The sequence below is a fragment of the Pseudoliparis swirei genome, chromosome 2 (assembly GCF_029220125.1).
Source record: "Pseudoliparis swirei isolate HS2019 ecotype Mariana Trench chromosome 2, NWPU_hadal_v1, whole genome shotgun sequence".
NCBI classification, from domain to species: Eukaryota; Metazoa; Chordata; class Actinopteri; order Perciformes; family Liparidae; genus Pseudoliparis; species Pseudoliparis swirei.
The window spans coordinates 20,686,548-20,741,144 of NC_079389.1; the positions used below are offsets into that span (position 1 = coordinate 20,686,548).

Genomic DNA, 54,597 nt, shown 5'->3' on the forward strand with positions numbered 1-54,597 from the left:
GATGTCAGGTTCACAGCGCCTGAAGACAAAAAGAAGTCACGTCAGCGACGGGGTGTGTTCACCGTGACGGATCACTCCTACGAGTCTCTGCACGAGGCTTTGGGACGTAGAATGTTCTGGAGGTGTGTGCAGACTGAACTCGAGGAGAGCTTCAGAGGCAGAAAGACTCCAATCCAATCAATACATGGACACACTCAAGGACTCAAGGACTCAGGGACTCAAGGATTCAGAGAAGGGCTACGTTGGCCAAAAGCCAGAATATGAGAGTCCAAAACTGAATTTAAAAACTGGAAAACCCCAAATTGATTGATAACAGAGAGAAACTAGAACGGGCACTCGGTAGAGCGCATACCTTCGCATATCACAAGATTGTGCATTGAATTATGAACATTTTGGCATTAGTTGCATGCCAATAGAAAATTGGCCGCGCTATGGTAAAAAGAAGATGTTGACCTTTTCATGATCGATCCCAAAATCTAATCAAATGGTCCCCGGATAATAACCAATCATCCCACCAAATTTCATGCGATTCGGTTTAATACTTTTTGAGTTATGCGAGTAACACGCATACAAATAAATAAATAAATAAATACACAGCGATCAAAAGATAACCTTCCGCATTTTCAATGCAAAGGTAAAAAGAAGGGAACGCTATCCAGCTAACATCTGTACAGTCGCCAAATTGTACAAATTTATTAATCTGTTTTCATCTTAATGTCAACAGTAGGAATTCCCATCAGCTGACCCATTGTCACTGTCGTAAAGGATTTTAATTTCATCTTAAACTGGCCAAATCAACAAAGTAGGATGACGTTTAACAAGAGCCTTGTGTTGGTGTGTGTGTGTTCCTATGATTCCATCTCTGTGAGGACCGGTGTGAGTGTCAGACTGGGATTGTGAGGACATTTCCAGGTGGTCTATTGTGTTTTAGTTTCCTTTAAATGTTTGTTTGGGATAAAAATGAGAAGGTTACAGGTTACAGGTGGCAAAGTAATACACCACGTCAACGCAGCTCCTCACGGGTGGAGACGCACACACGTGTCTGTGTGTGTGTGTGTGTGTGTGTGTGTCTGTGTGTATCTAGTGGTGACCCGATCAGCAATTGATGCAAGCCACCTTGTGTTCTCATCTAAAGCTGGGAAAAATCACCACAAGTAATCAGGTGTGTGTGTGTTTGTGTGTGTCTATGTGTGTGTGTGTGTGTGTGTGTGTGTGTGTGCACATGAGAGAATGATGGCATCCAGGCTCTACACATGAACTCCTCGCTGTTTGCTTTCATTTGTCAAAGTAACTTGAGTGAAGATCAGACTGAGAACGACTCGTCTTGGCTGATATGTTGAGCACACACACACACACACACACACACACACACACACACACACACACACACACACACACACAAACACACCCTCCTAGACCTTTGTCCCCCAGAGAGCGTTGTGACCTTTGTCCGACGTGGGACATGGCTCTGTGTGTGTGTGTGTGTGTGTGTGTGTGTGTGTGTGTGTGTATTTATGCAGTCAGACTCCGATAAGTTACTGAGAACCACAGATTTGTTACAATTGCTTTGGCACCTTTACTAAACCAAACAAAGCGAGACGTTAACACACGAGTCGTGAGCATTTCTCAGCGTTAAAGTACGTCAGTCCTTCGCGTCCTGACGTCGTCTTCGCCGTAATCAGAGCAAACAGGAAATGACAAAGAGACCGTTGGCGGACGTTAACGGCAAACTGAAGTCTGGGGGAGTGTGTGTGATCTGACTGCGTATCCGGATTCCTCTGGACACACACCTGGGCATGTTTCATGATATCAAAGAGCAAAACGACAGAGGTATGGGACAAGAGAAATGACTGATGTTCACAGTGTTGTTAATTACCTAAACATGCCACATCAATTCTTATTAGTTTGTGTGTGTGTGTGTGCGTGTGTGTGTGTGTGTGTGGGTGGTCGTTTTGTCCGGGTGTCAGTGGGTGAAGAGACCTCATCCATCATCTGATACCTTCAGGCTCTCCAGGTAAACTATAGCTCCTCGTGCAGGAAGTCACAACCACAACTCACTGAGGCGTTCAGGTGCAGTCGGCGCGGCACGCGCGCTGCGCCAAAAGCAATTCTCGGGCTGAGCTGCAGAATAAATGTAAACACGGCAACAGGAAATGAACTGGGACCCACTTCCTCCTGGAGATGAGAAGATGAAACAGGGTTTAAAGGCATCAGATCTTTAAGGTCAGTAAAAGTAGAAGATACAACTTTAGATAAAACATATTATTGGTCGTTTAATGTTGCAGCTAGCTTGAAATTAATATCAAAACCATATAAACTTAAACAGATGGTTGAATAACTAATGTGTCCATCTGCAAAAAGATTAGCAGCTCAAGTTTAATAGTAGATACATTATTGAAGTTATCAATTTAAAATAGTGAAAGCTGTCAATGTAACATTAGATATGAAAACACTAAAGGCAAACACTTAAGTTCCTCAAAATTATTGGCCTACTTTTGCAATAAAGTACATGTACATGTAATTTGGCTTGTGTACTTTATACAAAAACGTGCTAAACAGAGACTAGGAAAAGAAAGTGAGGTCAGTTATTAATACCGTCTACACTTTAACCCTCCTATTACCTTTGGGGTCAATTTGACCCCATTCGATGTTTAACGTCTGCTTCATATTTCATGACTTTTCCTAATTTATTGGGGACAACTGGGAAACCTATTCACATGATGTGTTTTCAATGTCCTGTACACAACTTTTAAATTTGTCAATTTGACCCCAGATGTAAAACATAAGAAATATCAACTTTTTTATTTATTTAAAGGGCTATTTAGGTCGTCAACAAACAAACGTAAAGTGACACTTAAACTTGGGAAACAATATTAATTCTAAGAATTTTCTCGAGGTTTTAATTGCTGGGGTCAAATTGACCCCAAGAGTAAAATATGTTAGTAAATCTGAAGGTAACAGGAGGGTTAATCTGATTTGTTTCAATTGGTGACTACCTTTATGAATCAAATGATTCACTTTTGCGCAAAGTAGGCCTTGTTTACACTTTTATTATTTACTTGTAAATTCACTTTCCCTTTAAATAAATGAAGGTCTATCTAATTCATTACAAACTAGAACGGGCACTCGGTAGAGCGCATACCTTCGCATATCACAAGATTGGGCATTGAGTTATGAACATTTTGGCATTAGTTGCATGCCAATTGGATAAAAATTGTAAAAAGAAGATGTTGACCTTTTCATGACCTTGACCTTTGACCCGATCGATCCCAAAATCTAATCAAATGGTCCCTGGATAATAACCAATCAGCCCACCAAATTTTATGCGATTCGGTTTAATACTTTTTTAGTTATGCGAGTAACACGCATACAAATAAATACATAAATAAATAAATACACGGCGATCAAAACATAACCTTTCGCATTTTCAATGCGAAGGTAACAAATGCGGTTTAAATTGCACGCAGAACAAGAAAATCCTTAATCTCATCCGATTCGGACATTTCCGACAGCCCCTGAACGCAGCAGCCCCCGCGCGTGTGTCTGCGCGCGATGAGGAGGCGCTGCAGCTCCGGGCGGACTTTATTCCGTCCTGGGGCTCCGTGAAGGCTGCAGCCGCGCGCGCTGCTCCATAACACGACAGGAGTTATTTCCTTCTTTTCGACATTGTATTTATTATTTTATTTTTTTACCCTGAACGACGCTTCGGATTATTGTTGCTTTTTATTTTATTTTTAGAAGCAGCAGAGATGACTCCGGTGTAACTTTGAAAAGAAGAAGAAGAAGACACAACTGTTCATGTTACTGAGGGAATAAACGTCAAGTGGATTTTACACACAGAGGCTGGAGCTTTTCTTTCTTTCACGCTCACTTTAAAACACTTTTTTTTTAAATCACACTTATTCGGACGGCTTCTTTTTTTAAAATATATTTTTAAAACTCATTTTTTTGTTTTCTCTCTTCTTTTTTTCTCCGACCACGATGCGACTTTTTACTCTTGCGCGCGCGACCCGTCGGGAGCAACCCGGGCCGGTCAACAACAATTAAATAAAATAAAAATAAACATGTTACAAGGTCGTTAAATTTATTGGATCGTGACCGCCGGAGATGAACTTTCTTCGGAATGAATGCGCGAGCTCCGGTGAATGATTGACAGCGGAGGCTCGTCCGCTGCTCCGTGGACCTTTACGGACTCTTAAAAAAAAAAACTCAATCTAGATTCACCGGACAGGAGTCCAACTGGTCCGGATCGATCCAGCAGAAGAAGAACTACAACGCCCTCTATTCCCCTTTATTGTCTTTCTTATTTTAATCCTCCAAACTAATCTTTCTAAAAAAATTAAAAAAACATGTCCTGTACGTCATCCGCTGCGTTCCCGCGGCTCTCCGTGCTGCTGCTCCTGCTGCTGCTCCGCTGTCCCGGTCCGGCCTCCGGAGCCTCCAAGGACCTGGTGTGCGAGCCCATCGCGGTGCCCATGTGCCGCGGCATCGGCTACAACCTGACCTACATGCCCAACCAGTTCAACCACGACACCCAGGAGGAGGTGGGTCTGGAGGTGCACCAGTTCTGGCCCCTGGTCCGGATCCGCTGCTCCCCGGACCTGCTCTTCTTCCTGTGCAGCATGTACACCCCCATCTGCCTGCCGGACTACCGCAAGCCGCTGCCCCCGTGCCGGTCGGTGTGCGAGCGCGCCAAGCGCGGCTGCTCGCCCCTGATGAGCCAGTACGGCTTCGAGTGGCCCGAGAGGATGAGCTGCGAGCGGCTGCCCCAGCTGGGCGACGAGACCCTGTGCATGGACCGGAACAGCAGCGAGGCCGCCGCCACCACCCCGGCGCCGCCGTTCCCCAAGCCCACCTCCAAGGGCCGCACCAGACCCCCCGCCGCCCCGCCGCAGTGCGACGGGGAGTGCCGCTGCCGCGACCCGCTGGTCCCCGTCGAGAGGGACTCCGGCGCCCCGCGCGGCCGGGTCCGGACGGGCCCGCCGCCCGACTGCGCCCAGCCCTGCCACCAGCCCTACTTCTCCGCCGACGAACGCGCCTTCACCGCCTTCTGGGTGGGCCTCTGGTCGGTGCTGTGCTTCGTCTCCACCCTGACCACCGTCGCCACCTTCCTCATCGACATGGAGCGCTTCAAGTACCCGGAGAGGCCCATCATCTTCCTGGCCGCCTGCTACCTCTTCGTGTCTCTGGGCTACATCGTCCGGCTGGTGGCCGGCCACGAGCGGGTGGCCTGCGGCGACAAGCCGCACGTCCTCTACGACAGCGCCGGCCCCGCCCTCTGCACGCTCGTCTTCCTGCTGGTGTACTTCTTCGGCATGGCCAGCTCCATCTGGTGGGTGGTGCTGTCCTTCAGCTGGTTCCTGGCCGCCGGGATGAAGTGGGGCAGCGAGGCCATCGCCGGCTACTCCCAGTACTTCCACCTCGCCGCCTGGCTCATCCCCAGCGTCAAGACCATCGCGGTGCTGGCCCTCGGCTCGGTGGACGGGGACCCCGTGGCCGGGATCTGCTACGTGGGGAACCAGAGTCTGGAGAACCTCCGGGGGTTCGTGCTGGCGCCCCTCGTGATCTACCTCTTCACCGGCTCGCTCTTCTTGCTCGCCGGCTTCGTGTCTCTCTTCCGCATCCGGAGCATCATCAAGCAGGGCGGCACCAAGACGGACAAGCTGGAGCGGCTGATGATCCGCATCGGGCTCTTCACGGTGCTGTACACCGTGCCCGCCACCGTGGTGGTGGCCTGCCTGGTCTACGAGCAGCACTACCGGCCCGTCTGGGAGCGAGCCCTGGCGTGCTCCTGCCCGGCGGAGCGCCTGCGCTCGGGCGTGGGCCCGGACTACGCCGTCTTCATGCTCAAGTACCTGATGTGCTTGGTGGTGGGCATCACCTCGGGGGTCTGGATCTGGTCGGGGAAGACCCTGGAGTCCTGGAGGAGGTTCGTGGCTCGCTGCTGCCCCTGCTGGCCGCAGAAAGCCACCGCGCCGCCCTCCATGTACAGCGAGGCCAGCACCGCGTTGACCGGACACACCGGGACGACGTCGGGGGTCTACCACAAAGCCGCTCTGTCGCATATATGAAGGGGACCGGCGCGGTTAGGAGGTACCGGAACTTGAGAATCCAATAGAGAGAGAGAGAGAGAGAGAGCGGACGTTTCAGCGCTCGCAAAAAACTTGACGGTTGTGACGATGACAAAAAAAAGACGAAAAGCGCCAGCGTGAAATTTGAACGTTGAAACATCCGACCTGGGTCATCCCAACACGATGGAATATTAAAATAAAGAGTCTTTAGAGAAAAGTGACACGGACTTTCCGAACTTGACACTAAAAACTACAACATGGCTCCATGATGGCACCACACACACACACACACACACACACACGCTTCTTCCTGTTTATCCTGAGCACTGAGAGAGAAAACAAACATATTTATTGATGTATATATTGTATAAAGTTGCTGTACAAAAAATAGAAGACAAAAAGGTGTTTCATGTGATTTGTCTTGTAACCGTCGGACACCGGAGCCGCCGACCTTTGGCCCGTTTGAGTTGTGTGAACTTGTACATACGTGTGTCGTTTCATGTCCGTGTTTGATACCTGGTGTTTGACGTGACGTCCGACCGGCCGATCCCCTTCGTTTGGGCTTTTTTTAAAGTTGTTTTGTGACGGTTGCCATGGTGACCTCCAGCTCCACAGTTGGCGGGTCCTGACCCTTTCGGGTCAGGTTAAAGCTGCAGGATGAAACTGAACTTGGCCTCTAGCCCCACCTGCTGGTTGACAGCAACAGCAACAGCCCCCCCCCACCCCCACTAGATAGATCATCCTACAGACCCTCACTCACATTTCCTACCAGCACTCAGAACAACGAGATGATTTACAGTAAAAATAGTTCTACTGTTGGAATAATTATTTATTCTCACTTCTTTTTTTTATGATTCATTTTTTTGACAACGCTGCTATCGGACTCCCCGATAGCAACTCGAGGACCTCTAAAAAAAGTCCCCGGACCTCACTTTGTCCACCATTGCTCTTCTTCTTTTTCTCGTGATGTCACGCCACGAACAGCGCTTGAGAGATTTGTTAAAATAACGAGTCGACGAGACGATCGACAAAGAAAGCTAACCGGCAGCAATTGTAGTCTTCCAATTATTAAAGTCATGTCGAGTGGAAATGGTCAAAAAAATAATGCTTTCAGCTTCTGAAATGCAATAACTTGCTGCCTTTCTCGTGTTTATTGCCTCTGCAGATGAATATCTTTGCCCTGTCGGCTGGAGGAAACGAAGCATTTAAAGACATCGCCCTGGCGACGGCTCATTTATTCCCTTATGTCGCTGTAATATCTTATTTCATTGGGACACTTTGAACTTAATTGTTAGTGACTTTAAAAAAAACTCAATTACTCCTCAGATATTTAATCAGTTAGAAATACTTTGATTCATTAATTGATGAAAAGAACTAATTGATCATTTAAATAAAAAAATAAACCCAAACATATTCAGTATTTGAAGTTCAATATTTGGCGGTTTGAGAAAAGTGGACTGTGAATGTCATGTGACTTTTGACAACTAGCATCAAAATGCACAAATGACCCGATATATTCACGCCGTTTACAACGATCTTACGTTAATCTGTCCAGAGCCGCACGTCCCAACGTTCAACGACCTGTGGTCCACTGTGGACCCACAGAGGTCACTCAGAGGTCAAAGTTCAGGGGTCGTTTTTCTTATTCGTCTTTGAAAGAAACAAAAGTATTTTAATTTTTTTTAAAGGAGCGCTGTTATATCGTTTAGACGACTGCGCGTCCGCGTGCTCGAGATCACTAATTTATTCGGCCGATGTGCGCGTGAACGGGACTGTACGAGTGATGAAGATGACGATGACGATGATGTTGCTACAAACTGACTTTTTGCGTGTGTGTGTGTTAATCTGCTCTCACATTGGTTTGAGTTCCTGAAAGGATATGGAAAAAAAAAAAGATGTTGTAGATTTTTATTCATATTGTGGAATTAAAACAGAGGAATTGTGAAGACCAACTCGGTGTGTTTCTGTATATTTGGTGTTTTTTGTGTGTGGGTTCGTTAGTTTAAACCAGCGGTCCCCAAACTACTGAACAACACCAGACGCATTCAGATTTTTTATTTAATTTTTTTTAGTCTGGCCACGCAAATCCTAGACTAGCCGCTGTAAAATAGAACGGAATAAAGCCGAAAATTTTTAGGTAAGAGAAGAAATAGTGTGAAGATCCCGGAAAGGGTTATTAATATTTGGTTATGTGGCTTTCTGGAAAACAATAAATGTTTACATGTAGGCTCCCTGTGATCATCACACTGACCCCCATCAGAGAAGGGAAAAGTTATGCGGCCCTCACAGGAAAAACGTTTGTGGACCCCTGGTTTAAACGGTGTGCGGACCGGGTCACTGGATCAGAGCCGATATTCTACCAGGAGAAATGAGTAAAGAGAACATAAAACAATGAAATCAACATCTCACTCACTTCCACCGGGCTCCCGTTTCCCCGCCGCGACGTCCCTCCGGCGTTGGCGTCCTCCATCTGGAAAAGACCAGAATACAACGAAACTCTCTCACGCCCGCCGCTTCCGTCAACGAGCAGGACGGTCATTCCGGGAACAATAACGGCGGATCTAGTTTTTAAAGATACGTACCCGGATGATGTCACGATGTTTTGGGCGAATCCGGCGGATTAAAAGCGTTCCAAATTTCTGCTGATCCTCGAAGCGTTTTCTGAACGCCGTATTCAGAAAACTGTTTAACTCCCAACTCGTTATATTCACAGATGAGTTACACACAGAACACATCTGGAGAACACATCTGGAGAACGTCGGCCTGCCGGCGGTTTGAAAGCGGGACTCGAACCCTTTTTGTCACGAGACGATCGGAAACCGTTTCCGACGGCAACGTCGGCGAATAAATAAACAAGTAGCAGGCCGCCACATCGTGAGACGACATGGGACTAAACCCTAAAGTGATCCCGACGGAGCCTTAAGATCAGTTTAGTTAGCGGATGATATACCATAGTAATAATAATAATAATAATAATCATCATCATGATGATGTCATTGTCTGTGTGAACATATTGGAGCCAGGTTACATTTCATGAAAGTATATTTACCTCTTAATGAGGTTCCAGGGCACCAGACTGGTTGCATCAGCTTTGTGCCAAGACACCACAACAACAACAACAACAACACATCTTAATTCCCTTAAAAAGGCCACAGATCAAACACACACCATGACCTTTGTTATACATGATTAGAGTTTATTTTAAATACTTTTTTAAATTCAATTAAAAACAAGACATTTCACAGCTAAGGAGCCTACACAGTAAGCAACAAGGAGGGAGAGTCTCCACCCGCCTCTCTCTTTCATCCCCCCATCCCCCCTCGGTATCTATGTCGTTTGTTTTGAAAGCTCTGGTCGGGCGGGGTGGGGGCACCGGATCGGTAAACGGGTTCTTTGAGGCTCGGGGGGGGGGGGGGGGGGACTCTGAGTTGTGTTATTGTGCACAACACCGAGGGCGGAGCTACTTCCTGTTCCAACGCCGGCCCAGCTGCCACGTCGAGAAACCGACCCCCGACGGGTTTCGCCAACTCCCGTGGAAGATGAAGATGAAGGTGAAGATGAAGATGAGCTCCATCCAACACGGGATCAACGGTCAACACGCGTTCCTTTCGTTTTAGTTGTTTTACACTCTTAAAAAGGGAACTCCAAATCACAAAAAGGAGCAGCTTTTGCATTTTGATTTGATCATCCTTTTTTTAAAGATGCAGATTTCGATTTTTTCTAATGGCCAACAAATCACACGAAAGAGACCAAAACCAACATTGAAGTGACTCGTCTGTGAACCCGAGGCCTTTGGAGTACTCCTAGTAGTACTAGTAATAGTAGTAGTACTAGTAGTAGTAGCTGTAGTAGTACTAATAGTAGTAGTACTAGTAGTAGTAGTAGTAGACTGTACTTTGGGCTGATCCTCACTAGAAGCACATGTGTATTCGTCGTGAAAAGAAACTTTGAATTCAGGAGGTGGTTTTGTTTTTGTTTTTGTATTTAGGTGGAAGGATATTTTCTTCGCTGACAATTTGGGAGTTCGTCTTCATCAGAACTCGCCCGCTACATTTACCATCAGCACTTGATCAGACATCCATATTTTTTTTTAAAAGGTAGCAGATGAGTCTCTTTCCGTCGTAAAGCACAGACTCGCGCCGTTGGTTTCGGTCGTCTCGTGGGAGCTGTCGACGACGCCGACGATATAGAATAACGCCGGGCTGCACGGGGATTACATATTTCTGAAAATACAAGGACTAGACTCCAAGGAGACGGCCACTCGCTCCGGGAAATAAGAGACAAGTAAGAAATAAATACGTGATTTGTAGAGGAAGAAAATAGAAAAACTTGTGTGGCGGAGCTTCCGATGGCGCCGCTGTCCGCCGGCACGCGGTGGTGTGGAAACCCGCGAGATGGCTGTGGGAGGAGCTTCAGGGGCGGCGGTCTGGCCTAGGACAGCACGGCGTTGGAGCGCCGTATCCCGATCAGGTTGTCGGCGCTGATGGATCGCCTCATCGCCGCCCGACTCAGGTACTTGTACTTGTCTTCGCAGAGTCTAGAAATGGCCTGCGCGGATAAACACACACACACACACACACACACACACACACACACACACACACACACACACACACACACACACACACACACACACACACACACACACACACACACACACACACACACACACACACACACACACACACACACACACACACACACACACACACACACACACACACACACCTCGCTGAAAGCAAAGGCCCAGATGACCGGACCGAGCGGGAGGAAGAAACCCCCGAAGCCCGGCTCACCTCGAGCTTCTGGGCGCGCTGGTTGCCGAGCGGCTCCAGGGGGAAGTTGAGCTCGTTGTCGTCGGCCAGCTGCCGCAGGTCGAAGTAGTACTTGGCGTAGACGCTGGCGGGAACGTTGACGTTGAACTGGAGCAGCTCCAGGAACTGGCGCTCCATCTCGTTCCTGGCGGGCGGAGAGAGACACCTGAAGGTTACCGCGGCGACTCGCGGCCGGAACGCCGGCCGACGGCTCTCGTCGGCCGGGGGAGACGCCGGAGGCGACGCACACACACACGCAACGCCATCTTCTGTGGCGGTGTGTCGCAGGGGGGGGGGTGCATTCAATGTTGTAAAATGTATTTATTTTAAACGATTTTTGTAATGTTTTTTCTTAAACGACACGACCGTTTCAATAGAAGAAAACATTTTTGCTCCATGTCACACACACACACACACACACACACACACACACACACACACACACACACACACACACACACACACACACACACACACACACACACACACACACACACACACACACACACACACACACACACACACACACACACACACACACACACACACACACACACACACACACACGAGGTGGTCGCCAAGGAGACGGCATCTAGGATGCTTTGTTGGTCAGCAAAGGTGGTGGGAGGCGAGCGCGAGTGTGCGTGTGATGTCTGGTCTCCCGGGGCAACTAATGGAGTGGGCGAGAGCCGGGGGCCATTATGTAGGAGCAGTGAGAGCACTTGAGGAACCCTCCCCTGTCTATCTTTGTGTCTCTCTCTCTCTCTCTCTTTCTCTCCCTCTCTCTGCCCCTTCTTCCCATCCGGACCCGAGCTCACAAAGACACTTCAATGACGGCAATGAAACAGAGCAGAGAGTGCGGGTCAGACACGTATATATGAGTGGAGAGATAAGGAAGAGGGAGAGGGAGAGAGAGAGAGATGGGGTCTCACAGGCGCTGCACGTACCTCTCCAAATCAGAAAAAAAAAATTGGGAGGCACTTTCAACCTCTTCTCATATATATATAAATATATATATACACACATACACAGGCACACCAACAAAACAAAAATCAAGCAATCATTGGAAGTACAGCCGCCCCTCCAGCCCGAGCACTTCTCCTCCTCCTCTGTATATATAATATATGTTACTGTGTTCATAACATTATAATATATAATATATGTTACTGGGTTGATAACATTATAAGATATAATATATGTTACTGTGTTCATAACATTATAATATATAATATATGTTACTGTGTTGATAACATTATAATATATAAGATATGTTCTTGTGTTCATAACATTATTATATATAATATATGTTCTTGTGTTCATAACATTATAATATATAATATATGTTATTGTGTTCATAACATTATAATATATGTTATTGTGTTCATAACATTAGAATATATAAGATATGTTATTGTGTTCATTACATTATAATATGTTACTGTGTTCATAACATTATAATATTATATGTTACTGTGTTCATAAAATTATTATAATATATGTTACTGTGTTCATAACATTATAATATATGTTATTGTGTTCATTACATTATATGTTACTGTGTTCATAACATTATAATATATGTTACTGTGTTCATAACATTATAATATATAATATATGTTACTGTGTTCATAACATTATAATATATAATTATAATATATGTTATTGTGTTCATTACATTATAAGATATAATATATGTTACTGTGTTCATAACATTATAAGATATAATATATGTTACTGTGTTCATAACATTATAAGATATAATATATGTTACTGTGTTCATAACATTATAATACATAATATATGTTACTGTGTTCATAACATTATAATATATAATATATGTTATTGTGTTCATAACATTATAATATATAATATATGTTATTGTGTTCATTACATAATAATATATAATATATGTTACTGTGTTCATAACATTATAATATGTTACTGTGTTCATAACATTATAATATATAATATGTTACTGTGTTCATAACATTATAATATATAATATATGTTACTGTGTTCATAACATTATAATATATAATATATGTTATTGTGTTCATAACATTATAATATATAATATATGTTATTGTGTTCATAACATTATAATATATAATACATGTTACTGTGTTCATAACATTATAATATATAATATATGTTATTGTGTTCATAACATTATAATATATGTTACTGTGTTCATAACTTTATTGTCCGTCTTGTTCTGATTCAACAGCGGCGGGACAGCGATGACGCGCGGAGCAACTCGAGAGCTGATTGGCCCGATTTGAGAAATGATCGCCTCAAAGTTCAAATATTTCAACTCGGTGCGGAAATTGCGCCGCTCAGAACGCGCCGCTGTAAACGCGTCGCCCACATCGCGGCGCCTGGAAAAATGTTGCGTCTATCAGCAAATCCATTTGTTTCGGATTTTTTCAGTTTTTCTTTTAACACCTTGAAATACGTCAGTAACCCTCTCGAGAACCGTTCATAATCGTCTTTAAAAAAGAAGGAAAACCCACGAAACGCCACTAAACCACCGAGTCTGCCTTCGGCCCCTTCACAGACCCTCAAACCTCAGATTCCGGATATTTGGGGGGGGGGGGGGGAATAAAGACCAACTCACATGTCCTCCACGGTGATGTCTTTCAGGATCTGGCAGTAGTCGACGTTCCACACGGCCTGGTCATCCCACACTTTGGACGCCAACAAGATGGCCCCCAAGACGATGCGCTTCCAGTTGGCGGGGCAGATGTCCAGCTCGGCGTAGGTCAGCAGGCGCTCCAAGTACACCTGGAGCCGGGGGGAGGGTTACATTGGAAAGTTGGCATTTGAATTCGTAATATTTCAGGGTTCTTCCACATGTTGACCAGTGGATTTCCAGGACTTTAACCCTCCTGTTACATTTAGGGTCAATTTGACCCCATTCAATGTTTAATGTCGGTGTTCTTTGGGGTCAATTTGACCCCAGGCTGTTTTTCAGTGTCAAACATATCAGAAATATCAACTTTTTTATTTATTTAAAGGGCTATTTAGGTAGTCAACAAACAAACATAAAGTACCTCACACTTAAACTTGGGAAACAATATTAATTCTAATAATTTTCTGGAGGTTTTAATTGCTGGGGTCAAATTGACCCCAAGAGTAACATATGTTAGTAAATGTGAAGGTAACAGGAGGGTTAAATCAAATTTCCATGACTTTTCCAGGACTTTAAACCAAATTTCCATGACCAAAATGAAATCTCGGTATAAACATGAAAAATGTAGAAAATGTTGCGCCGGCTTATATTTTGAGCGTCTTTCTTTAAAAAACATATTAATTATTTCAAACTGGGCGTAAATGATGTGATCATAACACATTTCCATGACTTTTCCAAAACTTTTATGATTTAAGTTTTTCCCATGACTTTTCCAGGCCTGGAAATGACCATTTTAAAATTCCATGACTTCTCCAGGTTTTCCATGACCGTACGAACCCTGATATTTGTTGTTATTGTTGAAGCTTTATTCAACCAGGTGAATCCCATTGAGATTTTAAAAAAAACGCTTTTTCGAGGGCGACCTGGATGAGACCGGCAGCGACATAAGAAACTGAGTAAAAAAAATACAAATAAAAAGTTAAAAGAAACTAAAAAAAGTGACGATATAACATTGTATCTTCCCTCATTGGTTCCCTTTACACGAGGTGAGAACAGCCGTCGAGGGCTGGGCTCTAGCAAAGCCCCGCTCCCTGTGTTCAGAGGTAAGACAGAACTCTATTACACCCACGACTTCACAAATGTCGTTTCTAACGGGCCCAACTTTGAAGACGAGGGCGCAGTCGTCTTCCTCGAAAATGCAAAGGTGCGCATTGTTTTCACAGGACAATGTCAGAGTGATGCTCTCACTGGTCTCAGGTGGAGAGACGAGGGGTCAGAACACAGACGCTCACCTGAGCGTCATGGGGACCAGATCTGCTTGTGGGAGTTTGCTGCCCTCTGGTGGCCGCTTTGTGGTAATGACACGTCGTTATAACAACTCTGCTTCTAGGTTCTTCTACAAGTCTGTCATCCGCTGTATCCGCAGGAGTTGCGAGACACGACGGCAGCCCCTTTGCAAATGGCCGCAGACTCACGCTGGATTCTGAAGGTGCCCGGTAACTCGGATAATATCTCATAGACTAGACCGTCTCGGTTTGTACGACCACTCTTCGCGGCAAAAAAATGTAGACGGACCGGTGTTCTGAGAATTTTGGCACTCGACTAAGCCTCCGTTAAAACCGGACGATAACACCGCCGCTGTGAAGACGGCGTGGGAAGCGGCGTCAGACTTACGAGAGTGACGATGGCACACTCGGCGGTGAGCTGCGCGGCGCTGAAGAGCGTCTGGACGAAGCGGTAGATCAGCTTGTGTTCGGGGTCGACGGCGGCGTAGTCCTCTGGGAGCGGCTCTTTCTGGGGGGGGGGCAAACAACAGGTCAGAGGCAGTAGCTTCGTGAGAAGGAGACAGCTTCTGGTGTTGAAACCCATTACCCGACGCACACTTCGACCCTTTCAGTGTCCTTGCCATGTTTATTTAAATGATACACACCCAAGAGTGTTTCAGTTTCTCATGGGGGGCCAAATTCTCTTATTTTTTCCCTATTTTCTTAAGTCTGCTTTCTCATACGCGAGTACCCGCAGTCCCAATTGGCTAAAATTAAAGGAAAATACAGGTTTAAAAAGAAGCCCTTTCCTTTAATACACAAGAACACAATCCACTTGCTGAAAAGCGGACATTGAGGAGGGTTCACTCCATTGGATTGTTACGTCAAAAAAATAAAAATAAACATTTGCCATGGAGAACTAGAACGGGCACTCGGTAGAGCGCATACCTTCGCATATCACAAGATTGGGCATTGAATTATGAACATTTTGGCATTAGTTGCATGCCAATTGACCGTGCTATGGTAAAAAGATTTGGACCTTTCCATGACCTTGACCTTTGACCCGATTGATCCCAAAATCTAATCAAATGGTCCCACCAAATTTCATGCGATTCGGTTTAAAACTTTTTTTGTTAAGCGAGGAACACGCATATAAATAAATAAATACACGGCGATCAAAACAAAACCTTCCGCATTTTCAATGCGAAGGTAATTATGAAGTTATGGGGAAAAGTTGGTTTTGAATTAATTACAAATCTCGGTCCTCATCTCTCACGAGACAATACGAGAAAATAAAGCACAACGGAAGTAAAAAATGACCGCAAGTTTGAAGAAGGGAAATGAGTTGTGGTGGACGCCGTCCACCCGACTCATTTCTTTCTAGTCCGACTGAGCATCTGTTTGAGATCCAACATTCGAGTCTTGCCGAGCGTCTCGCCGACACACTCACCGATAAGGGGTGCAACTTCTCATCAAAGATGTCCAGCGACCTGCCGGAGTCCCTGAGGAACACACGGGCGCGTTGGTCAACACAGTCGTCGTGCTTTTACAAGCGATATGACGGAGAGAGCATATGGAGCGCGGACACCGACCTGTTTTTGATGTGGTAGTATATCGCCAACGTCACGCTGGAGAAAGAGAGGAAAAAAGACGGACGAGAAAAATGGTGTCGCAGTTTATGCCTTTAGATAGATAGATAGATAGATAGATATATACTTTATTAATCCCCAAGGGGAAATTTGTCGAGTCAGTAGCAGCAACACAAGAATAAAAAAACAAAACACAAAATATAAGAAGGGTTAGGGTGATCTGGCAAGAGGTGAACTGTTGTAGAGCCTCATAGCCGTCGGCAGGAATGTTCTCCTGTATCTCTCCTTGTGGCAGCGGAGGCGAGGAGACGCTGGAGAAAGTACTCCTCTGTCCCTGTAGGAGTGGGTGGTGGGGTGGGTTGTCCAATATGGACACCAGTTTCTACAACGACCTCCTCATCACCACCTGTTCCAGGTGCTCCAGCTGGCAGCCGATGATGGAGCCAGCCTTCCTAACCAGTTTGTTAAGACGGCTGGTGTCACCGACTTCGATGCTGCCCCAGCAGACAATGGCAAAGTGCAGCACACTGGCGACAACCGACTGGTAGAATAACTCCAGCATCTTGCTGCACACGCTGAAGGATCGAGCTTTCTCGGAAAAAAAGCCGACTCATCCCCTCTTGTACAGCGTTGATGTTGGCCTTCCAGTTCAGTCGGCTGTCGATGGAGACGCCCAGGTACTTGTACTCTCCACCATGTCCACGCCCACTCCCAGGACACTCAGAGGTGTAGGAGCTGTCGCCACCCTCCTGAAGAGCAACACCAACTCTCTGGTCATGGGCACGCTCAGCCGCAGGTGGTTCTCTCATCCACACTTTTACAGTCACTCTCCACTGCCCTGGCCACGCTCAGCCGCAGGTGGCCTCTCGCCCACTCTATGTCATCACCACTGCCACCTACCTCCTCCCGTCCATCCCTAATACACCCGACCACTGCAGAATCATCAGAGTACTTCTGCAGATGGCATGACTCGTGTTGTACGAGAAGTCACTGGTGTACACGGTGAAGAGGAAGGGAGACAGAACAGTTCCCTGGGCTCCACATCACTCACTGACCACTGTTCAGCACAGCACACGCCCATTCTGACAAACTGTGGTCTGCCTGTGAGGTAGTCAGTGATCCAGGAGATGGTGGACGCACACCACCCACACCCAGCTCTCACACTCACTCAGCAGCAGTGGCTGGATGGTGTTAAATGCACTGGAGAAGTCAAAGAAAGTGACTCTCACAGAGACATCGGTTCCATCCAGGTGCGACTGAGCTCATTGCAGCAGGTAGATGATGGCGTCGTCACTCCCACATGAGGCTGGTAAGCAAATTGCAGAGGGTCCACGATGATTTCACCTGCGGCCGGAGGTGGCCAAGACCAGCCTCCAGCACCTTCATCACATGGGAGGTGAGGCGGCCGGGTCGGTAGTCGTAGGCCAGATGGTGCTGACTTCTTTGGGACAGGGACCAGGCACGCGTTCTTCCACAGCACGGGACTTCCCCAGCCTCAGGCTGAGGTTGAAGAGGCGCTGCAGGACACCAGACAGCTGGGTGGCGAGGTCTTTTGACCCTGGGGCTGATGCCATCAGGACCTTCAGCTCTGCGCTGCTGTAGTTTTCTCTCAGCTGTCTTCTCACCTGGTCAGTCGTCACAGAGAGAGGGGGGTGGAGGGCCCATTGTATTTGAGGAGGGCTGATGTGCAGCTCAGCAGGGGGACAGAGGGGAGGAGGTGTTTGGGAGGTGTGATGTGTGGAGGAGAGGGGGGGGGGGGCTGTAGACTACCTGGAAAAACAGTTCAGCTGTTTGGCCTCTCTCAGGGAGCCCCTGGCTCCTCTCCCTTGAAGCCAGTTATCTGCTTCATGCCAGACCACACCTCCTTGTGTTGTTCAGCTGGAGTTTGGCCTCCAGCTCCCTCCTGTAGGTCCTTGCCCTCTGAGCTTTCACTTCTTCAGGCGCTGGGCTTTTTCTCAGCTCATCCCTGTCTCCAGACCTGAAAGCAGCTTTCTTCATGTTAAGCGCTCCAGGTCCCTGGTGATCCAGGGCTTGTTGTTGGGGAAGCAGCGACAGTCCGTGATGGGATGGTGGTGTGTTCACAGAACTTGATGTATTCCGTGATGCAGTCGGTCATACAGTTGATGTCCTCCCGTGCGGTCCACACAAGCATCCCAGTCCGCCGTCGAAGCAGTCCTGTAGCCGCGTTAGGCCTCCATAGACCACCTCCTCACAGTCCTGGTGGTCACCGCAGCCTCTTCACCAGAGGAACATACCTGGGTGTCAGCCCGGAGGGTCATGATCAGACCTGCCGGAGGGGGCAGTGGGCAGTGGCGCGCTGTGCGCCCTAGCATATATACAGCAAGTCCAGAGTTTTATTGTTCCTAGTTGCAGTCTCTGTATTGATGGAAGGTTGGCAGAGCTTTATCCAGTGTGGTGTGGTTAAAGTCACCAGTGATAGCCATGAATGCTCCAGGCTGATGATTCAGCAGAGCAGACACAGTGGAGTGGATGGTGTCCACAGCTTCAATGTTCGGGCTACAGAAGCCCCCTTCACGCACATGGTCCGGGTGGCACCACCGTTCATTCACATAAACAGCGATCCCGCCCCTCTTCTTTACCGCTCTGTGCGCCCTGTCGGTCCGAATAACAGTCCTGAAGCCGGGCAACGCGCATGTGATCGGATAGTCGTCTGCAGCCCGCACGCCAGTGAAACACAAGAGACTGCTCACTGGAGACACGGAAGGGTCATTACCAGCGGCATGAGCTCATCTTGTCGCTCAAAGACCTCCGTTTATTTCTGCGTCAGACCCACGGGTGGTATCTCCCTCGTTTTAGCCCTCCCGCTGACACCGGCCTCGCAGCTCGCCTTCCGCTGACTTCAAGCGGCAGCACAGAAGCTTGGCGATCAGCTGAGCGCCAGTAGTACAACCGGTCCCAGTCATTGTTATGCTGCGGCTCATAATACTCAGTCCAAAGTGAACAAAAAGCCCACAGTAGAAGAATAAAAAGTAGTTATGGTCCAGTGTCAGACCGTAACTAAGACAAGCGATGAAAGAAAGAAGAAGAAAAGAGAGGGTGCGACCGTAACTAAGACAAAGAAAGAAAAGAAAGAAAGAAGAGAAAAAAGAAGAAAAAAAGACAATAAAATAAAAGCAAAACGCCACTACTGAAACAAGCAGCCGTTGGCACAGCGCTTCCTCTTTGGTAGAAACTTCAATAACAATAAAAAACACATCTCAATTGGAGAAGAACAAACTGTGTGTGTGTGTGTGTGTGTGTGTGTGTGTGTGTGTGTGTCACCAAAACATTTGCAGTTAAACGCACCGAGATAATCCCGATGAAATGTGTTTTTCCAAATTAACATCCTCTGCCCGAAATTAGGCGTGAGGGCATCTGCTGTCGTCACGCACCCGTTCGGTATTCCTCGAGGATTACCACGCTGTGACGCAACGGGATTTTGTCACGCAATATAGTGTGTGTGTGTGTGTGTGTGTGTGTGTGTGTGTGTGAAATGCTCCCACCATTTGATCGTGCTTTTGAGGTTTGGCTGGCTGACGGTGTTGTCGTCGATGAAGATCGTGGAGCAGGAGCTGTACTTCTTCGACAGCGGGCCGGGCGACACCTTGAGACGTTGGGGATTCACACGGTCGACAAGTTGAAGCCCCCCCGCAGGCCGGCGAACGCACTGCAGCTCAAACAATCGATTCAAACGAACAGACCGTGACACTTACGTGGCGGATGTGATTCACGTGGTTGCTTCTCCTCTTGTCGCGGACTGCAAAAAGAAGAGAAACGGTCAACGAGGCCGCGCTTTGAAGCGGCGGTCAGATTCCGCATCCCTGTAAAGAACCAGATGCGTGTGCACTGCACCCGATTTATTTGTATTCACTTGCTGCGAATTAAAAAGACACCGACAGCAGCCTGATAGAAAAGATCTGCTTTAATCAGTTAATGAATGAATGGTTACAAATATAAATTGCTAAAATATGACAAAAACATGTGGTACAGAATTAACATGTCAACCATCTTAACATTTAACAAGGAATCATGCGTTTTAGGTGTGTGTGTGTGTGTGTGTGTTGCTCACTGTCTGTCTGGGACTTGCTCAGGAAGATGGTGGCTGCCCGGGCGTGGTCAGAGGGGTTGGACTCCGAGGCCAGCTCTGGGGGAAGAAACAATAAAGTGTACATTACTGCTTCATAATGACAATCTGTGAACGAACGAACGATATCGCGTATCCGATTGCCGTCTGTAGGTTGGAGACGGCAAATAAAAATTCTCGCTGAACTTCCACCAGAAGCACATGCTTTACGTATCAACATTCCCATCACCCAGCGGGCAACGGTTTTTAAAAAGGGAGAACAGACGAACGGTCTTTTGTATTTCCCCAAATATAAATGAAAGTGTTTAAGAATCGTATCGGGGCTTTTTATTTTATAGGCCGACGTTGAGATACTTTACAGACGGCTGCAAAAACACACCGAGAGCACTGGGTTCGTACACGAGCTCGACTGTGAGAATTGCGTTCTGGATCTGGATCCGAGCAGACGGCACGTTATATAAAAGACTGGGGGGGATTAGGCGAGGACGGCATGAGGAGACACGAGGAATGCGGGGAGGACCGCTCGACGGATTCCGACCCTCGCCCTGCCGACAGCTGCTCTCAGCAAACAACTCACACACACACACACACACACACACACCAGTGGTATGAATGGCGACACTGGGACTGAGCTTGGGCCTAGTTCACTTGGACATTTCTGAGATGATTTCCCCATCAAAGGCCTGTGTCACTGCGTGACAGCAAGAAAACACGAGGGAGGGAGGGAGTGGGGGGGGGGGACTGTCTGAAGACATGTCCTAGTTGCTAACATTAGTTAAAACGTTGTCCTTGGAACGGTGGGCATATTGCTGCTAAGTTTTTGTCATTGAGTAGAAAAAAACATTTTTAAAGGAGTATTTCTATTTCATTTCTCACCCAACAGCACCCACCCAAAGACCATAATAATTAAATGATTGTTTATTATTGCTCATTTACCTCGGGGTTAATGTGGCGTCGACAAGATATGGGGGATTTGTTTGCATTGTTAATGTCTGATGTGACGTCACTGCGATCAACATGATGCTGCAGTGGCCAACTAAATTGTGAGAAGAAAATCATCATCATCATCAGAAGCTGGTACTTGTCATTGCACTAAAGAAGGCTCTTGTTCGTGTGCCTGTATTAGTGTAGGACCCCCCCCCCCCCTTTACTGTCACACAACTGGATGTGCGGATATATTGACTTTATCCGACATGAAAGTCGGTATGCTTAAGAGTCACGTGAAGGAACCTAGATCTCGATGAACCCTCCCACAAACAAACAAACAAACAAACAAACAGCATGTGCATTGTGCGAAGCGTAGAGCTGTTTAAATCCGGCACAGGTGCGCGCTGGGTGATCACGCGCACGCCTACCGTCTGGCACCTCCCTGTCGCTGATGTGCTGCAGGTAGGGCACCGCGGTGTTGTCGTCGCTCTCTTCGGTGCTGGTCTGGAGCTCCTCCAGCCGCTCCGCCGGTTGCCTCGACGGTAGCTTGGGGCTCGACTCCGGAGAGGCGCAGCACGACACGGTGCTCCCCATCCCGGAGCGGGCAGCTGCAGGCGGTGGGCGGCCAAGTCCGAGTAGCGCAGCGGGTCGAGGAGCTAGTGAAGATCAGCTCCCTGCGGCTTCGTGAACATCACCCGGCTTTTTCTGACTGGCTCGAGGCTGTCTGCGCGTGCTAGATCGCCGCTGTCCGTCGACTCCCCGGCATCGCATTCCTGTCGAGGGTGACGTGACGTTGTGTAGGTTGACCGTCAACGAAGTCGCCACGCAGGCTCGCCCTGTCGTCTGAACCCCGCGTCCTCTCACGTAACGACCGACAGCTGTCCGAGTCGACACTTCATTCCTCCGACATGGCTAGAGTTGTGCTGCTAGAAGCTAGCTAGCATTGCAGCGGTTTAAGTTAGCGTGTCTAACTTTATTTCTCCTCTACGTTAATTACGGATTTCGAGTAAACACAATTTACTTTAAAAAGTTTAAAAATAGTTATGACTCAAAACCGCTAAATTCTGGCTATTTTTTTATTTTTATTTCAGGAGACTTTCCAAACAATCCCCGCCGACGTCACGCACTCTGTGTCGGCGTGTAGCCAACTCTAGCCCGAGGTTTCTGCGGCCTTCTGTGGGAAATTAAGATTAAAAAAATAAATAATAATCCAAGACTGCGGGCAATAAATTCTCAATGAAGTCAGTGACTAATCCGTGTTCCAGTTCTTCATTAGGTAACCGAGTCTAGCTGCTGGCTCCACTAACGCCTCCAGCCCGTCTGCTCTGTGCTGGGTGTACTCCCCGCCACGGCCACCATCTGTTGCCGGAGCTCACATCGCCACTTGGCACCGGGACGTAGTCGCCCGCCCATTTACTAATTCCACCCCGTCCCATTGGCTGAGATATCAAAACATTTTTTTTCGGAGCCGCCCATTGGTCGACAGAGCTATCTGTTAAAGACAGTGGCGGGCCGTGCATTTACTACCTAGGCCTTCAATGCCGTCTTACTACAGCTGAACAACCTAATGTAAGATTAGTTCACCATGTATTTATGTATGTACATGTGTATATATCAGAGAACCCCCCACCCCCCCACCCATCAGTGCTTGAGCCTGCTCTATCCCCCCCAGTCTACGAGTATCCAGGGTACACATCCTGGTTACCATATTCTGCTCCCCAGGACTCTCCCAGATCCTCAAGTAGACCTCAGAACAGTGAGTCTGCTCTCTATTTACGCACTCTGGATCAAAGCTCCGTGACGTCACTATAGCTTATAGCGAGTATCGACGTCACAGCACAGAACCAGAACGCTGCGTTGTGAGAGCCAATCAGCGCTGAGCTGCTCCGCTGTTGGATCTAATTGGCTGCTGCTGGTCTCGTGATGCTGGATGCGGAAGTCATTCACACCGGGGCGCTAGATGTTGCGACGTGTGCGGCATTTCCACAAGAAGTATAACGTAGACAAATTGGTTAATTATTCCGTGGCGGATGGCGGAACATATTTTTCCACGGAGCAAAGTAACGGAGATAAGCCACGCAACCCTCAAATATTCTGATGATGTTTTAATGACGTGGTTCAATTAAATACTCGCTCTCTTAAACTTTAAATCTTGAAAGAAATAATGTGTTGTGTTTGTGCGTGTGATTTTGTGTGGTGAATGTAAACTCAGCTGTCATAACAAGCAGCAGGAGAGCACCGTGTTAACCTCTTGGTATACTGCATGCTCAACACATCAGAGCATTGTTTATTAAGGCTGCCCACATAGCATTTATCTCTTTATTTGCAGGCCTAGGAAAAGGACCCTCTCAAAAAAATGTCCAAACAGTACTTTGAACAAGTAAGATGTATTCTAAAGAATTTAACATAAAGACAGGACATTTGTGCAATAGAATTAGGCATGTTTTTGTAAATGAGAGTAGAGTTATTAAAACACATTTAAATTCTTTAAGGTAGCAAAGATGCCTCGTAAAAGACCTTTGCCAGGCCAGATTGCAGGGTACAACATGGGTACAACGCCAAATTAATTCAAATTTCCTGATATTTGAGCCACCAACGTGTGTGGCTGCGTGCGCGGCAACATTTTGGTCACCCGACAAAATCTCACTCCAAGGTTTTTTGAAAAGTTGGCAGCTCTGTGTTTAGGCCAGCAGAGAAGGCCTTGCTGGCCCTGACGGCCACCACTGGTTAAAGACGATTTAAACGGATGAACTGTGTCTTTCGCCGCTACTATTTTTGTATTGTCACGAAACCCACACATTAATATAGTTTAAATTAGCTCCACCAGGACCGGCTCAACATTAAAATGCCGTCTTCTCTGGGTGTAGTCCCCGCCACCGCCGCCATCTGTTGCCGGAGCTCACGTCACCACTTGCCACCGGGACGTAGTCGCCCGCCCACTTAGAAATTCCACCCGTCCTATTGGCTGAGATTTCAAAACAGTTTTTTTCGGAGCCGCCCATTGGTCGACAGAGCTGTCTGTTAAAGACGATTTAAACGGATGAACTGTGTCTTTCGCCGCTACTATTTTGGTATCGTCACGGAACCCGTCCTCTAATCGATTACACCAATCAGCTTCCAATCACATATTTTCTGAGCCTAATATTACTTATTCAACAGTATGCATTCATTTGACTGGTATAGTTACTTGCTGATATATTTTACAGGTAAAACATATCACTTAAAACAAAATGATGCATTTCTACATATTTAATTTCCCAAATCACAAATTAATATCGTTTAAATTAGCTCCACCAGGACTGGCTGCAACATTAAAATGCTGCATACGCAATATATTTATGCACTTTTTGTAATCACGTCTGCATGATGAGTATTTTACTTCTGTTTTCTTTCTCTTCAACATTTAACAGAGTATTGTAACTCAATTGTCTTTTAATGTGAACAAATGACCCCATCATGGTCCATCAATGTTTTTCGTGATTGTTTAATTAATTCACAATACATAGCAATCTTCAAGAGAAGTTTATTGCGACGTAGCAAGTGTTTACAAAAGAGGGATGTAATGTCAGAGTAACAGCACTTTCCATTAACGGGCTGGTATAGTTTTATACTGCGACAACGTTGAAACGAACTCTACACGACGCATCATCTGGTGACCTCGTCTACAAGATACTATACAATACATGGCGTTTTTTTAAATTTTATAACTTGTAAAAGTGGCAATATAGAAACTGATGACATTAAAAGTTAGAAAAAACATTATCACTGTTCTAAAAAGTCTCTGTATATATATATATATATACTTTTACACACATGGATATCAATCAGTTTCATGCACAAGTGAGGCCCGTGGGTAGAAACCGTTCTGGCAGACATGAAAACACTTTTGGTTTAGTTGGAAAGGAAAAGTGTAATCAAAAACAACAAATACAAATATGATTATGACTGTTGTTTTCAGCACCAGCACTAGATGTGTGAATTGCAATAGGTGGAAATTCTTATTTTTAGTCGTGCCAGAAAACACGTACAAAAGTCTTCTGGCACCGGGGGTCTCGTAACGGCACGGTGCCGAGTCTCGTGACGCGTCGTTAAAATCCTCCCGACGGGGCTGCTGTGGTTTCTTCAGCTGATTCAAACCTTTGAGTCCTCCAACCACAACAAATACATATACTGTACAATATCAACATGTTGTGAACTAGAAAAATAAAACTGACAGAGAGCTTCTGCCAACTGATGATCTTTGTTATGTAAAAGAAACAAAACTAAGGAGCCCGTTGCCCCCCCCACCCCACCCTCCCTCCTCCCAACTTATACCTTGTGTTGTGAATGAAAACCGAGTGGAACTTTACAGTAAAAGAAATGCAGAGTGTCTTTTAAAAATAAACAGCAGGAGTTGTGCTTTCATTTTTTGAACTGGTAGATATTAAAACAAAAACACAGTTCTCAATGGAGTCGGTCTTGCGGAGATTAAAAAGCACATTTCCAGTTCAAAACATGCGTGTGTGGACGAGTCTGAAACCACCGGATGTCCTGCGCAGCTTTCAAACTCCCCGGCGATGTCGTTGGACCCCGCTCTCTCCTCGCGGCCGCAGCAAACGCCTTTTCTCTCACGCGTAGCCGCCGCGACGGTGGTCGGCCCGGTGGGTCACATGATTACATCGTCTTCCACGATACATCGGTGCATGTTAACGAACACGCAAAAGTCGGGTCCGTATACAAGCCGTAAGAACATGCTCCATACCGAATAAACGAAAATACACGAGGTCTACACAGTCTATGTAGTTATATAAAAAAATAAAAACGGACAAAAACCTACACGGATCTTCTCGGGGGGGGGAATAAAAACCCACGCGCACACGGCCCTACGAAACACGACACGGATCGTCGGCGTGAACCGATTCGTAGCCGAAACCTCCCGTAGACGTCGCAGAGAATCTGCGTCACGTTAAAAAAAAGATAACGCACGCCGCGATCCACGTCGTACCGCCGCTCACCGTAGTTACCGAACATTCAGGGCTCCGGCGTTGACCTGGTTATTATTATCTTTTTGGACGCTCCATTTTTTTTACGAGTCTCGTCATATCGCCGTGGGTCTGTATTCGTACACGCGTTATATTCATCGTTAAAATTGCGCTTTGCGCAAAACCGATGTGAGTGCCGTCAGTCGAAGCATCCGGGTTGCGTAATAACTTGGACGTTCAGATTAGTGAGTCGCCGCGCTGCCTCCCTGCAGCCAGCGAGTTTAACGCTCCTAAAACTATCCACGTGGAACCCCAAGTTGTAAAAGCGTCATTTTTACCTTCGCATTGAAAATGCGGAAGGTAATGTTTTGATCGCCGTGTATTTATTTGTATGCGTGTTATTCGCATAAGTCAAAAAGTATTTAACCGAATCGCATGAAATTTGGTGGGATGATTGGTTATTATCCGGGGACCATTTGATTCGATTTTGGGATCAATCGGGTCAAACGTCAAGGTCATGAAAAGGTCAAAATCTTATTTTTACCGTCAATTTGTATCGAATTGGCATGCAACTAATGCCAAAATGTTCATAATCCAATGCCCAATCTTGTGATATGCGAAGGTATGCACTCTACCGAGTGCCCGTTCTAGTTTATTCTTGTTAGTGTCCAATTCATTGTGCAGCCCGCTACACGGGGGCCGTGTTGCCATGAAGAGTCGACGTGGATTCGATTGAGTCATAATTACGACATCCTGAAACCTACACTTTCATCGTGCACAATGGTTTTCATAATCTGTGTTGTTGTTGTTTTTACAAGCTGGGTCTCGAGCGGTGAAAAGACTCATTCGTAAATCTATCGTGTCGGGACGGCTGAAGTGCATCGGGCGCTGCGGGGTAACCACGGCAACACGGGCGATGCTCCACGGGCGATTTGTCAGGGGTTATTGCTTTCATACGGTCCACGGAGGCCGTTAAATAAGAGCAAGAAAGCGACTGGCATAGGACGACAGAAAGCGATTTTTAAGGATGGTACTTGACCCCGTTGGACTCATCCGGCGGAGTCTCTCTCCGGCGGCCGGGGGGAAGAGCGCGGCGTTCCTTTTCCGGTGTGTCGATATCGGAAAAAGCGTGCGTGTGACTTTGAGATGGATCGTCGTCGAACGTCTGCGGAGGAGAAGGTAGTCGAAGTGGGACTGGATCGAGCCAGCCGTGTGCAAAGTGGAAGGCCGGGCAGTCTTTGAAGAGGAGCGAAAACGCCACTCGGCCCGGACCGGCGCTCCGGGGCTCGCCGACTACTCGGATTTATGGCAGTAAAGGTCTTTGAGGGCTTTCAGTTCTTCAATCAGGGTCTTGTTCTGGTTCTCCAGGACGGCCACTCGGTTCTCCAGACACTTCACGTACTCCTTCTTCTTTCTGCGGCACTCGCGCGCTGCCTCTCTGCAGGAAGGGCGAGCAAAAAGACATGTCTTTCTTATTCATGTTGAGGGGCAGAATTATATTGCTACCGTCATCCTGCGCTCTGGTTACCTTCGCATTGAAGATGCGGAAGGTTATGTTTTGATATTTATTTATTTATTTGTATGCGTGTTCCTCGCATAACTCAAAAAAGTATGAAACCGAATCGCATGAAATTTGGTGGGATGATTGGTTATTATCCGGGGACCATCTGATTAGATTTTGGGATCGATCGGGTCAAAGGTCAAGTTCATGAAAAGGTCAAAATCTTCTTTCTACCATAGCACGGTCAATTTTTATCCAATTGGCATGCAACTAATGCCAACATGTTCCTAATTCAATGCCCAATCTAATGATATGTGAAGGTATGCGCTCTACCGAGTGCCCGTTCTAGTTTATTTATTTATTTGTATGCGTGTTACTCGCATAACTCAAAAAGTATTAAACCGAATCGCATGAAATTTAGTGGGATTGGTTATTATCCAGGGACCATTTGATTAAATTTTTGGATCGATCGGGTCAAAGGTCAAGTTCATGAAAAGGTCAAAATCTTCTTTCTACCATAGCACGGTCAATTTCTATCCAATTGGCATGCAACTAATGCCAAGATGTTCATAATTCAATGTCCAATCTTGTGATATGTGAAGGTATGCGCTCTACCGAGTGCCCATTCTAGTTTTCATTAGATCTATCACCTACTACCTGGAGGGGGGGGATTTCATACCTGTTCTTCATGAGGCGGGTTTCCCGTTTGCGGGTGACCTGCTCTGTGGCGCCCTGGACGGGCAGGGCGGGGGATGAGGCCATGACCAACCCCGGGGCGATGGTGCTGGCGGGGGCCGCTCGGATCTGGTAGGCCTGGACGTCACCGGAGGCGGCTGAGAAGGTGTCGCATTTTTAGAGAACGGTTTGCAGAAGAAAAAAACACCCAGATCTCCTGATGGCATGCATCGTAAAAACAAAGGTCAAAACGCCAGAGGTCACACAGCCCCTTTGACACGCCGCGCTCACCTTGGACCACCACCTGGTTGCTTGGAACGAGGATCTGCTGGCCGTCGCTGGTCTGCGCGTACTGGAGGATGGTGGTCCCGGGCTGGGCGCCCGCCGCGGCGTTGCTCATGGTGAGGGTCTGGATGCCCTGCACGCCGTCTGTGCAGTTGTTGGCCAGCTGGATGGCTCCTCCCTGTGTGATGGCAACTGAGAGGGGATAAAAGGATGAGAGAGAGACAAGCTTATGAAGTAGTTGTGGCAACAAAGTTAGTGAACAATTAACTACTTACACACTTCTAATATATAAGTGAAGATATCTCTGTTTAAAGCTTGTGGTCGAACTACAAAAAAGCAAGGCTACAAGTGGCCTACAATGACGCCGTGAGGGTATTGTCGAAGAGACCGAGGTGGACTCGTGCCAGTGAGATGTTTGTGGCTGTCAACACATTTAACGCGGTTTTAAGAAATTTGATGTACCGTATTTTTTGCACTATAGGGCGCACTTAAAAGCCTTTAATTTTCTCAAAAAACGACAGTGCGCCTTATAATCCGAAGCGCCGTATATATGGATTCATTCTGGTTTTGCTTACTGACCTCTAAGCGATTTTGTGTGGTACAAGGCGCTCACGGCGCTAAGTCAAAATGTTTTAGTACGACTTTGGTAAACTACAAAGCCGCACCGCTTGCAGCATTACGGCTACCGTAGCCAGGAGCGTCATGAGTAATACATACTGTAGCGACCCTGGGTCAGGAACGCTACGAGACGTAGATGGCTTATAGGGTGTTTATTCAAGGAACATAGAACAAGCTACTGTTGGCGTAGCCTCGCCAAAACGACAACAAACCGCCGTGAAACCTCAAAACCAGCTTCACGTCTGCTCCGGGTCATAGCTCCGCTCCGAACCCGCGGAACACAACAACACACAACAACAACATCACTCGCTGTCCAATCACAGACACGCCTCACAGCTACCAGCTCGTGAGACGTTCAGTTACATCCGGACATAACATTTCCCTCAGTCCGTTACAATACTGTGCTTCACCATAATATTACAGTGTGTGTAAAAGGATCCCAAAATACAACTGAATAAGGTTGGTAGTTATTGTGAATACGCTCATTAACGTTTGAATAATGTTGAGAATTATTGTGAACGAGTTTAATAAAGTTTGATCGACTGACTTATCTGACTGTTTTTTTTCCGCTTAATGCGCCTTATAGTCCGGTGCGCTTTATATATGAAAAAAGATCGAAAATAGACCATTCATTGACAGTGCGCCTTATAATCCAGTGCGCCCTATAGTGCGGAAAATACGGTACAAGTTTATCTGCCGGGTTGATGACTCAGAACATGAGATCATCATGTTTTTATCAAATATAAAATGCAGCACTACACGATACCAGTCCCAGCTGTGGAGACACTGGTACAGCTGTCTATTTATAAAGCATGTGCAGTTCTTTGTTTATTTTTTACTTGTAGTTTTGTATGTATTTTATTATATTTTAATGTTTTGCACTAGCTGGACCTTGAGTCTGTAATACAAGTTTGATTGATTGATATAATATATATATATCTCTATATATATATATATATATCAGAATCAGTTTTATTGGCCAAGTAAGTTTGCACAAACAAGGAATTTGACTAGGTAAAGAAGTTTTTCCTCAGTCTCAAGCAACGACTGATGCAGATGTGTTCAGGACGTCCCTGACTTCCCCTAGCCTGGCAATCAAACATATTTACTGTCGCAATTAAGAGATTTTTCAAATTAAAAGTCCTAAATGTTTAAAGAAATCGGTGATTTCTTTAATGTTTGAGGTGCTTTATATATGTATTTCCTTATAGTCCTCGGCAATAATGCTACACAATGAATAGAATGCTTCAATCGACACCGTGATCGGTGATCGGTATTATCGGATCGGCAGATACTGATTTCAGTGATCGGCACCAAAAAACCTGATCGGTGCATCTCTAGTGTATATGTTTGTATTATGATTTTGAATCGGTAGCCTCGTGATGTTGCCGATATCGGCACATTTCCCCCCCCGTTTGACTGCAACAGTGTCTCCTGAGATCCGGTCCTCTACTCGTGGTCATTACGTCTCTGCAACTCTTCGGATCGACACGATTCACGTGGACGACATATTTTGATTTAAAAACGGCGAATTTTTGCCGAAAAAGCGACAAGTTTGCAGGTATGTATACAAAGGACTTACACTCCTGTTCTGAATTTATTATGTTGGATTATTATTATTCATTTAAATAATGACGGTAATATTAATGTCAATTATAATATTAATTATATATTCTTTTTTAATATAAAAAATAAGGAATAGAATCGATAAATCCTAACGCTCCCCATAATTGTGGCACGACCTGCAACGTTTGTAGACCTACTGTATTGGCCGCTGCTGGTCTGGTAGATGGGCGTTGGCATGGTGACGGTGGTGATGGAATGCGTGGCGGCGACGGCGTCCTCCTCCTCCTCGATGCGAGGGACGGCCGGTGCGTCGGATGAAAGGTCGTTCAGGATTTTCCTGTTGGTGGGGGAGGAAACGACAACAGGAGTTACCCACGGCATTAACTGTATGAATTGTTTCGTCACAATAAACAATAAAGGTTTTGACCACGAAGAAAAAGGGCAAAAACTGATTAAAAATGAGTTTTGTATCATGTGTTTTATTCATTATATTAAATTATTCACAGATACAGCTAGTTGCCTTTAAAAAAAAAAAGTGTAAATAACAAAATAAAGTGTTTATTGTGGTCCAATGAGCATTAAAGATTTAGTTTTTAGGTATTTTAATAGTTTTTGTCGGTCTCCTGAAAGTTTTTCTCACACACACACACACACACTACCTGTATGAGGGGCGCCGCGACAGAATCTCTCTGCGTTTCTGACAGTCGGTGACACTGTCGACGGACTCCTGTGAATCCTCACTCTCTGCGATGGCGGAGATCTGGAACAAAGCAACAAACCCTCTAGACGTCATGTTCTCCACCCGGTGGCTGAAACATGAGTGAGTGTGTGTGTGAGTGTGTGTGTGTGTGTGTGTGTGTGTGTGTGTGCGTGTTTTACCTGCATAGTCTGGATCTGCGGGGACTGGATAACAGACGGTTGTGCCACCTGGATCACGCCGTGGACCTGAACCGTCTGTCCGTTGGGAAGCTGGACCAGCGTCACCGTGGGACCCGTGGCCGAGGTGTTCCCCGTTGTCATGGTTACCTGAAAATTCAGAGGCGACGTGATTCCTTCCGTCTGCCATGTGAGCTCTCCAATGTCAAAATTGGGTTATATTTAGCATTTTACTGTGAATTTTGTATTTTTTGGGGCTAAACCAGCTGCACTTGCCAATCCCCAGACGGCGTCCGCGTCTCCCGTTACCTGCGCCAGAGTCGCGATCTGCGCCTGGGTGATGTGCTGGGTCTCAGCCTCCGTCACAGCAATCTCCACCGCCTGCTGAACCTCCACGGACTCCATCTTCATCGGCTGAGCTCAGGATGAAGATGTGAGGAGAGGCTGTTTAAAAAAAAAAAGTATATTTAAAACAAATTGCAAGAAAATTCCCAGAAGATCTGTGTGTGTCAGTAAAAAAAAAAAAAAAGTGTCCTGTTACTATGCAACACTGTTAACAGATGGTACGTTAGAATCATCACAGGAGGCAGAATGGGAAACCAGCGGGTATGTGAGATGGATTTAGTATAAATTTAAAATGTAATTTCCTTTCAGAATTTGGTAATCTGGATGGATTATGAGACGGAGCGCTGGTCAGAAATTAGTTGTGAGATTAAGAGTGATTTGGTATTAAATTATGTTTTAAAATAATAATAAATGGGCTCTATATATATATAAATATACACAAATAAATATATATACACAAATAAATATATATATATTTATAAAGTCCAGTACAGTGCTATGAAATAAAAGTTAAAGTAATGGATGTTTAAAACGGCGCTAAGCATGACATAATCTAAATTTATGAATCTCATAGTTTTCATGTTTTTGTTGATTCTGCTCTAAAGTAATTTCTCTGCTGTTGTTTGTAGCGTCACATTTATCTTAAAAGGTATTTATATGCACTGTGGGGAAAATATGAGGAAGACAAGCCGAGAAAGCCTGGGGCGTCGAAAATGAAGCGAGGCGTTCCAGTTGCTACACGTTGGTCTGAATCGTTTCGGCATTCCAGTTCACGGTGCGTTCTGTGTCAGGATGCATGTGTGGAGTTCTTATCATATTCAGGGTTCTTACACATTCTGACCAGTGGATTTCCAGGACTTTAAACCAAATTTCCACGACCAAACTGAAATCTCGGTTTATACATAAAAAAGTGACATTTTAGTATTTAAACAATGTTAATTCCAAAGCATACAGTATACATTAAATTAAACAAATGACCAGCAAACTTCCCAGTTACGGTGCATTCACTTGCAACGGGATTTTTTTATTATTTTTTTAGCGTCTTTCTTTCTAAAGCATATTCATTATTTCGAACTCGGCGAAAATGAACATGTGATAACAAATTTCCAGGACTTTTTCAAAACTTTTGTGATTAAAGTTTTTTCCATGACTTTTCCAGGGCTGTAAATTAGCATTTTTAAATTCCAGGACTTTTCCGGGTTTTCCATGACCGTACGAACCCTGAATATGTTTATTCCTCGTGGTGACGGGGTTTCACTCGAGGCAAAAGTCTCCAAAAAAGACGATTGTACAATTGAGATGAGTTTCATGAAGAAACATCTTCGTGTACCGGAACATTTTCTAAATGTCATACAGTTGAACAAAGGAAGCCAGCGGGATAAAAAAATGTAAAATATTATTTTTATCCACAGTGTGAAAGATGCTTCTTCATTGGCCAACCAGAAGCGGTGATCTTTTCCACTGCCCCAGGGGTACATTGAATGCATCACGACTAAAATGACACTTTTTCCTGATTGCAGCATGGTCAGGCTTTTTGGGGAAAAAGGTCATTTTCCTATTCTCATTATAAAGATAATAAAATGTATATTTTAATTCATTTAAATAACAAATGCAATGGAAGGGAAACTGGTTGACTGATTTTATCTTGAATTATATTTTAATAAATCAGTGTTGGAAGAAGTTTACACTTTATACTTAAACAAAGGTAGCAACACCATTGTAGTAACACTGTGTTAAGTAGTGCTAGTAGTCATTCTTGGTTCAAAATATTGAACAACGAAGTACACATTATGCAGAACAGGCGTTATATTAAAATCAAATAAATGCAGTGGAATGAAAAGTACAATACAGTATTTGCCCCAAATATGTCGTAGTGTAGAAGTTTAAATACATTTATTTTTACACGGTTGCTGATTGAATACCTAATAGAATATTTGTATAGATATTGTGCAAGTATGTGTATGTGTGTGTTTAGGCACCACAGCTTCGATTCCAGTGTGCAACCCCTGTGTTGTAAAATGACAAATATATAAACCATGTAAAAAATAAAAATAAAGTAAATACTCAAAATTACCTCAACATTGTGCAGTACTCGAGTAAATGTACTCTCCACCGATAGTAACGTCTGGGTGTCTACACTAGTAGAAACTACCCCCTCCCCCACACACACCATTCAACAAATGTATCTCCACTCCATCACTCCATCAGGAGCTTCCGGGGCCACAGATCGGGGGCCGCGCTGCTCTGTGATCTCACGCGGCGCGTCGCTTCCCTCTCGCCGCATGATTGGCTTCACACTTTTCTCCCTCTGCTTTTCAAAACATCACTCGTGTGACAGCGGAGCCACATGGCCGCGGCCACGCCCCCCTCTCCGACGCGCGCACCGGTCACATATCCCGGGAGACATGGAAACTAGTTACAACTTAGGGAATTTGTATTTATTTAAAAAAAAAAAAAAAAAAAAAAAAATACAAGCGTGTTGGAAAAAATACATATTAAAAATGTGCAGGCTTTTTTTGAGTTTGTGTTTTTTTTTACCAACGTGTGGCCAAACGCGACGGCCTTTAACACCGGCCCGGTTTCTACCGAGCCGGAATGAATGGTGAACCCGGACGAGGTGGCCCATCGACCGGGTGAGCGGCGTGGAAGCGGAGATCCGAAAAAAACATCGGATTTAATCGAGCAAGTGGCAGAAATACACAAACACTTCGCTGCCGTTGGGGTTCGATGCGCCGTTCAACTGGAAAACGGCGCGAAACATATGCGCACAAGTCTGTCAAAGCATAATTTGACAGGAGCGTATCTTTAAAAAATGAAGAAAAGAAAAAAACTGAACCCCCTCCCGCCAAAGTCGCTTCGCAGTTTCTGCCGCCTGAACACACGAACTCCCTGCCGGCTGCTTCGCGACTAAAAGCCGCTCAGTTTGCTCCGTTTCTCCCCAAACCGCCGCAGCCTCCCCCTCCCTCCATCCTGCTACAAACACACCGCGGCGCCATGATCTCTTTGTTTCCTTCGGGCCGAACAGTAAGCAGACCGCCGCTTTCCCGCGGCTTCGTGCCGTCTCTCTCCCTGAGCCCCGGACACCGCTCCGTCCTTACCGATACGAACTCCCCTTCGTCACTCCCGGGCCTCCGGAGCTCCACTTTTATTCTGGCCGACACGTAAGAGCCCGCGTCAGGCTACACCTCCGCCGCGTCACCGGGAACAACAACACGGAGATTGGAGAAGGACGAGAAAACCGACGGCAATGCCGGCCGGAAATGCCCGACGCTGCGACGGAATATGGCGGAAAATGCCGAAGAGGAGCGGAATTTAACGACACCCTCCCGCCTCGCGGAGCGTTCGGCAAAATGACATTTTACAGGCTTAGTGATTATGTAACGAGAACAACTTGATGGACATAAAGGCATGTTATTAACTGGCACTTCAAAAGGTAGTATCTAATACTTTAGTTTGAGATGATTAGTTGTACTTATGTTTAGCTTACTAAGCTACAGATAATTAAAGACGATTTCAGGGAGGGTTATGCACTAAATACATTTTCTCAAGTACTGTACTTAAGTTCTACAGTCCTGAGGTACTTTACACTTTTATTCTACTTTCTACTTTTACACATTTTGGAGGCAAATATTTTACATTTGACCTTTTATTAATAATACTAGTTATTTAGAGTATAAAACAAGTACTTATGATGTATTACTGTAGCTTGGAGTAGATTTACTTTGTGTACTTTTGTTTTACTAATGGAATCTGAACGAGTACATGTACACCGTGGTATTGGTCTTTTACTCAAGTTAAAAGTCAGAGTACTTCTTTCACCGTTGGACAAAAACAGTGAATTCAGTTAATATACACATATATAATATTAATATATATAAATATATATATATAAATATGTTTATATATACATTTATTTATTTATATATATATATATATATACTCTACATGTTTTGTGATTTGGTGTGCACTGGTCACTTATAATAATAAGGGCAACTTGGTACTAAACCAGCGAGAGTTTACGCAAAGTATACACACGTCGGACTCTCCGCTGCTCCACCGCGCCACCGTCTGGCTGCAGCGCGGTGCTCGACAGAGAGAGAGAGAGAGAGAGAGAGAGAGAGAGAACTCACGTGCTCTTCATGCAAGATGTCTGCTGAGATGAATATTTGTCGTCCACCAGCAGATGGAGGCAGGAGACCATTTGAATAAGATGAGTAAACTGGAGCACATGTCTCATCACACCTGCATCATTGTGAGATTGAGCTTCATTGGACCAGGTGAACGTCTCCAACCCAGGTTTTATTTTTGTTTACATGCGATATAGCCAATCCTCCTGTCTCAGGATGGGATATGGTTTATGAAACCACTGGGACAAGACTCCACCACAGGATGATGAATACACACCCGATGCCACGTCTTATGGAAACACGTTCAGGTGTGACACACTGCTGTGATGTGGGGACTCCGCCTGACACCTCCCACGAGTTTATACTCCTGACAAATCGATTAATTCCCATAAACACTTTATTTTATATTTAATTATTGTGTTGAACGTGACCGTCCAATGACACATTCCTTGTCTGTGAAAACTTGGCAATAACAGGTTCTGATTCTGAAGACGCAGAAGCCTCCAGGAGCAGCAACAAAACGTCCCATTTGAATTCATTTAATTTAATTTGATGTTTTTTTTCTCTCTCCATCTTTTCCTTTCAAGCCTCAGAACGCATATAGAGGGAGCCTGTTTTTCTCTCTCTCTCTCTCTCTTTTCTTTCTCCTATCTCCCCAGATGGCGGCGCCGCAGTGCCGTGTAAACCCCCACCTCCTCCCCGGCCAGCCATGTGCTCTTCAAACCCGCCTCCCCTCCCCCTCCTCCTCCTCCTCCCCAGCGACAGAGAGGAGAGAGAGAGAGAGCTGCTGGCGTGTCGTGGAGCAGATATACGCAGAGTTTATCAAGGCAATTCCTTTTATAATCCTCCTGATGCTCGTTGCCGGTGTTTTATCTGTTTAATAGCATTTCACTGCGCCGCGCCGTAAAGAACACCCTTTTTATTGTGACACCGAACACATTGTTTGGGGAATTGACCCTGCCCGGTAATGAACAGCCGTGAATTTGCAGCCAGTGACACACACAAAAAAATGTGGTGGAGGGTGGAGGAGGTGAAGGTGTGGAGGGAGGGGAGAGAGAGGAGGGGGGGGGGGGGGAGAAACCAATGTTGCCCCAAAGAGGAGAGGAGGAATATTTTACCAGATGGGGTATGAGGCATGTCCCATTTGGGGTTTCAACATGGCTGATTTTTAGTTCACATTCAACAACGAGGCACTCGAGCATCTTTAATGCCGCTGCTCGAGTGACATGTTTCAATACGTATATATGAATTAATATCAGCGAAATACATAAAAATGTACGAAAAGGCAAGAAATAAAAAAAAAACCTGATATGTGAACTTTTTTTCCGCCGCCGCCGCCCTCCGGTACTGTTGCTGGAGCAGGATTTGGGCAAAGTGCAGGTACTTTAAGATACTTTGAGGGGTCAGGGACAACAGAACGTAGAAGAACAGAGCAGAATACCTGATCTGGTGTGAATTCAATTCAATTCAGTTTATTTTGTAAAGCCCATTCTCATAAAGTACAAATTAGTCTCAGAGTGCTTTACAATCTGTACACATAGACATCCCTGACCTTTGACCTCACATCGGATCAGGAACAACTCCCAAACAACCCTTCACGGGAAAAGAGGGAAGAACCCTTCAGGAGAGAACAGAGGAGGATCCCTCTCCAGGATGGACAGAACAATAGATGTCATGTGACCAGAAGGAATCATTACAGAGTTAAAACACAATCAATGAATACCACAGAGTGGATGAATAGTTGGTAGTAGGCATATTCCACGATCCAGACCTCCACGATCCATCAGGCAGATGGAGGTAGAGAGGAGGAGTGAGTTGCAGAACTAACACTATTTGCTGACAGCAGCGGTTCCTCGAGCGGCGTGTGTAACTCGTACAGGAAGCATCACCCTGGAGGTTTCATGCGCTCGCCGTGTTTTCTGGACGGAGGATCTTCTTCACGACATCGTCCGCTCCGCGACTATCGAGTGAAGCTCGGCAGCTTTGACCGTTTCATCTCTGTCACTTCAGATGTTTGTAATGACAAAGCAAAGGAAATCATCTTGATGAAGAGATTGCTCCGCCGCTCAATAACAGAGAGTGAATGACTTCTAAAGACGGAGAAGTGGATTTATTTTGGCCAAAGAACAAGCGCACAGAGACATTTTCTACATGCAGACACAGAAAGAGAAAGAATCAATAGAGGCATTTGGTCTATTATCATAAACACACACAGAGAGAGAGAGAGAGAGTGTGTGTGTGTGTGTGTGTGTGTGGGAAGAATGGTGTTTTTACCTCCAGATGGTTGACTGAGACTTGGCTGCTTGGTACAGAGTCGGAGAGAGAAAAGCAGGCAGAAGGCGTCTTTTCTACTTGAGCTCGACTAAATGTGTGTGTGTGTGTCTGTGTGAGTCTGTGTGTGTGTGTGTGTGTGTGAGTGTGTGTGTGTGTGTGTCTGTGTGTGTGTGCGTGTGAGTGTGTGTGTGTCTGAGTGAGTCTGTGTGTGTGTGTCTGTGTGAGTCTGTGTGTGTGTGTGTGTGTGAGTCTGTGTGTGTGTGTGTGTGTCTGAGTGAGTCGTGTGTGTGTGTTTGAGTGAGTCTGTGTGTGTGTGTGTGTGTCTGAGTGAGTCTGTGTGTTCAATTCAATTGTGTGTGTGTGTTTGAGTGAGTCTGTGTGTGTGTGTGTGCCTGTGTGAGTCTGTGTGTGTGTGTCTGAGTGAGTCTGTGTGTGTGTGTGTCTGTGTGAGTCTGTGTGTGTGTGTGTCTGAGTGAGTCTGTGTGTGTGTGTGCCAGTGAGCAGCTAGTGTGTGTGTGTGTGTGTGTGTGTGTGTGTCTGAGTGAGTCTGTGTGTGTGTGTGTGTCTGTGTGAGTCTGTGTGTGTGTGTGTCTGAGTGAGTCTGTGTGTGTGTGTGTCTGAGTGAGTCTGTGTGTGTGTGTGTGTCTGTGTGAGTCTGTGTGTGTGTGTGTGTGTGCCTGAGTGAGTCTGTGTGTGTGTGTGCCATGTCTGCCATCCTGCCTGCCTGTGTGAACGTGTACATGTGTGTGTGTGTGTGTGTGTATGACACTGACCTTGAGGAAGGAGCCCACCTCCCCCCCTTTACCCCCCCCCCCCCCCCAGCCCGGGTAAGGAACGACTGGCCTCTCCTCCTCCTCCTGTCCTCTCCTTTCTCCTGCTCCTGTCTCCTATCCATTTCCTTTCTCCCCCCTATCTCCTCGGCTCTCCTCTCCCCTCTCTCCTTTTTCTTTACCCTTTCATTTTCTTAACCTCACCTTCCTCTCCTTTCCCCGATGTCTCGTTCCCCCTTCATCTTCTGTTGCTTCTCCTCCTCGTTCCACTCTTTAATTTCCTCACCATGCTCTCTCCTCTTCTGCTTTATGTCCTCACCTTTTCCAGGTTCCTTGTCTCCTTTCATCTACATTCACATCCTCCTCTCCTCTCATTATCTTCTCCTCTCTCTTTTCTCCTTTCCACTGTCCCCTCTCTTCCCTTCCCTCCTCCTCTTCCTTCCTTCCATCCTCCTCTCCTCTCATTATTTTCTCCTCTCTCTTTTCTCCTTTCCCCTATTCTCCTTTCCCACTGTCCCCTCTCTTCCCTTCCCTTCTCTCCTCCTCTTCCTTCCTTCCATCCTCCTCTCCTCTCATTATCTTCTCCTCTCTCTTTTCTCCTTTCCCACTGTCCCCTCTCTTCCCTTCCCTCCTCCTCTTCCTTCCTTCCATCCTCCTCTCCTCTCATTATCTTCTCCTCTCTCTTTTCTCCTTTCCACTGTCCCCTCTCTTCCTTCCCTCCTCCTCTTCTACCTTCCTTCCATCCTCCTCTCCTCTCATTATCTTCTCCTCTCTCTTTTCTCCTTTCCACTGTCCCCTCTCTTCCCTTCCCTTCTCTCCTCTTCTACCTTCCTTCCATCCTCCTCTCCTCTCATTATTTTCTCCTCTCTCTTTTCTCCTTTCCCGCTGTCCCCTCTCTTCCCTTCCCTTCTCTCCTCTTCTACCTTCCTTCCATCCTCCTCTCCTCTCATTATCTTCTCCTCTCTCTTTTCTCCTTTCCCACTGTCCCCTCTCTTCCCTTCCCTTCTCTCCCCCTCTTCCTTCCATCCTCCTCTCCTCCTCTTCCCATTGAATAACGACGGACTCCTCCAACGAGCCCTTTCAGCTGCCGGCTCGGCGCGAAGGAGGAAGAGGAGAAGACGAAGAAAGAAGGAAAAACAGACACGTCTAAAGAAAAGGAGAGAAGGGAATCAAATGCCAAGCTAAAAGCTTTTTGAAAAGCTTCGGAGACTGCAGGGTGTCCGGAGGGGGGGGGGGGGTGATAAAAATAAAAAAACTACCACAGAAAACGGTCAAAGAGGAAGGTGTGACAGTCTGCGATATGCTTCATATTCACAAAGGGTCCGAGAGCGTCGCTTTGATCCCCCCCGGCGGCCCGTATCGGCGTGTCCCCGCCTGTGTTTTCTTTTCACCTGATTTGCTTTTGTTCTGCCGTCCTTTCAAACGGCGCCACGGACGGTGGGGTCTTCACGCCGTGTGTGTGTTTTTGCCGCTTCACATTTGTACCTTTTTTTTTTCCAGAGCTGGGTGAAGGTGAATTTACCCCCCTCCCCTATCCTAGTTGGAACATGCCGAGCATCCTTCACCTCAACGCCACGTGGTTCAGAGTAAAGAAGGAGGCGAGTTAAGGAAGCACAAACATCAAATGACGGCATATTTTCCTTCGCGACGACAGTGGAATCCTTCAAGCGCTCATGGTCGTTGGTAAAAGCATTAAAAGGTGTTGAATGTAACGGACCCGATGCACCAAACAACCCGAAACATCTCAAGCGTCCGTGAAATATTTCGTACTTTTCAGCAACACAACCGAGACAGTGGAGCATCTCAGCTACGAAGCACAGCGTTTGGTCACTTTAATAAAAACATTCATCATATTTTGTTGTTTTTCTTTGGGCGCAGTGGAATCCATTAGGAGCACTTCGTGTCACGATACCATTACAGCTTGAGCGATGTGGCAAACATGTATTTAATATTACAGTTGCCAACTGCAGTTTAAAGTATCATCTGCCAGAAGTGTACAAGCCTGATCGTATATCATATAGTAGTTAAATAAGTCAGGTGATACATGTTTGACTTCTCGCAATAAAAGAAGAAACTAATTTGCAGACGTGCCTGTCCGTTCCACGCCGGCAAGAAAGGGAATAAGTTGTTCATCATGTGGAGAACTTGTCATCAAGACTTATGTCATCAACATATTTAGCAGAACAGACATGAGGACTTTCCTCAGAACCATCATTTTGGGTGTGTTCATGTGCAGGTGGCGGTCGCCCCTTTTTATATGAAGTTATTCAACCGCTGAAACAAATTGAACTAGAACGGGCACTCGGTAGAGCGCATACCTTCGCATATCACAAGATTGGGCATTGGATTATGAACATTTTGGCATTAGTTGCATGCCAATTGGATAGAAATTGACCACGCTATGGTAAAAAGAAGATGTTGACCTTTTCATGACCTTGACCTTTGACCCGATTAATCCCAAAATCTAATCAAATGGTCCCCGGATAATAACCAATCATCCCACCAAATTTCATGCGATTCGGTTTAATGCATTTTGAGTTATGCGAGTAACACGCATACAAATAAATAAATAAATACACGGCGATCAAAACATAACCTTCCGCATTTTCAATGCGAAGGTAACAATTAATCTTGAACAATCCGCCTGAAACATCTTAATTTGAGTCAATATTTACAGGATATTCAACCGTCGTTAAGAAAAAAAAGACAAAGCGTTTAATACTTAACTTCTTTCTTTACAGGGCTCATGAATATGAGATATAGATTAACGGAATTACAATCCCCCCCTGGGCATTGTGGAGGTTGATTTATGGTGCTTTGCCGGTTACAGTCGTCGGTTTCTTGATTCTTCCCGGTGTATTTTGTTCGTACGCCCTCGTACGCCTGCATGCTCAGAGCTCGGGGGTCGGGGCTCGCGTGCCTCTGCGAATCACGCCAAGTTGCCAAGCATGACTACGAAGAAAGCTCACCTAACCTAACCAAGTACTTCTGTTACCTAAACCTAACCAAGTACTTCTGTTACCTAAACCTAACCAAGTACTTATGTTATCTAAACCTAACCAAGTACTTATGTTACCTAAACCTAACCAAGTACTTATGTTACCTAAACCTAACCAAGTACTTATGTTATCTAAACCTAACCAAGTACTTCTGTTACCTAAACCTAACCAAGTACTTCTGTTACCTAAACCTAACCAAGTACTTATGTTACCTAAACCTAACCAAGTACTTATGTTACCTAAACCTAACCAAGTACTTATGTTACCTAAACCTATCCAAGTACTTCTGTTACCTAAACCTAACCAAGTACTTATGTTACCTAAACCTAACCAAGTACTTATGTTACCTAAACCTAACCAAGTACTTATGTTACCTAAACCTAACCAAGTACTTCTGTTACCTAAACCTAACCAAGTACTTCTGTTATCTAAACCTAACCAAGTACTTATGTTACCTAAACCTAACCAAGTACTTCTGTTACCTAAACCTATCCAAGTACTTCTGTTTCCTAAACCTAACCAAGTAGTTCTGTTTCCTAAACCTAACCAAGTACTTATGTTATCTAAACCTAACCAAGTACTTCTGTGACCTAAACCTAACCAAGTACTTCTGTGACCTAAACCTAACCAAGTACTTCTGTGACCTAAACCTAACCAAGTACTTCTGTTACCTAAACCTAACCAAGTACTTCTGTGACCTAAACCTAACCAATTACTTCTGTTACCTAAACCTAACCAAGTACTTCTGTGACCTAAACCTAACCAAGTACTTCTGTTACCTAAACCTAACCAATTACTTATGTTACCTAAACCTAACCAAGTACTTCTGTTACCTAAACCTAACCAAGTACTTATGTTACCTAAACCTAACCAAGTACTTATGTTACCTAAACCTAACCAAGTACTTCTGTGACCTAAACCTAACCAAGTACTTCTGTTACCTAAACCTAACCAAGTACTTCTGTGACCTAAACCTAACCAATTACTTCTGTTACCTAAACCTAACCAAGTACTTCTGTGACCTAAACCTAACCAAGTACTTCTGTTACCTAAACCTAACCAATTACTTATGTTACCTAAACCTAACCAAGTACTTCTGTTACCTAAACCTAACCAAGTACTTATGTTACCTAAACCTAACCAAGTACTTATGTTACCTAAACCTATCCAAGTACTTCTGTTTCCTAAACCTAACCAAGTACTTCTGTTTCCTAAACCTAACCAAGTACTTATGTTATCTAAACCTAGCCAAGTACTTCTGTGACCTAAACCTAACCAAGTACTTCTGTTACCTAAACCTAACCAAGTACCTCTGTTACCTAAACCTAACCAAGTACTTCTGTGACCTAAACCTAACCAAGTACCTCTGTTACCTAAACCTAACCAAGATGTTTTTTGGGAAGATGGAGATTGACACACTTTGACGGCTTTCGTGGGACAACGCTCAAGGACCAAGGAGTAACCTTTAAGGTATCGTCGGAACCGTACATTCAAAGTGATAATGAATATCGTAAAAATTGACCCGAAATGAGTAAAGGTTGGTTGACTTCACGAGCGTAGACAAAAGCCCTCCTCAGCGATACCTAACGCACCAATCATAATCATACATGACATACTGTGCATCTTTTCAAAATGTTGTTACCTTGAAGGGTACCATACCGTGAAATGTAGGTTTTTGAGCCATAGATCACCCCCCCCCCTCTCTCTCTCTCTGACTGATGGGTTATAACAGTGTCTGCATGTCAGAGGCTTTTCTGTTAACACTCTTCTATCAGCACACACACACACACACACACACACACACACACACACACACACACACACACACACACACACACACACACACACACACACACACACACACACATCTACTCAACTCCTACCAACATACCTGAAGTCACAGTTTCTCAAACGCTGCCGTTCTGTCGGCTCCATCTATCTCCTCCTTGTTTCCACCGTGCCCTTTAATAGAGTGGAAGAGACACGAGAAGATGCGAGAGGAGACCTTTATCAACGGAGTGATTTTCTGCTGCCGGTGTTCACTAACTAGAGCGGTGTTCCCTGACGTGTAGAAGCAGTTGTATACCTTTCATAGTGTAAGCAGGTCATCGTTTATGATTTCCACTCTTAAGCAAACGAGGGATGTGAGGTGAAGCCAGCGTCACTGTACGTTTAATACAGAATATTTGAGGGGCGGTGAATGTGTCAAACAAAAAGGACTTTCACACAAGAGTCCGCATCCCGTGTAGAACTGAAAGTAAAGGTTATTTATTTATTCACGGCACTTCCGCTTTAAAAGTTGTCTTGTTGCGTTATTTCCGCTATTGTTTTAACACAAACCGTGATTTAAAAAAAAATTGTTGTTGCCTAAACTCTAACCAATCGTTTCACAATGTGTTTCTTCAAGTGTGACACAAGCCTCATATGAAATGCTTTATTCTTTGCTCATTGAAAGTCCGTCGATTTTTGACGTACCCATGCATCTCAACCTTTTCTCTCCACAGACTCATTGTACTACATCACTAAATCATAGCCTGCAGAAGTATATTTAGACAACCTGAACTCATTGGAAGAAAGTTCGGGGGTGTCATTAATACGCATTTTAGGCGTTTTTTACCTTCACATTGAAAATGCGGAAGGTTATGTTTTGATCGCCGTGTATTTATTTATTTGTATGCGTGTTACTCGCATAACTCAAAAAGTATGAAACAGAATCGCATGAAATTTGGTGGGATGATTTGTTATTATCCGGGGACCATTTGATTAGATTTTGCGATCGATTGGATTAAAGGTCTAGGTCAAGGTCATGAAAAGGTCAAAATCATCTTTTTACCATAGCGCGGTCAATTTTTATCCAATTGGCATGCAACTAATGCCAGAATGTTCATAATTCAATGCCCAATCTTGTGACATGCGAAGGTATGCGCTCTACCGAGTGCCCGTTCTAGTTTTACTCATGTTTTACCGTCACATCATTATGTTAAGTCAACAAAACTAGGGGCACGTCTGCAGTTAGGTCTAGCCAACAACACCACTGAGCTAGGTTTAGCAAGAACATCATGGATGGGCTTAAAATATGGAAAACAACAATGTAACAGGAAAACAGGTCATTATAGTAAAACCCCAGTCATTTTGTTGGGTTTTTGTTATATTTACATTTCCAACCACAAAAACAGGAAACAGTAATTTCATGCAGTTTAGTTGTATGCTAACGTAACTTTTAGCAGACCGGGTTTGCCCTCGGAGGACAGCTCGCACAATGAGGTCATTATGCTTTTTTGAAATGGAATCAGGCAGAAAACACCTTCTGGACAGCGTGGAAAATAAACAAACAGTCTGACGCAATGTTAGGATGGCAAAACGAATACACGGGACGATGTGTGGCTATGCTGATGGAATAAAATATGTATGAAATAAAATGATTTGCGTCTATTGTTTTATAATAGTGCATGTACTTGCATTTACTTCATTCCCCCCCCCCCCTGTATATTTAGTATTAGAATTAGTGTTTAGTTTTTAGTAAATTGTTTTGTGTTTTATATTTATTTTCATTGATGCTCTGATGTGCACCGCTGCTGTGATTTTTGAAATTTCCCCACTGTGGGACAGATAAAGTAATATCATATCATATCATATCATATGTAGCTATAAAACGCAGCTTTCTCTTGATATTCTGCCAACTTGATCAACATTGTCTGGTTTGAGGGAGCTACGTAACATCCGGTTGTACATTTAGCCGAAGAGGAAGGATTAGCGTGACGGTATTTTAGAGCGGCAATGACTGCCTTCGTCCACTCATATCACACCTTGATATGCCAAACGTGAACACGGGCGTTCTCCAGCGCAAACTGAAACTCCACCTGCTTATGTAGGCAGCTCATGAAATGCTAACTCTCGGCCCCGGGATTAACGTCAGGATGCTTCTGTTCAGGTAGCCGGGCGTGCTAATGTTGGAGGCTCACGAACACATAGTTGAGTTAAATCCGTTTGCTCTTGTGGTTTCGATGAAGCGAGAACAAAAAGAGCGCCCGCACTCTTTTAACTGCAATATTCTTCTCAGCAAAGCTGAATGATGACGTTCTCCGCTTCCCGTTTGGTGGTTACAAGAAAAATGGAGGCTACAACCAATAAATCGTTTCATTTATTTAGTCGTGAAATTGCACGTTATGTTACATTATTATTATGTAGACACACACGATTTCGCAAACAGCTCCTTATCACCCGCAATAAAGCACATACTGATGTTTTAGTCCGAATTTTACTGTCTACTGTCTCTTATCAAAAACTATCTAACAAAAATGGGAAAAGGTAACGGATTAATGTCCTTTACCATGAAGCGGGATGCCTGACGAAGAATCCTGCGAAAAACTAAATAAATAAAGCGTCTGTATATTTGTTTCACCACATCTAACACAGCATACGAGTTCATTCGTGTTCCGACGTGAAGCTTTATTACTGCTTTGCATCCGCAGAGAAGGAACAGGCATCTTGTTTTCCCTGTCTGTGCATCCCAGTTTCTACATTTAACGTCTGAGCAGAGCAGCCTCCTCATTTCCCCAGAGCGGAGAGTGGGAGGGGAGGCGAGCGGCGGAGAGAGGCCTAAGCAGGGCTATTTTTACGACTCACATAATAAAGATATGGAGATGAAGCACCGATGTGCTATCCGAGGAACCTTCTCCCTGCTCCCAGTCTGGCCCTCGCAACCTCCTCTCTTGTTTCTGCTCTCCGGGCTCCCGCTGAGGATAGCGCGAACACGCTGAGATGAATGAGAGTAATAACACAACTGTCAGGAGAGAGAGCGAGAGAGGGAGAGAGGGAGAGAGGGAGAGAGAGAGGGTCATGATGGTGTAAACACAGGAGCAAAAGTCTGCGCTTCCATTTTTACTACAGCACAGTTGTGTATGTGGGGGGGGGGGGGGGGGGGGCATTGAGAGGGAGTGAGGGAAGAGGAAGTGGTATGAACATGTGAGTTCTGCATTATTCATAGGCTCAGAAGAAGAGCATGGGCAGCAGCTGGGACACAGCCCCCCCCCCGCCCCACACACACACACACAGGTCTGTACTCATATACCCATGAGGACCCTCATTGACATAAAACATTCCCTAGCCAGCCTCCTCAAAGTGGAATTTTATGGATTTTCCTCATTAAAAGATCGGTTTATCACATATAAACAATAAATCTAATGCGTATCGTTTAAGGGGTCACAAATAAACGCCCTGCTCTGCAGCTTTTGGCTTCTTTTAGCTCGTTGTTTTGGTTAAACGGTACAGTTACCGTATTGTTTAGTCTCGGTGCTTTCCTGCAGTTTCCAGCAGCAGATGTTTTTTGTTGTTGCAAACAATATCTGAAAAACATAGCGTCCACTACCACAGCTAATTGGCTTTCACATCAAAGAAAATGGAACATTCAGCAATTAAAGTTGAATTTAGTAAACCTTTGGTGGAAGTTCATCTGCCCTCAAGCGGTCAGAATTTAGACTGCTCAATAGAACTTTGCATTTCTTAAGAGTAAAAGCTAGTCTGTGATGATGCGTAATACAGTAAAGAGGACGCAGGAAATGCATTGGTGATTTTACAATGAAATTAAAGTTGTAGGATATTTATAACGCAAATAGCCTTAACATTTATAATTCTGATGATACGTGTGTGTGTGGCACAAATTGTTAGCCATTTACAGTTCATCAGATGTGAAACGTGACAGGAACCGGCGGCCTCCCTCCCCGCCACAGGGAGATGTACCACCATGTCCGGTGAGTCTCCCCAATGTCTCTTGATTGTTCATTTCCTGCACCTGCCATCAGCCACACCTCTGTCGCCTTGATTGCTCATGCTCTACACCTGTGGTTTCCCCCTTTCCATTCTTTCCCTTGTTCCCTGCCAGATTGTTGTTGATTCCTGTAATCGTTAGGTTACATTATATTACATTACATTACATGACACGTCATTTAGCAGACGCTTTTATCCAAAGCGACTTAAGTTCAGTTAAGTTCATCAACCAAGAGTACAAACTAAGAAAAACAAGAATACAGAAAGTGACATTTCTTCAAGAAAGTCGAACTACAAAAGTACCATAAGTAATACCAGAAGTAATACCAGAAGTAATACCATGAGTAATACCATGAGTAATACCATGAGTAATACCATGAGTCATACCATGAGTAATACCATAAGTAATACCATGAGTAATACCATGAGTAATACCATGGGTAATACCATGAGTAATACCATAAGTAATACCATGAGTAATACCATGAGTAATACCATGAGTAATACCATAAGTAATACCATGAGTAATACCATGAGTAATACCATGAGTAATACCATAAGTAATACCATGAGTAATACCATGAGTAATACCATGAGTAATACCATGAGTCATACCATAAGTCATACCATAAGTAATACCCTGAGTAATACCATGAGTAATACCATGAGTAATACCATAAGTAATACCATGAGTAATACCATGAGTAATACCATAAGTAATACCATGAGTAATACCATGAGTAAGGGCCATTTAAGTGCCACTGAAGTGCTAATCTGTGTTTTAATCCAGATATAGTCGGAAAAGATGAGTTTTTAGTTTCCGGTGAAGACGTTAAATGAGTAAAATGTACTAACCGGTTAGCGCTTCGTCGCTCTTGTCCCAGCGTAGGTAAGCACAATGCCATCACCAGATGGTCCCTCACGAACACTGATTTACAAGCTGGAGTACCAGTATTGATGTGTTTGATCAAAGTACCGCCATGTTATTACCTTTGCATTGAAAATGCGGAAGGTTATGTTTTGATCCCCGTGTATTTATTTATTTATTTGTATGCGTGTTACTCGCATAACTCAAAAATTATTAAACCGAATCGCATGAAATTTGGTGGGATGATTGGTTATTATCCGGGGACCATTTGATTAGATTTTGGGATCGATCGGGTCAAAGGTCAAGGTCAAGGTCATGAAAAGGTCAACATCTTCTTTTTACCATAGCGCGGTCAATTTCTATCCAATTGGCATGCAACTAATGCCAACATTTTCACAATTCAATGCCCAATCTTGTGATATGCGAAGGTATGCGCTCTACCGAGTGCCCGTTCTAGTTTAGTTCATGGCTTAAAACCAAACCATCATTTAAGTGTGCTGAAATCTTTCATGTTAAGTAAATGAGTGCAGACCGCAGAACAACAATTTTGGTACTTGAGTTCATATTACTATGAGAAGACTCATTTTATTTTATGTTGGTAAAGATGTAAAGTGGAAACCCCGTGGTGCTGATTACAGTTTAAAAAGCTGTTTGGCTCTTCTGAAATTAATGTGTACTTGTGTGCGTTTGTACCTCATTTAGATTTAATGTGTTTTTGACCATAAACTGTTTCTCTTGGGTCACATCTGCATCTCCGATTTCACAGTAAGTTTATAGATTTATTCATATTAATACCCGATACTGTGATATCCTTGTGTGTCTTTGCATCACTGCGCGGCGCTTGTTCCTCAGCGTGCGGTTGTTCTTGGATGCCATATTATTTACATGGATGAGTGACCTTCACAGGCTTGTGTCACGCTCAGTAAAAACCCTCTGTGCTGGAACTGGGCATAGTTTTTCATCCCTCTTTCATCAGACCGGCGAGGATATCATGTTGCCTCGCGACGGAGCTCCAAGAATCACAACAGCTTTATGTTCCACGCTGAAGTCTAACAAACTCACATGGCAGGGTTAAACACAGTGGTATAAATAGGCTCCGTCTGCTCCTGTGATGTATTAAATATACTCCAGGGTGTCATGAAAATAAACAAAAGGACAGTACAGAGCTGGGAGACATTATCCAGACTGCAGAGGTAAGATTACTGATGTATCATTAAAGGAAAGAAACTCATGAAATCTTCCTGGAAACCAGAAAGTCTTCTACTGGAAACAGCATCATACACTAAATTTGAACATGTGGGCCTAATCCACTGTATTGTAATAAGGAGATTTATCATTTTTAAATTGTATGCAGATTTACTAGATTTATTTATTTATATATGTATATATATACACTCCCGTTCAAAAGTTTGGGATCACCCAGACAATTTCGTGTCTTCCATGAAAAATCACACTTTTATTTATCAATTGAATATAAAATGTCATCAAGACATTGACAAGGTTAGAAATAATGATTAATATTTGAAGTATTAATTTTGTTCTTCAAACTTCATGCTCAAAGGAAGGCCAGTTGTATAGCTTATATCACCAGCATAACTGTTTTCAGCTGTGCTAACATAATTGCACAAGGGTTTTCTAATCAGACATTAGTCTTCTAAGGCGATTAGCAAACACAATGTACCATTAGAACACTGGAGTGATAGTTGATGGAAATGGGCCTCTATACACCTCTGGAGATATTTCATTAGAAACCAGACGTTTCCACCTAGAATAGTCATTTACCACATTAACAATGTATAGAGTGTATTTCTGATTAATGTTATCTTTATTGAAAAAACAGTGCTTTTCTTTGAAAAATAGTCATTTCTAAGTGATCCCAAACTTTTGAACGGTAGTGTATATATATATATATATATATATATATATATGTGTGTATATATGTGTGTATATATATGTGTATGTGTGTATATAAATGTCTGAATATATATGTATATATATATATATATATGTGTGTGTATATACAGGACTGTCTCAGAAAATTAGAATATTGTGATAAAGTTCTTTATTTTCTGTAATGCAATTAAAAAAACAAAAATGTCATGCATTCTGGATTCATTACAAATCAACTGAAATATTGCAAGCCTTTTATTCTTATAATATTGCTGATTATGGCTTACAGCTTAAGAAAACTCTAAAATCCTATCTCATAATATTTCCTCAGACCAAGTAAAAAAAAAGATTTAGAACAGCTGAGTGTTTGTCAAGGCTCAGGAAACCCTTGCAGGTGTTTCGAGTTAATTAGACAATTCAAGTGATTTGTTTAATACCCTACTAGTATACTTTTTCATGATATTCTAATATTTAGAGATAGGATATTTGAGTTTTCTTAAGCTGTAAGCCATAATCAGCAATATTATAAGAATAAAAGGCTTGCAATATTTCAGTTGATTTGTAATGAATCCAGAATGCATGACATTTTTGTTTTTTTAATTGCATTACAGAAAATAAAGAACTTCATCACAATATTCTAATTTTCTGAGACAGTCCTGTATATATGTGTGTATATATGTGTATGAATATATATGTATATGTATATATATATATATGTGTGTGTATATATATGTGTATATATGTGTGTGTATATATGTGTGTATATATATATGTGTGTATATATGTGTGTGTATATATGTGTATGTATATATATATATATGTGTATATATATGTGTATGTGTGTATATATATATGTATATATATATATATATATATATATATATATATATATATACACTGTAATGTAATGGTACTATTTTATTGACATACCGAGAGGAGTGATCAGGTGTATGTGATATCAGGGGGGGGGGGGGATACAACGGTCTCCTAACCTTATTCTACACATAACACTACACATGCATACAGCGGGTAAAATAAGTATTGATTATGTACATTTTTACTATTGACACAACTTTTTTCCCCAGATATCAGGAACAACCCAAGTGATCCATACATACAAAGAATGTATGTGATCAAGACGAAGTAGTGATGGCAATAAAATGTAATTGACAAAGACAGGAAAAGAAAGACAATATGATAGAGATGGAGATAGACTTATCTTCGGGTAAGTTTTATGAACGGTATCAGGTCCTAATTATTATTATGGTATATATTTGTATATAAGCTGTTCTCATCCAGCCATAGTAGGTATGACGACAAAAAAGAACGCACCGTAAATCGTGGATATCCCACAAAATCAGTTTCTCAGAGTTTATGATCTCAATCACTAGTTTCAAGCCGTCCTCATCTCTTCTTCAATCCAGCACAATGTTCATTTTGTAAATCACGGTCCCATAGCGAGTCAAACAGACCGCCACTCTTCCGCAGTGGGAATATGGTCACTTCCGTTCCCTGGTTATAAAAACAAAAACAAGATGGCGACGGCCAAAATCACAAACTTGAGACTTCGAAATGTCAACGTTTTCCCAGTACTTCCCCGTTGTTTCCTGTGAATATGGAGGTTTATGATTAATACCTTATGAATGCATTGAGGGGAAATTCATACGTGTTGCTGGCTTTCATCGGAAAAAACGTGAAGAAAAACGTTGTAAAGTTCTGGAGATTGATTTGCGCCGCAACATTTTAGAAGCAAATGAGGATTGAAGTTTGAATCTGAAACTTAACCAGAGATATTAAATGATACAAAAAAACGTATTTCTCAAGTACTGAGAATGAGCTCACACAGAAGCCTGAAGTAATGTCAGAAACGTAAAGCACATTCATATTGGAATATGACCCGGTACACCTTTTCTCTGAGGCGCCATGACAACAGCTTAACAGACGCTTGATGAGAGATTGACAACGGTATCCCAAATAAAACGATATCCAGCAGCTTACGGAAGGCCAACTGAATGAATCTCACTCTGAAGATACTCAACCCCATGATGTGTGTCCGTCAGAGAGTCAATTACTCCCGACATAAGCATTAACATCTGGTCATAAACCAGCAAAACACGCCTTTGAGATGTGACCTTTCCACCTTGCCATGTTCATCTTCATCAGTTTCCCCTGTTCCTCCACTCCTGCACCACCTGGCTCAGAGTGAGGAATTTATTTTATCCCGTAATGGGACTTCGTGATTCATCGCTGGCTGCGGCGAGACCGTGGCGTTGTGCCACCTGTGCCGTCACCTCTCCGCTTAGCTCAGCTCACCTCCATTTGACCCTGGGACCAGAGCCGACGGCGACGGTGTCCTGCGGAGACACCGGAGACCGGGGGACAGAGACAGAGGGACAGAGACTAAGAGACAGAGAGACAGAGGGACAGAGACAGAGAGACAGAGAACGAGAGACAGAGAGACAGAGACAGAGAGACCCAGAGACCGAGAGACAGAGAGACAGAGACAGAGAGACCCAGAGACAGAGGGACAGAGACTGAGACACAGAGACCCAGACACCGGAGACCGGGGGACAGAGACCCAGAGACAGAGGGACAGAGACTAAGAGACAGAGAGACAGAGGGACAGAGGGACAGAGAGACAGAGAGACAGAGACTAAGAGACAGAGGGACAGAGAGACAGAGACAGAGGGACAGAGGGATAGAGACTAAGAGACAGAGAGACAGAGAGACAGAGGGACAGAGAGACAGAGACAGAGGGACAGAGGGATAGAGACTAAGAGACAGAGGGACAGAGGGACAGAGACAGAGGGAGAGAGGGATAGAGACCGAGAGACCCAGAGACAGAGGGACAGAGAGACAGAGACCGAGAGACAGAGGGACAGAGACCGAGAGACCGAGAGACAGAGAGACAGAGACCGAGAGACAGAGAGACAGAGACCGAGAGACAGAGACCGAGAGACAGAGGGACAGAGACCAAGAGACCGAGAGACAGAGAGACAGAGACCGAGAGACAGAGAGACAGAGACCGAGAGACAGAGAGACAGAGAGACAGAGACAGAGAGACAGAGAGACAGAGACAGAGAGACAGAGAGACAGAGACCGAGAGACAGAGAGACAGAGACCGAGAGACAGAGGGACAGAGACAGAGAGACAGAGACAGAGAGAGAGAGAGACAGAGACAGAGGGACAGAGACAGAGAGACAGAGAGAGAGAGGGACAGAGACAGAGAGACAGAGAGACAGAGAGACAGAGACCGAGAGACAGAGGGACAGAGACAGAGAGACAGAGAGAGAGAGGGACAGAGACAGAGAGACAGAGACAGAGACCGAGAGACAGAGAGACAGAGACAGAGAGACAGAGACAGAGAGACAGAGAGACAGAGAGACAGAGACCGAGAGACAGAGAGACAGAGACCGAGAGACAGAGGGACAGAGACAGAGAGACAGAGACAGAGAGAGAGAGAGACAGAGACAGAGGGACAGAGACAGAGAGACAGAGAGAGAGAGGGACAGAGACAGAGAGACAGAGAGAGACAGAGACCGAGAGACAGAGAGACAGAGACCGAGAGACCGAGAGACAGAGAGACAGAGACCGAGAGACAGAGACCGAGAGACAGAGACCGAGAGACAGAGAGACAGAGAGACAGAGACTAAGAGACAGAGACTAAGAGACAGAGACTAAGATCCGGAGCAGC

General features: G+C 44.7%; 3 protein-coding genes across 10 annotated transcripts; 1 reads left to right on the plus strand and 2 right to left on the minus strand.

Annotated features, from left to right (window-relative positions):
* Window positions 1–1,539: 1,539 nt before the first annotated feature.
* fzd5 (frizzled class receptor 5) lies at window positions 1,540–8,023 on the plus strand. 5 transcript variants are annotated; one of them, XM_056428706.1, is made up of 3 exons: window positions 1,540–1,830; window positions 1,905–2,014; window positions 3,739–8,023. In XM_056428706.1, exon 3 carries the CDS (start codon window positions 4,350–4,352, stop codon window positions 6,069–6,071), a length of 1,722 nt encoding a protein of 573 aa, XP_056284681.1. In that variant the 5' UTR covers window positions 1,540–1,830; window positions 1,905–2,014; window positions 3,739–4,349; the 3' UTR covers window positions 6,072–8,023. The 5 variants fall into 5 exon arrangements, with proteins under 5 accessions (XP_056284681.1, XP_056284672.1, XP_056284657.1 ...); XM_056428697.1 differs by having other exon boundaries at window positions 1,968–2,223; XM_056428682.1 differs by having other exon boundaries at window positions 1,968–2,014.
* Window positions 8,024–9,243: 1,220 nt separating this feature from the next.
* Window positions 9,244–24,092, minus strand: ccnyl1 (cyclin Y-like 1). Of its 2 annotated transcripts, XM_056428717.1 has the most exons (10): window positions 21,811–24,091; window positions 20,441–20,515; window positions 20,085–20,128; window positions 19,875–19,975; window positions 16,375–16,410; window positions 16,233–16,284; window positions 15,192–15,311; window positions 13,503–13,669; window positions 10,868–11,030; window positions 9,244–10,619 (listed from the first exon to the last, which is right to left on the minus strand). In XM_056428717.1, the coding sequence occupies exons 1-10, from the start codon at window positions 21,974–21,976 to the stop codon at window positions 10,503–10,505; spliced, it is 1,041 nt and encodes a 346-aa protein (XP_056284692.1). In that variant the 5' UTR covers window positions 21,977–24,091; the 3' UTR covers window positions 9,244–10,502. The 2 variants fall into 2 exon arrangements, with proteins under 2 accessions (XP_056284692.1, XP_056284702.1); XM_056428727.1 differs by lacking the exon at window positions 16,375–16,410 and having other exon boundaries at window positions 21,811–24,092.
* A 756-nt stretch (window positions 24,093–24,848) lies between these two features.
* Window positions 24,849–35,528, minus strand: creb1b (cAMP responsive element binding protein 1b). 3 transcript variants are annotated; one of them, XM_056433333.1, is made up of 8 exons: window positions 35,308–35,528; window positions 32,141–32,308; window positions 31,868–32,014; window positions 31,648–31,748; window positions 31,186–31,325; window positions 28,811–28,996; window positions 28,524–28,677; window positions 24,849–27,781 (listed from the first exon to the last, which is right to left on the minus strand). In XM_056433333.1, the coding sequence occupies exons 2-8, from the start codon at window positions 32,273–32,275 to the stop codon at window positions 27,637–27,639; spliced, it is 1,008 nt and encodes a 335-aa protein (XP_056289308.1). In that variant the 5' UTR covers window positions 32,276–32,308; window positions 35,308–35,528; the 3' UTR covers window positions 24,849–27,636. The 3 variants fall into 3 exon arrangements, with proteins under 3 accessions (XP_056289308.1, XP_056289323.1, XP_056289316.1); XM_056433348.1 differs by having other exon boundaries at window positions 32,174–32,308; window positions 35,308–35,525; XM_056433341.1 differs by lacking the exon at window positions 35,308–35,528 and adding an exon at window positions 34,284–34,622.
* Window positions 35,529–54,597: the final 19,069 nt, after the last annotated feature.

What these genes read in the sequence shown, in the direction of transcription:
- fzd5 (XM_056428689.1), top strand. Translation starts at nt 4,350, where the DNA reads ATGTCCTGTACGTCATCCGCTGCGTTCCCGCGGCTCTCCGTGCTGCTG.
- ccnyl1 (XM_056428717.1), bottom strand. Translation starts at nt 21,976, where the DNA reads ATGGGGAGCACCGTGTCGTGCTGCGCCTCTCCGGAGTCGAGCCCCAAG. An exon ending in CGACAGGGAGGTGCCAGACG is followed by an intron (nt 20,516 to 21,810) that starts GTAGGCGTGCGC and finishes TTCTTCCCCCAG; the next exon opens with AGCTGGCCTCGGAGTCCAAC. An exon ending in AGAAGTTGCACCCCTTATCG is followed by an intron (nt 15,312 to 16,232) that starts GTGAGTGTGTCG and finishes CCCCCCCCCCAG; the next exon opens with AAAGAGCCGCTCCCAGAGGA.
- creb1b (XM_056433333.1), bottom strand. Translation starts at nt 32,275, where the DNA reads ATGAAGATGGAGTCCGTGGAGGTTCAGCAGGCGGTGGAGATTGCTGTG. An exon ending in TCGCGGCGCCCCTCATACAG is followed by an intron (nt 31,326 to 31,647) that starts GTAGTGTGTGTG and finishes CCCCACCAACAG; the next exon opens with GAAAATCCTGAACGACCTTT. An exon ending in CAACCAGGTGGTGGTCCAAG is followed by an intron (nt 28,678 to 28,810) that starts GTGAGCGCGGCG and finishes ACACCTTCTCAG; the next exon opens with CCGCCTCCGGTGACGTCCAG.